Source organism: Lathyrus oleraceus, chromosome 4, assembly GCF_024323335.1.
Source record: "Lathyrus oleraceus cultivar Zhongwan6 chromosome 4, CAAS_Psat_ZW6_1.0, whole genome shotgun sequence".
NCBI lineage: Eukaryota > Viridiplantae > Streptophyta > Magnoliopsida > Fabales > Fabaceae > Lathyrus > Lathyrus oleraceus.
Window position 1 is genome coordinate 21,328,727 of NC_066582.1, and position 72,089 is coordinate 21,400,815.

General features: G+C 37.2%; 1 protein-coding gene across 1 annotated transcript; it reads right to left on the reverse strand.

Annotated features, from left to right (window-relative positions):
- Positions 1-29,338: 29,338 nt before the first annotated feature.
- LOC127138501 (VAN3-binding protein) lies at positions 29,339-32,157 on the reverse strand. Its single transcript, XM_051064964.1, has 8 exons — positions 31,834-32,157; positions 31,639-31,704; positions 31,475-31,543; positions 31,025-31,382; positions 30,175-30,342; positions 30,013-30,062; positions 29,806-29,854; positions 29,339-29,715 (listed from the first exon to the last, which is right to left on the reverse strand). Exons 1-8 carry the CDS (start codon positions 32,014-32,016, stop codon positions 29,504-29,506), a joined length of 1,155 nt encoding a protein of 384 aa, XP_050920921.1. The 5' UTR covers positions 32,017-32,157; the 3' UTR covers positions 29,339-29,503.
- Between the last annotated feature and the right edge of the window lie 39,932 nt (positions 32,158-72,089).

The following is a 72,089-nucleotide window of genomic DNA, read 5'->3' on the forward strand; positions in this document are numbered from 1 at the left end:
TATCGGATACTCGTAAGGCATGAGATACTCAGACGCCCTCTTCCTAACCCAAACAGTGTAAGGCTCCAAAGCGATGTAATTCTTAGGACCCAACTCTTTCCTTCCTTTCCTATGAATCTTGCGCCAAGCGCGGACCATCCTAACTTTCAAGCCTTGGGGATCTTTACCATCCTAAAAGAATACACCCTCTAACAGAATGTTATTGGGTTTATCCTTTAAGGGGAACCCAAGCTGCCGACGTGCCAAAATGGGATTGTAGTTAATCCCACCACATGTACCAAGAAGAGGTACATTGGAGAATCCGCCACAAGAGTCAATAATCTGCACACCATCATACACACGGTTATACCAAGAGATATCATGATTAGTGAGAGACATGAGTCTCGTGGACCACCGTAGACATTCCTTGTTCTCCTTGAAAGCGACCGTCTGAGGTAAGTGAGAAATAAACCACTTATACAACAGAGGCAAACAACACACAATGGCGCCACCATCCTTTGCATTCCTCATATGCAAAGAGAAGTAGGTATCGCCCAACAGAGTCGGAACGGGATTAAGAGTAGAGAAAATCCTAATAGCGTTCACATCCACAAACTTGTCGATGTTGGGGAATAACACTAGCCCATAGATGAGAAGTACAAATATGGCCTCAAAGGCGTCCTCACTCATGGCCTTCCCATACATAGCAGCTTCAGCAATGAGGAACTCATAAGGGAGACCTTGAATTCCACCTTTGGTAGTCATATGAGCACCAACCAGAGATTCATCTATGTGCAACATGTCTGCTATCTCTTGTGAAGTAGGAATACTCTCGAAGCCACTGAACGACACCTGATCCAGAATAGGTATACCCACAAGATAAGCATACTCCTCAAGGGTAGCCAAAAGCTGGAAATCCGGAAACGTGAAACAACGATACAAGGGATCATAAAACTACACCAATACACTCATCAATCCTTCATCCACCTGAGTGGTCAGAAGAGGAAGAAGCTTCCCGAAACGAGCCTTGAAACCCAAGGGATCTAATACATAAGATGTCAAATTCCTTAACTCTTTCAAGTCTGGTTGTCTGAAACTGTATTTCTTTGTATTCCTTCTTTGTCTTTCCATATCTGAAAATTTTGCAAATAAACCCCCTTAAGTTCCTTGAAAATTTTCTTATTATTTTGATGATATGAATGCAAATGGGTGCATGAATGCAACAATCACACTCAAGGATCAAGCAAAGCACACCAAACAAAGGTCATGGGATGGATCATGTTATCCTTAATATCAATCATCCATTTTGGTGGATTATGGTTTACACCTTATCAACACCCAAGTTCCATTGATATTAAGGATACCTGAACGGATCAACCATGAATCAAGGGTTTGTTGCAAGTCACGAGCATGGAGTTTAGGTTAAGAACCACCCAAAAGGAGTGTACTAAGGTTTAAACCTGCCAAACATGTTCTACAAAAGGTTCCCATAGTCATCATCCCATCTTTTGGATATTATCGGAGAAACGACTACTCGTATTCCAAAAATATTCTCAAGAGAGACTCATATGAGTGTAGTATCGCGTAACAATCGTATCAAATCTTACACTTGAACGACTTTCGCACTACATCCTACGAATAGGCCAATATGGGTTTGGTAAACTAAGGTCCTTGGCTTCTAAGGTCTATATTGGAAAAAGTAATGTCTAACCACAACTTACTTGTGTGACATTATTGATCCTAACATGACCTCCACCAAGTGAATGGACTTGCAAGTCAACTTGCTAAGGAATAACTCCACACAAGTCAACAAGACTACGCCATTCTCCTATCCTAAGTGCACTCGAGTCCAGGTATAGAACTCATCTCACAAAGATCACCAAGCATACAAGGAATTAATATTCAAGCAATTCAATCATTACATACAATACAGTAATCCCGAATTGCACAAAAATATGTCACAAAAAAAATATACAATACAACACAACAAATATGAAAAGTAGGCAAAACCCACTAGGATTTCATCTCCCCAGCAGAGTCGCCATTTTTCTGTAGCGGGGTATTCGTTACCATTGGAGATATTGACTAAACCCAAGGTAAATTATACAAGTCGAGTCGCCACCGCACTTCTATTTATCCAAAGGAATGGTTAGAAAGCGAACAAAAACCTAAAAGTTTTATCGAATCAAAAACTAGTAAAAATGTCAGAGATCTGGGTAAGGGGGTTGGTTATGCAATGGGAAGGTGTTAGGCACCCAAAACATCCTAGGTACTCCTAGGGAGCCCTTTTCACATTTGTTGTAAGGTTGTTGTTTTTTTTTTTGTGAAAATTTATTTGTGCAAACATGATTGAAGGGATGAAAAAAGAATATACAAATTTATTTACATTTTGTGTTTGAATGGATGAACCCATTGCCTACGTACCATCTTAAAAAAAGATTAGGATCAAAACCTCGTAGTTCGGGGTAAAAAAATTCAAAAAAAAGTTGGTGAATTGATTGGTCCAAAAACCTTAAGGTCTTTTGTTATCAAAGGGAGAAAACTCAACCTAAAACCACAAATCCACCATGTGAGGATAGCTTCAACATGCTAGTGAGGGATTAACCCTATAATAAGCATGGAAGACTCATTGTCCATCACTAAGGATAAAGGTGAGTATTATATCTACCTCAAGGATAATTCAAACCTAATAGCTAATGGTTATAAAAGAAAGGTTTGATTAAGAAAGTGGCCATTAAAACCACAAAAAGTATTTGAATGGGTTATATTTACCAATTAAAAGTATTTACAAAAATATGGTTAAAGTGGATTAAAAGGTTCAATTCAGAATAAGTGTTATAAAAAATAAGTTTTGAAAATCAAAAGCATAAGGCTTAGGTTTCTAATGTTGAAAACAAAAGTTATTGTTTGCACAAAACGTTTTGGCTTGGGTTAGAATGGGGAAAAAAAGGGTTAAATTCCTAAACATACAAGAGATAAGGGAAAAGAAAACAAAACCACATTAGGAATTCCCCTCTTGAGATCATATTGATGATCCAAGTAGCTCCCATCCTTTGGAATAAGCAGTCACAAACAAATATCTCAAGCCATTAAGCACAGGTAATCGGAATAAACCTCTAGGGGGTATCCCACAAATAAAGTGGAACACCAGGCCATCTCCGCAAGAGTCATGTGAGCCCTCACAAAAAAACTCAACAAACAGGTTAGAGAAACAAGATAGGGTAATCAAGAGTTGCCCCCAAATCAAAATGTAACCACATGAATCATGCCATTAAAATTCACAAAAAAAAACTCACAAAAAGCAACCAAGGGCAGGAGGCCTAAACCTCTTGTCAAACACATACATTAAAAGGGTATCAAAAAATTTCAGGTTGAAAGTATAAAGTAGTGGAAATAGGGCATACCTGATTGGGGAGGATCGATTGAAATTGAGTTGCACCCGTGAGGTTTGCAGTGCAATCTGAGGGTTTGCCTCTGGAGGTTGCTCTGAACTCTGTTAGCTCTTCTCTCACTTTCTTTTTCCTGCTAGGGTAATAGGAATGGCCTCCTTTTGTTTCACTGAAACTCTGAATTTATAACCTGGTTTTTGTGGACCTATGGGCTCAAATGAGAGAGGCCCAAGTCCAAAATTTATTTTTTGTTATATTTTATTTATTTATTTATTTATTTATTTTTTTCTTTATTTTTTTTTATTATTATTATTATTTATTTATTTATTTTTTTCGTTTTTTTTTTTTTTTAGTAAACAAAAGTAAGAGAAACAATGATGTATAATTCAAGCATGCTTGGTGATCTCAAACCAATCACAAGGAGTCCCACCCAAAGGCAAAGGGAACCAAGATGCTCATGATCCTTGAGGCTATGCAAATGCAATGTTATGATGCCATGAGGGATCTTAGGGTCAAAATTGGGGTCTTACAGTTCCCAAAGCTCTCATCCATCAAATATGCCACCCCAACATCTCAATTCATCATTTTGATCACCGAAGAAGACGGTGGCTTCGGTGGCCATCCCAACTCCAGATCAATTCCTGACCACACGATCTTGTTTCCAGATCTAATCTGGACCGTTCCATGTTATGACTTGTTTTAATGCTGCGTGTAGTTCAGTTGACCAAGGCGTATGGTGGGAGCGCATCTCTAGAGCGTATGATCTGCCAGCTCAATTAATGAGCTCAGATCTAACGCTCCTTGTTTTTTTGCATTTTTTATTTTCTGATTTTATTTTCTTTAATTCCAATTATTTTCAAAAATCAATATCTCTCTCATTTTTAATCCAAAAATTATGGGACCAATTGCATTAGTCTCCAAATAAATTCTAGTTTCTATTTTTGATTTTTAATATTTTTTATTTTGTCATTTGATGTTTTTTGTGAATTTTCTCTTTTTTGGTTATTTTTAATTCATTTTTAATAGTTTTTGATATTCAAAAAATACAAAAATATTTTCCTAACCTATTTGAATGATGATGGATCTATGAAAAATATTCTCATCAATTTTTAAATTGATTTGAGATTTATTTGAGATTTTAGTTCAATTAGGTTATTTTTATTCATTTTAATTGATTAAAAATAGTTTATGACTTTTAAAAATGCTGAAACTTTTTGTCAAACTTTGTTTGACCTTGTTGAACTTAGGATAAATTACTTGGACCTTTCAAGGTTGATTTGAAGTGATTTTGAAGTTTGACCTTTCCATTATTTTTAATTCAAGTTTATTTTAATATTGAAAATGCCAAAAATATTATGCTTATTGTTTGATCTCCAATCTTCATCTCATTTCTGATATATCATTGTTTGACTTTGACTTTCAATGTCATTTGGTCAATACATATGGATTGGTACATATTATTTCATCTGATGCATTTTGATCTTTCCATTTCCTTATCCTTTCTTCATCTTCTTCTTCATCTTCTTCTTCTTCTTTCCTTTTGATCAATGAGTTGAAGGTTGATAAGTTGGCATTGATTAGGGAGACTTAATCTTCCTTGATTCAAATCTAATTTATCTTGATCAATTGATCAAGTGAATGGCTTTGCATTAAGGATAGGTTGTCTTCTAAATCATGCAAAAGGCTTAAACCAATACAAGATCAATTCTCTTTTTCTTTTTGGCATGACAAGTTGTTGGAACTTGGTTCACTAATCAAGACTTCTAACTTGTGTTGTTGCCTACATTATTATTGACCGGCCTCAGATAGTTGTGACTTCTACATAAGTCCAATTACGATTGCTTAACATAGCGCTAAATTTGCCTTATGGCACACTAACTACTAACACTAACTATTGACAATTAACATTTACTTTTTGCTCTTTACTTTTATGCAATTTACTATTCTTGCACATATTATCCATTTTCTTTTCTCTTTTCTCACTTGAGCACATGTTTATGTTAATGCCATTTGCCTTTTGCTCACTTGAGCACATAATTGTGTATATATTATTATGCTTGTATTTTGTTTTGATTGTTGTGAACCAAATGCAAAGAAATGGACTTAGTTTCTAGGACTTTCCCTATGCAAAGAATGGAGAATTGGACTTAGATTCTAGGACTTTCCTTATGTAAAATTGGAGTAAATGGACCTTAATGAAGAAGATGGATTAGAATGACCAAATCTCTAAACTCACTCCTATTCGTTCTTGATTTACTTCATGGAACTTTTGATGTGTGTGTTTTTGTGCTAGGGAATTCTACTTGAGCTTAATAGGAGGACCATTACCATGATCATTCAAAGTGAAAGATACAAGACACATTTAGGATCTCTTATGAGACTTGTTTGATTGCTTATGCTTATTCCAAAGGATGGGAGCTACTTGGATCATCAATATGATCTCAAGAGAGGAACTCCTTGTGTGGTTTTGTTCTCTTTCCCCTCACCTCTTGTATGTTTAGGATTTAGCCCTTCTTCTTCTTCTCTCCACTCTAACCCAAGCCAAAACTCTTTGTGCAAACATTTAACCATTGTTTTTAAACATTAGAAACCTAAGCCTTATGCTTTTGATTTTCAAACTTTCTTTTCATAACACTTATTTTGAATTGAACTTTTAAGTCAACTTTGACCATTTTTGTATATACTTCTCTTTGGTAAATATAACCCATTCAAATGTCTTTTTTGGTTCCAATGGCCACTTTCTTAATCAAAATCTTTCATAACCTTTAGCTATTAGGTTTGAGTTATCCTTGTGGTAGATGCAATACTCACCTATATCCTTAGTGATGGACAATAAGTCTTCCATGCTTATTATAGGGTTAACCCCTCACTAGCATGTTGAAGTTATCCTCACATGGTGGATTTGTGGTTTGGTTGAGTTTTCTCCCTTTGATAACAAAAGACCTTAAGGCTTTTGGACTAATCAATTCACCCACTTGTTTTGAGATTTTTACCCCGAACTACGAGGTTTTGATCCTATCTTTTTAAGATGGTACATAAGCAATGGGTTTATCCATCCTGTTAATACCTTAGGATTGACATTAATTTTGTAAAACAAATAATGTAATCATCTCTGTTGTTTTAATATGTTGGGTTGAAGAAGTTCAACATCTGGACCAACATGTCATGTACGATGTCACGACATCATGCCTGTGACATCGCACATGTGTAGAAAACTGAATTAATTAATTCAGTATATATTCTGGGATTAGTAAGGATATTTGGTGAATATCCTAACTCCCATGTGGAGGTCTTAAAGACTCAATCAGAAGATATATAGGCTCAAAATAAGGAGATATATATGGAGAGATTTTAGGATTGAAGACCTTGTTTGTAGCAGAAATTTTCTGCTGTATTTGTAACAGCAAAGAACAAGTTTGCTGCGATTTCTGAAGGCCCAAATCCAGTTGGGTGATTAGGTTATAAATAGCACATTGTAACCTAGTTTTTGTAAGCCTCTTAGAATGAATTTTTAGGGGTGTGTGTGAGGTAAACCTCCCAATCTGTGGGAAGGTTACCATGTGTTTCTCAGTGGTCAAAGCTGAGAGTATTTGTAACTCAAAGCCTGTAGGCAAGAGTGATTTTGTTCTTGAATGAAGCTGTGAAGCAAGTTCAAGGTGTGTTAACATTACATTGTATTTGTAGTGATAGGAATGGAAACTGGAGGTTTCTATCTAGAAGTTCCTAGGTATAGATTGCATTGGGTAGGGATTAAGTGAAGAGTTGTAAACGGGGGAGTTTAACTCTGAATTAATACTGCTAATAGTGGATCTTCTTCCTAGCTTGGTAGCCCCCAGATGTAGGTCATGTTGGACTGAACTGGGTTAACAATTTCCTGTGTTTGTTTTCCTTCTGCATGTGTTTGTATTACTGTCATAACTCAGCTGGTATTCCAGTCAGCTTATCAAGATGATAACAGATTTGGTATATAGCCTTCTGTTTGAATGTCAATTAGAATGTTGTAACATTCATCAGTGACAACGTATACTGAATAATAAGCAGGTTAATTTCAGTTCAGTATTTATTTAAGTCTGTTCTTTTCAAGGATAACAGACCTGGACGAAGGATCATTGTGAAACTGTCAAACTGGATATTTTGACAGTTGATACTGACAGCTGATACTGAAGTAGAGACTAGTTGGTCTTTTACAGTACTGCAAACTTAGCACAGTCCGTTTCCAGGAACATAACAGAACCAGCATATGGTCTGGCTGTCGAACTGAATATTGTGACATTCATTCCCAACGGCATGTGCTAAAGTGTAGGATGATTGGTTTTTCTGTTTCAGTATTTTTCTCAGGCTATTCTTCAGGGATTCAACAGCTGAGATAAAATCCAGGAAACCAACTACTAACCTACAATTAATGAACCTAACAAATAGCCTAGTTGTTAGCAATCTAATAAGTGGAAATTAGATTAACGTGTTCAACCTTTTATTCAGGAAATACAAGTAAAAGACAAACACACTGGAACAATGTAACAGATGATGTCCAAAATCAACAGTAAGACATCATGCTGATAACTGTGTAAGAAAACAACAGAAGTGAGTGATAGGACTGATCTCTGTTGAGTCTTTCTTCCTGATGCACAGAACCAGGTGTTCATCCATTCTAGGGTGACATAGAATGAGATGTCGTGACATCTGTGAACGTGTGCATATTAGTACAGTGGTTAATAACTGCCTTGCTGTATTAGTTACAATGTTAGATCAGATGTCATGACTTGGAGTAGAACATCTGAATTCTGACTACACCAGAATTTCAAATGGTATCAGAGCAGGCATCCTGTTCTATTTCTGGATGAGATCCATGGCTGATACTTTCTGGTATCTGGCAAGAAGTTATGTTAGTACTGGTGTTGGAACCTGAAGATGGTTATGTGGTTTCCCTGAATGGTCCCTTGAAGTAGGTGGATGGACTATTCATGACAGGAACTGTGTGCACCTGCCTCTGGAGATTGGCAAATGGCCTTTGTGTGGGACAGTTGTGCAAGTATTGAATCATATTCAAACTTGGTATGTTCTTGGAGGGTGATCTGATGAAGTGTGTGTTCAGTGGTTGAGTTGTATTATGATTTCCGCTGCATAATACCTGGCAAAACTCAAACTCTGATGTAGTTTCCCCCATGTGGATGAAAGGCTGCTGTATTCAAGATTTCATCATATTCTACTGAATATGTCAAAGATACTTGAGTCTCATCAAGTCCACTCTTCTTGGTAAGAATCATCTGATCACTGATTCTTGTACTCTCCTGGGTAGTGCATATGAAGACCTTGAAAACTTTCAAGGAGGGTTTGCTTCAAGGAGGTTAAACTAATGTTCTATGTGATGTTAGAACATGTTGTTCAACAAGTATGCAGCTACTGGTTGAAGAGCAGATGTTTTTAGGAGTCAAACAAAGGAATACCTTAGTTTGAAACCTACTCCTGACCTGGAAGAGGAGACATCTGTGTGTGCTAAGTTGACAAGGGTAGGGTCAACTGTGGGTGTGCTCAAGAAGGTCACTTTTAGAAGTCTAATCTCTAGAAGTGGAGCTGGTTGAGATGTGACATTGTGCAATCCCCGCTGCGTGCCTTATTCCTGTAGATTGATCAGGGTTGGATAGTTGTTTCCTGAAGTACTATGGTGTACTGGAAGACAAGTCCCCTGGATGATAGAAGTCAATAATAGGGTAACCTGACTGCTATTCCATTCAAGAGGATTGGGACCATGAATCTTGTTATTCAAACACCACGATCAGAAGTGGCAGTTCTTTCAAGGAGTGAGAATATGAAGATTCAGAGGTTGGTTGAGGTAGTATGCTCTGGCAATGCATATCTACTATGGACTGGTGTTGGTGTCTTTCACTAGTACTTATGGTCAGCTGAAGTCTGATTGGTGTGATTGGAGTATGTATAGGTATAACTCATAGAGTTAGGTGCCTCTGGTAGGGATGGTGTATGTCATGTTGAGACATGTCTGTACAATGCATGGATATTGGTGTGAAGTTTCCATGATTGTTAATTTGAGGGGGAGTTTTGGTTAACCTCCTCACATTTGGTCAGCCTAGGGCCTGATTGGTTGTTAACCTGTGTCACATGGGTTCTGGTGGTTGTGTGACACATTTGCAAGGAAGAATTCATCTCTCTCATTCCTAAGGGTGAATTTAATCTGGGAAGACTTTCAAAATTGTCGAGGTACTTGCAAGCAGAAGATGTTGACACAAGAAGAGTACTTTCAAAGTATTCTTATGGTGGAAGTATCTGAAAGGATAATTGGGAAAGGATTTAATATCAATGTCTACTTGTGTCAAGTACGAGTATTTAATTGATTATCCTTGGAGCTCAAGATAACTGATGTTCTTAAAGATGTCGGAACATCTCTTCTTCAAGACCCTGTGCAGAATCACAGGAAGGATAGTACATTGGTTTATGATCTATGTCTTTGGTGGCAGCAAAAGCGTATGATCTCTGAAAAGGTTTCCTGGCAAGAAACATGTTCAGCCTTAGTGTGTACAAGAAGAAGAAGGCATCATAGTCTTGATGGTGGCTACTTGGATCAGTGTGTTTCTGATCTAGGTGAGGAAGTGCATTGGCTAATGCACACTGTGGAGTTAAGAACAAGTGGCAGCATTCTTGACATCATGGAAACAGCCTTGCTTTAGGATGTGGAATCCTTGGTATAGCTGAAGGGTTAGTCTCTAACTGGTCCTTCTGAAGACTCATGCATCAGAGTGTCTGAAGTCTTTGGAGAAGAAGCAGGGATTCATCAAGGTGTGAGCTTGGATGACTTAACTGCAAACCTGCAGGATGGAGGTTGTTTACTCAAACTTGGTTCCACAATCAAGTCTATGAGAACATTGAACTCTTGTTCTGTGAAGGGAGGAAGTTCTTTCAAGTGGCAGAAGAAGGAGCTGAATTCAACAGCTAGATGTCAAAACACAATGTTGTGACATTTTGTTCAACATCAGATTCTTAGTTGGTGAAGTGACACATCAACTTGAGATAGAAGGGTCTACAGGGTTGTAGATTGGATACTTCAAAAAGTTCGTTCTCGTTGCAGTTCTTTGGAGTTGCTGGATAGAAAGGATGTTACATGTTCATGTCTTAGAAAATCTAAGTTTTGTTCAACATGTAGCTTGAAGTTCAATTCTCACTTGGAAGGTCAGAATATCTTTGGGAGAGGTCTGATAGACGTGGAGAGGTCAAAGAATGGAATTTGACTTTTCATATGAGGATTCATGAAGGAGGTAATCAACCAGTGGCAGTTGGTCTATCTCAGAAGTGAGTTCGAAGAATCAAGATAATCAATATATGGCAGCTGATTATTCTTGAGGAAAGTCTGAGACAAATTACTTTTGAGCAGAAAAGTATTAAGTTGAAGACAAAAGGAGGTGTTTTCTATTCATCCCTTGGAGCTTGTGGTAGGAGTTCTGAGCCATCTATGGAAGATTATCTCTTGTAATGGGATGAAAATGTATATGTCCCAATGTATGTCTGGGTTCTTCTTGATCAAGCCAGTGACTCAGTGATATATGAAGACTATCAGATGGTGTTCCTTGACATGTTATGAAGGGTGTCCCAGCTGATGTTAGAACATCTTGTGAAGTGGTCTTCTGTTCTGGTTAGAAGAGAGATTGACACAGGGTGTGAATGTGTTCAGCGAAGAGGGTTGAACAGAGGGTGTGCTCTTGAAGACATTAAGATGCGTCTTATGTTTTCCATTCATCAAGTGGTCTGGATTCTCTTTGAATCAGAAAGTATGTGAAGGTCCAAATTTGGGGTGTTGGATATGATCATGTGTGACCTCCAAGTTTCAAGAGGAGAGTAGGGTGTCCATGACAGGGGGAGTTCGGTCCTTGAAACTGCAAGTAATCATCAAGCTTGTGGTCTGTGTGTACTCAGATAACTAGGTATGGCACCTTGTCAGTTATCAGGATGATGTGATGTATGTCAAGGCTGAGTGAGCAGAAGAATGTTTGACCGGATGTCATGACATTGCCCTGGACAATGCTGCTAATTCCTTCTGAATCTTAAAGTCATTAGGAATTATAAGGGTGATGTGTCTAATTCTAATAAATCAGAATAAGCCTGATGGCTACAGCTGTGTGATACAGGGGGAGTAACCATCTGCTGAAGTGTGGGAATTTGGCTGTAGCAGTGCCAGATGTCAAGTCTCTACTGGAGGTATGACAGGGGACTTGGGAAATGTTGAATGCTGGCAGAATGCAGGAAAAAGCCGCGTGGAATGTTAAGACATCGCTTGCAACGTGTCTGACTGCATATATGGAATAGTCTCCATACACTGGAACTGCTGTTCTGGAAAAGAAACAGTCAAGAGCTATAAAAGGTATTCAAAGATAGTCTGAGATTTTGTTGGTGATTCTCTGACTGTTTCTCAGCAAAAATTAATGAACCTTGACCAAGCATTTATTCCTACCGTTAATTCCTAAGCATGGGCTGGACTATTTAAAGGATGTAATAGCCCTCTTCTTCTCACAAGAGAAACACTCCATTCCCTCAGAATCATGGGGTATGTTAAGGTTTGGGCAAGCTGCGCCTGGATCTGGTTTTGTGAGGGGTGCCTTTACAAATGTTTAGCTAAAAAGGGGGAGAGAAATACAGTCCTGGGGTTGAGAATGTACCAAAAGCAAGCTGGTTGTGGTAGGAAACAGAAACTGGCGTCAGGCACAAAATCCACCAACTGGGTATACCACTTGTGTCTTGTGATCTGAGTTAAGAAGACAGTTGTGCCTTGTGATCTGAGTTACATTGCCTATGTACTCAGCATTACATACTCTTCAGGAAGCTCTCCTATTGAGGGGAAGGGTTCTGGTACAACTGATTCTTGTACCTCTACTTCCTCATGTACACCAACTTTGGTGTTTGTGGTGGTGGAGTCAATGACAGAGATGAAGAGCATACCCATATTGGGATGTTTTGTCCAGTGCAAAGTTTATTTGTTTTAGCTAAAATTTGCCAAAGGGGGAGATTGTTAATACCTTAGGATTGGCATTAATTTTGTAAAACAAATAATGTAATCATCTCTGTTGTTTTAATATGTTGGGTTGAAGAAGTTCAATATCTGGACCAACATGTCATGTACGATGTCACGACATCATGCCTGTGACATCGCACATGTGTAGAAAACTGAATTAATTAATTCAGTATATATTCTGGGATTAGTAAGGATATTTGGTGAATATCCTAACTCCCATGTGGAGGTCTTAAAGACTCAATCAGAAGATATATAGGCTCAAAATAAGGAGATATATATGGAGAGATTTTAGGATTGAAGACCTTGTTTGTAGCAGAAATTTTCTGCTGTATTTGTAACAGCAAAGAACAAGTTTGCTGCGATTTCTGAAGGCCCAAATCCAGTTGGGTGATTAGGTTATAAATAGCACATTGTAACCTAGTTTTTGTAAGCCTCTTAGAATGAATTTTTAGGGGTGTGTGTGAGGTAAACCTCCCAATCTGTGGGAAGGTTACCATGTGTTTCTCAGTGGTCAAAGCTGAGAATATTTGTAACTCAAAGCTTGTAGGCAAGAGTGATTTTGTTCTTGAATGAAGCTGTGAAGCAAGTTCAAGGTGTGTTAACATTACATTGTATTTGTAGTGATAGGAATGGAAACTGGAGGTTTCTATCTAGGAGTTCCTAGGTATAGATTGCATTGGGTAGGGATTAAGTGAAGAGTTGTAAATGGGGGAGTTTAACTCTGAATTAATACTGCTAATAGTGGATCTTCTTCCTGGCTTGGTAGCCCCCAGATGTAGGTCATGTTGGACTGAACTGGGTTAACAATTTCCTGTGTTTGTTTTCCTTCTGCATGTGTTTGTATTACTGTCATAACTCAGCTGGTATTCCAGTCAGCTTATCAAGATGATAACAGATCTGGTATATAGCCTTCTGTTTGAATGTCAATTAGAATGTTGTAACATTCATCAGTGACAGCGTATACTGAATAATAAGCAGGTTAATTTCAGTTCAGTATTTATTTAAGTCTGTTCTTTTCAAGGATAACAGACCTGGCCGAAGGATCATTGTGAAACTGTCAAACTGGATGTTTTGACAGTTGATACTGACAGCTGATACTGAAGTAGAGACTAGTTGGTCTTTTACAGTACTGCAAACTTAGCACAGTCCGTTTCCAGGAACATAACAGAACCAGCATATGGTCTGGCTGTCGAACTGAATGTTGTGACATTCATTCCCAACGGCATGTGCTAAAGTGTAGGATTATTGGTTTTTCTGTTTCAGTATTTTTCTCAGGCTATTCTTCAGTGTTAGACGGTGTGGCTAGTGATCGAGAGGGGGGGTGAATAGATCACCTCTTAAAAATTAACGGATTTAACGTTTAATCAGAGTTTTCAAAAATGGCGGAGAGATCGGTCCCGAATCGACTTCCGTCTATTCTGAACCGCTACTAGAAAGCCGGACACGCAAGTGCAGTTGCTGGATTTTAATGAGAATGACAGAAATAATACACACAGAATTTTAACAGATTGAATGCGCTTATCCTCAAATACTATTTCCAATGAACACAATCAAGTTAACCGTTTTGTCAAACAGTTGGTGTGTGAGTGTTTGATGATAAACAGCAATGGAGTATGACTAAAGGTTTTATTATCACTGCTGTCCAGAAATATGATCAATCACCACACACTAACAGAATTGCAAAACAGTTTTGAAACGTAAAGAAGATTAAGGTAAGAGTACGATACGCAGAGATTTGTTAAGGAGGTTCCCCACGTCGTCCTCGCGTGTGGGTACGTCTCCCTCTCAATTTCAAATGAAATTGAGAACTTTGATTATCAATTATTGCCGAATCCGTTGGTACAAGGTTTTGATACAAAGACAGAATTTCTAAACTCCAAGAACCTCTTCTTGTATAAACCTTCACTTGATCTGAGCTCGATCAAGATTTTCCTGCACAAAGTTGCAAACAATTCACCGGTTCCACGACCTGCTTGCGAAATCCCCCGATCTCCAAACGCAACGCTGCGGCTGAATCTGTTCTGCAAATATGACTCCCAAACCCTCAAGAACACACCAGTTCTTGAAGGACAAACCAGTAGGTTTTTCCTAGAAACCCCCTTCAATCTTCGACTCATCTAGATCCTCGATCGTTCCACTGCAACCCACAGCTAGATCCTTGATCACACCACTGAACGTTATCTCAATGCTTCTTTAATCCAAAGAACAAGAATTGTTATGTGTAAATGTTCTTGAAGAGAAGTGATTGAGAAGATGAAGAAGATGAAGTCTCTTTCAGGTTTCTATGTGCTCACTGACAATTGCTCCAACACTTCTTTGATCTTGTGTTCAATTGTCTTTTTGCTCAATGAATTCGTCACTTTCACCTGCTGTTGAAACCTGTATTTATATCCTTTAAAAAAACAGTTGCTGTTATGACTTAAAATAACTCTGTGTATTGATACATACAAGGGTGTATCGATGCATACTGTAAGTTGCATAGATTTTTGGTGAAATTAACAAATCATGTATCGATGCAGGAATCGTGTGTATCGATGCATGTGAATTTTACACTAATATGTATCGATGCTCAATGCGTATGTATCGATGCACAGGCTGACTCAAGTAGTCATGTATCGATGCAGGTGTCGTGTGTATCGATGCACAGAGTTTTTGGCTTTCCATGTATTGATGCATGGTTCGTATGTATCGATGCATACTGAACAAGAATTGTTTTGTGATTAATCACAGGCTACATGTATCGATGCAAAGGGTCATGTATTGATACATACTGACATAAAATGCATTTTAATTGTTATTTTAAAGGAAATTTTCAATGTAGGCTTATATGTGTGGTTATGCAACAATAGAATGGGATGAATTACAAAGTAAGAACACAAATATATCATGTAATGCAATGCACAACCAATTTGGATGATGATCACACAATTTGCTATCATTAAAAGTTAATTCAAGTTAAAGAATTCTTTCACAAACTCCCCCTTTTTGATGATGGCAAATTCTTGGCAAGATGTGTGATACTCCCCCTGAGTTTGTGCATATCTGCATTTTTCTCCCCCTTTGTCAACATCAAAAAGAGGAAGAACCATAGTTATCAAGCAGAAAGTGAAGCAGGGCATGGCAAAAATGGATAATAGGCTATCAATCACAAAGAAAGAAGCTGCAAGTTAAAGAATCATTCACAAAGAATCATTCAAACAGTAAGGGCAATAACAAATAGGGGTAAACAGAAATTGAAAAGCATTTTAAGTGTGCGAACAAGTTTAAGAGTTACATAAGCGAAACCATATAATGTGCAACAAAATAAAACATGAGCAATATGAAATGAAATGCAGTGAGATGAAAGGGTGATTGGTTAATTTGGATTGTTGCCACCACAGGACTCCTCATCATGTCTGTCAGGATCTCGGTAGCTTGGCGGAGGCGGAGGAGGAGGCATTGTGTCTGGATTTTGGCCCATGAAGGAGTATCGCCTAAATCGATTCTGAACTTCAATGCTTCTAAAGTTGTCCATAATCCCAGGATTTTCACGACAATCATCCATAAAGCCGGACATTTCGTTGTAGAACACCTGATGCCATTTTACCAAGTCTTGGTGCCAAGCGTGTTGATTGTGATACATCCGTGTATGCTCATCATGCCAGTCCCGATGCTCGTTGTGCCATTCAGTTTGTTGAACATGCCAGTACCGTGCTTCTTCATGGCGTTCTTTGTTGACGATTTCCATCTGTTGAAGCATGTGAGTGATGTCCGCATTTGGTGTTGAGGCTGAAGTACCACCGGCGAATGGAGGGGCTGTAGGTTCAGGTACGTAGTTGGTGGGAGACCACCTTCGTGGCACCCACTCACCCCAACCAGTGTTGGCCTCAGCTTGAGGCACATCTGTTTCAGGCGCATCCTGCATTTCTTCATCAGGCTGTTCTTCAGCAACATGGATGCGTTCAGAAGGCACGTCAAAGTTGTAAATTCTGGTTTTGGATTTTCTTTCAAAAAAGTAGAAGCATTTGCGGTCTTTGTCCCATCGATATCCCATATGCGATAGAGTGGCAGAGTCAAATTCTTGAGCTGCAGATGGAGATAGGAGAGGCACAATAGGTAATGTAACTTTCCAAAACTTGAGAATTTTCATTACTTGAGAGGCATACCCTAGAGCCACAGTTTTGGAGCTGTCTCGCACATGAAATAGACGTTTTACAAAGTAGTTCGCCCAATTTAAGTGAATCTTATTTTGCAGAATGTAGAGAAGATGTATGCTAGGCCTATCCAACCGAGAGTGGCCACTGTTGGTTGGACGCAGAATGTGAGTAATGATCCAGTGAAGAATACGCGGAGTTTGTTTGATCATACCTGACGTGACGTGTTCGTCCTCACTCAACGGTCTATCAATCTTTAGGATAGAAGTTGTAAAGTCCTTCAGGTCAAATTCAGGATCAAAATGCAGGTCATGCCAGGACTTGAAAGCCATCGACGGAAGCGGCATTTGAAACACTGTTTCCCAATGACAGGTTTCAAAGGTATATGTTCTGACTCCGATAGAACACCGGAACATATAGCCTGTACCAGTTTGTAAACCAGCATAAAAGGCCCGGATGAAATCCTCATGATAGTCATCTTTTGTAGATAGAAAGGACCCAAGTCTTTGTGCATGTAACAGTTCAACTACTTCATTTAGGTGCAGATGAACAGCATCTGTTTTATCAAAGATATGAGGTTTCATTACCAACCTGGCCTTGAAGGATTCCTCAAATTCAGCAGCAATGGCAGGATGAAGAATGTCTAAGGCATTTGAAGGAACATCTGGTGGTTGCTGAGACGTACCGGCTGCTTCCTTTCCCTTTGGCTCTGGCTGGAATGGTGCGTGGAGGCATGGTGATATGAGATTTAGGGTTTTACCAAGTTTGTGAGAGAGTGAAGATGAGAAGGATTAGGGTTAGCCACTGGTTTTGGGGTTTTTGAGGGCAGATGAGATGAAGTAATGAGATAAGAGATGATATGATTGGTTGATGTGTCGATGCATGAGAGAGAAAAAGAATGCATTTAATTCAGACGACAGCAGTAAGTATCGATGCAGAGAGTTATGCGTCGATGCCAAGTATTTCAAATTGTCATGTGTATCGATACATGCGATGGATGCGTCGATGCCTAGTGTTTACAATTGCCTTGTGTATCGATACATGCGATAGATGCATCGATGCATACTGAAGCAGTTTTTCAAAAAATTTAATTTCAGAGCATATGTATCGATGCAGGCTTCGTATGTGTCGATACATACTGATGCTGAACTGGTTTTTAATGAGTTTTAATGCAGTATGATTATGCAGTTGCACTATGTCATGATAATTTTGCTCAGAAATCAGATTGTTAATGAGCACACATTATAGACAGGAAGTATATGCAAGCAAACTTTACATCAACTAGAGTAAGCATATTTGTTCTAACAAACACAATCACTAATCAATAAGAAAATTGTAGAAAGGATTGATATTACCTCTGTTGGAGAGATCTTGTGAAGGATAATTGACATCTAAAACAGTGCTTGTCACACACGGTGAGGCATAATATAATTAAGATGTAAAATGCTTATGACATCAAATGAGATAGATCTAAGATTCCTAATTCACGACGTATGTTGAAGAAAGGTTCCGTTGCCAATGGTTTAGTGAAAATATCAGCAAGCTGATTTTTGGAGTCAACGTGCTCAAAGACAACGTCTTCTTTTTCAACATGATCGCGAAGCAAATGATGTCTAATCTCTATGTGTTTAGTGCGTGAGTGTAAAACAGGGTTTTTAGTAAGGTTTATGGCACTAGTGTTGTCACATTTGATAGGAATACGTTTGAGTTGAATGTTGAAGTCTTGTAGTTGCTGCTTAAGCCATAAAATCTGAGCGCAACAACTACCGGCTGCAACGTATTCGGCCTCTGCAGTTGACAAAGCCACAGAAACTTGCTTTTTGCTGTGCCAACTGACCAAGGAGTTTGAAAATAGATGACACGTACCGCTTGTACTTTTCCTATCTGATTTGCAGCCAGCAAAATCAGAATCGGAGTACCCTACTAGGCTACAATCACTTCCTTTAGAATACCAAAGCCCATATTTAGATGTTCCATGAAGATATCTAAATATGCGCTTTACCGCTTTTAGGTGCGATTCTTTAGGATTTGATTGATAGCGTGCACACATACAAACACTAAACATGATGTCAGGTCTAGAAGCAGAAAGATACAAGAGAGATCCGATCATACCTCTGAATCTTTTGACATCTACACACTTACCGTGCTCATCTTTTCTAGATTTTCGTTGGTAGGCATTGGAGTGTCGATTGATTTTGAGTCATTCATTCCAAAGCGCTTGAGCAGTTCTCTGCAGTATTTTGTTTGACATACTGCAGTACCTTCATCAAGTTGCTTTATTTGCAGTCCTAGGAAGTAGTTTAGCTCCCCCATTAGACTCATCTCAAATTCACCCTGCATAACCTTAGAAAATTCTTCGACCAAGTGTATGTTAGTTGAACCAAATATGATGTCGTCGACATAAACTTGAACTAAAAGAATGTGCTTCCCTTTGTGTTTAATAAAGAGAGTATTGTCCACTTTACCTCTTGAATATCCATGATCAATTAGGAATTTGCTAAGCCTTTCATACCAAACCCGAGGGGCTTGTTTAAGACCATACAAAGCTCTTTTAATTTGTAAACATGATCTGGATTTTCAGCATTTTCAAAACCGGGAGGTTGTGAAACACATACTTCTTCATTTATGACACCATTAAGAAAGGCACTCTTTACGTCCATTTGGTAAAGCTTAAAATCCTTAGAACACGCATAGGCAAGCAAGAGACGTATAGCTTCGAGGCGAGCAACTGGAGCATAAGTTTCCTCATAGTCTATGCCCTCCTCTTGGTTATATCCTTGTGCTACTAAGCGTGCCTTGTTCCTAGTAATCACTCCGTTTTCATCAAGCTTGTTTCTAAAAACCCACTTAGTGCCTATGATATGATGATCTCGCGGACGAGGGACAAGTTCCCAAACGTCATTTCTTTTAAATTGATTAAGCTCTTCTTGCATGGCCATTAGCCAAAATTCATCAATCAAGGCCTCTTTGGCATTTTTAGGTTCTACTTGTGAAACAAACGCGAAGTGAGAACAAAAGTTACTTATCTTAGACCGGGTCATTACTCCCTTTGAAATGTCTCCCAAAATGTTGTCGATGGGATGGTCTTTTGAGGATCTCCAAGCTGTTGGAAGATCATTCACTTCAGCTGTCTTTTCTTCCTCAATTTCTTCATGACTTGTATCTTCCTCCTTCTCAAGGGCAGCTGTTTTGGACTGATCAATTTCCTCAACAGCTTCCTTGAGTATGTCTTCTGTAGATACACCTGCGTCATCAAAAGAAATACCTTTTCCGACATTTTTCGGATAAGATTCATCAAAAGAAACATGAACCGACTCTTCAACAGTAAGTAAACGCTTATTATACACTCTATATGCTTTACTTGACATTGAGTAACCAAGAAAAATACCTTCATCCGCTTTTGCATCAAACTTCCCAATATTTTCCTTACCGTTATTCAAAACAAAACATTTACAACCGAATACGTGAAGATGTGACAAGTTTGGTTTTCTTCCTTTCAAAAGTTCCTAAGGAGTTTTGTTCAAAATAGGGCGAATTAAGATTCTGTTTAGGAAATAACAGGCTGTGCTAACAGCATCAGCCCAAAAGTATTTTGGTAATCCACCCTCATTAAGCATTGTTCTTGCCAACTCCTCTAAAACACGATTTTTACGCTCCACAACGCCATTTTGTTGTGGAGTGCGAGGGGCTGAAAAGTTATGCTCAATGCCATACTTGTCACAAAACTTCTCAAAGTGATAATTTTGAAACTCACCACCATGATCGCTACGAATTGTAACTATTTTGGAATTCATTTTGTTTTGGGACAGATTTGCAAAATTTTTAAAAGCAGAAAAAGTTTCATCTTTGCTATGAAGGAATATAGTCCAAGTGAATCTAGAGTAGTCATCAACTATTACAAAGCCATAGTAGTTTCCACCTAGGCTCTTTGTCCTAGAAGGTCCAAAGAGGTCCATATGGAGAAGCTCAAGGGGTCGTGAAGTTGAAATTACATTTTTAGATTTAAAAGACACCCTTGTTTGCTTTCCCATTTGGCACGCGTCACATAGGTGGTCTTTTGAAAATTTTAATTTTGGTAGACCAACTACTAGATCCTTAGATACAACCTTGTTTAGCAAATCGAAGTTAACATGAGCTAAGCGTCTATGCCAAAGCCAAGAATCATCATTCAAGGTGACTAGACATTTAGTATTTGTTAACGGTACATCAAACAAGTCAAGCATATAGATGTTGTTTACTCTTACACCCTTAAACACAATGTTTTGTTCAGCATGTTCAATTATGCAGCAAGTTTTTGTAAACGAAACTTTATAGCCCATGTCGCATAGTTGACTTATGCTTAACAAATTGTGTTTAAGTCCCTCAACTAAATGGACATTTGAAATAGTAGTGGTGGAGGGATTACCTACACTACCTTTGCCGAGTATAGCTCCTTTGTTGTTGTCTCCATAAGTAACATATCCCTTTTTCTTTGCCTTGAAATCTATAAAAAGCGATATGTCACCGGTCATGTGCCTTGAGCAGCCGCTGTCAAGAAACCACCTTCTATCTACGGAGGCAAGGCACTCATCCTACAACATCAAAAGAGAGAAGTTGGTCCCCAATTTTCATTGGGTCCAAGAGGGTAAGTGTTAACATGGTTGCCTTTTGGCTTCCATTGATAAATACCTTTAGGGACTAGAAATCTCCTAAATTTGCATTTCTCAATGGTATGGCCAGCATGACAACAATAATGACATAAACCATGATGATGTGTTTGTTGTTTCTTGTTCATTGAATCCTTTAAAATAAAAGAGTATTTTGCATATGGAGGATTCAATGACTTCTTAAACAACTTGGGGTCAACGGCATAAGTAATTTTAGGTTGTAGCGCTTTCTCTAGTTTGACCATAAGAGTGTTTACCTCTTTTTGCCAAACATAACAAGCGTCACAATACCTAACTCTACTACATCCGTCAATGTCAATAGTTTTTGAATTTTCTGCAATACTAGTTTTCAATGCTTCTAAATCAATTTCAGCTTTGTTTACTTTACCTTCCAAAAAAGAGAAGATATGTTTGTCGGAAGCTAGTCGTTTAAAAGCATCTACAACTTCGTTATGCAGTTTTTCAAAAGCTATTTTTAATTCCGAAAAAGACATAGAGGAGAAGTTATTGAAGTAGGCTTGTTTTACCTTTTTGTCATTGTTTTTCTTCTTGTGGTAGGACTGAATTTTTGAGTGAGCCATAAGGCACAGATTTGCAGCTTCATCATCATCACTTGAGCTTTGTGTGCTTGATGAATCACTATCACTTTCCCATGCAATATACGCTCTCCTTTGCTTGATGTACCCTTTTGGTGAGTCTTTTCTTTGGTCCTTATACTTCATAGGGCAGTCCGTTTTAAAGTGTCCGGATTTACCACAATTAAAGCATGATCCTCTTCCTCTACTCTTCTTGTTTTCTTCTTGTTTCGAATTTATGGATTGTCTTCGAAACTTCATGAGATTTTTGTCGGAATGCTTGACTCCATTCTTTCGAATGAATCTATTGTATCTCCTTACAAACAGTCCCATTTCCTCATCATCCGAGTCTTTGTCACTACTTGAATCATTGTCGCTTTGCTCTTTTCGTGAGGACTTAGAGCTAGAAGCCACAAGAGCTATTGGCTTCTTCTCTCCCTCTTTGTCTATTTTCTTTTCCTTCTCCTTCTTACTTTTATTCTCATATTTTTCAAGACTTTCCAAAGCTTGCTGATGTTCTTCCAGCTTTCCAAACAGTGTTGTAATCGTAAGTCTTGTAAGATCGTTGGCTTCCTTGATTGCTGTAACTTTAGGTTGCCACTCCCTGCTAAGACACCTGAGAATTTTATTAGTAGCAATTTCATTGGAAATAGGTTTTCCAAGAGCATTCAATCGGTTAGTTAGATGGGTGAATCTCTTTTGCATGTCGGAGATGGATTCTCCTTGTTTCATGCGAAAGAGCTCAAATTCTTGATTGAGTGTGTTAATGCGGGACTGTTTTACTTCAGTAGTACCCTCATGGGCAACTTCTAAAGCATCCCACATTTCTTTAGCTGTCGTGCAATGTGATACTCTATAATACTCATCAACACCAAGTGCTGAAATTAACATGTTTCGAGCTCTCCAATCACACGACCACTTTTTCTCATCTTTCTCATTCCAATCATCTTCTGGTTTAGGTACTATGGCGCCAGCCGCATTAGTCATTGTAATTTGAAACGGACCGTTTTCAATGGCAGCCCATACTAACCTATCCACAGAATTTATATGAACTCGCATGCAGTCTTTCCAGTAGCCATAATTTTCACCGTTGAAAATAGGCGCTCTATTATACGCCCCCTTTGGTTCAGAATCCATACTGTTACAGGCAGCCACAGAGCACCAGCGAACCGGCGCTCTGATACCACTTGTTAGACGGTGTGGCTAGTGATCGAGAGGGGGGGTGAATAGATCACCTCTTAAAAATTAACGGATTTAACGTTTAATCAGAGTTTTCAAAAATGGCGGAGAGATCGGTCCCGAATCGACTTCCGTCTATTCTGAACCGCTACTAGAAAGCCGGACACGCAAGTGCAGTTGCTGGATTTTAATGAGAATGACAGAAATAATACACACAGAATTTTAACAGATTGAATGCGCTTATCCTCAAATACTATTTCCAATGAACACAATCAAGTTAACCGTTTTGTCAAACAGTTGGTGTGTGAGTGTTTGATGATAAACAGCAATGGAGTATGACTAAAGGTTTTATTATCACTGCTGTCCAGAAATATGATCAATCACCACACACTAACAGAATTGCAAAACAGTTTTGAAACGTAAAGAAGATTAAGGTAAGAGTACGATACGCAGAGATTTGTTAAGGAAGTTCCCCACGTCGTCCTCGCGTGTGGGTACGTCTCCCTCTCAATTTCAAATGAAATTGAGAACTTTGATTATCAATTATTGCCGAATCCGTTGGTACAAGGTTTTGATACAAAGACAGAATTTCTAAACTCCAAGAACCTCTTCTTGTATAAACCTTCACTTGATCTGAGCTCGATCAAGATTTTCCTGCACAAAGTTGCAAACAATTCACCGGTTCCACGACCTGCTTGCGAAATCCCCCGATCTCCAAACGCAACGCTGCGGCTGAATCTGTTCTGCAAATGTGACTCCCAAACCCTCAAGAACACACCAGTTCTTGAAGGACAAACCAGTAGGTTTTTCCTAGAAACCCCCTTCAATCTTCGACTCAGCTAGATCCTCGATCGTTCCACTGCAACCCACAGCTAGATCCTTGATCACACCACTGAACGTTATCTCAATGCTTCTTTAATCCAAAGAACAAGAATTGTTATGTGTAAATGTTCTTGAAGAGAAGTGATTGAGAAGATGAAGTCTCTTTCAGGTTTCTATGTGCTCACTGACAATTGCTCCAACACTTCTTTGATCTTGTGTTCAATTGTCTTTTTGCTCAATGAATTCGTCACTTTCACCTGCTGTTGAAACCTGTATTTATATCCTTTAAAAAAACAGTTGCTGTTATGACTTAAAATAACTCTGTGTATTGATACATACAAGGGTGTATCGATGCATACTGTAAGTTGCATAGATTTTTGGTGAAATTAACAAATCATGTATCGATGCATGAATCGTGTGTATCGATGCATGTGAATTTTACACTAATATGTATCGATGCTCAATGCGTATGTATCGATGCACAGGCTGACTCAAGTAGTCATGTATCGATGCAGGTGTCGTGTGTATCGATGCACAGAGTTTTTGGCTTTCCATGTATTGATGCATGGTTCGTATGTATCGATGCATACTGAACAAGAATTGTTTTGTGATTAATCACAGGCTACATGTATCGATGCAAAGGGTCATGTATTGATACATACTGACATAAAATGCATTTTAATTGTTATTTTAAAGGAAATTTTCAATGTAGGCTTATATGTGTGGTTATGCAACAATAGAATGGGATGAATTACAAAGTAAGAACACAAATATATCATGTAATGCAATGCACAACCAATTTGGATGATGATCACACAATTTGCTATCATTAAAAGTTAATTCAAGTTAAAGAATTCTTTCACATTCAGGGATTCAACAGCTGAGATAAAATCCAGGAAACCAACTACTAACCTACAATTAATGAACCTAACAAATAGCCTAGTTGTTAGCAATCTAATAAGTGGAAATTAGATTAACGTGTTCAACCTTTTATTCAGGAAATACAAGTAAAAGACAAACACACTGGAACAATGTAACAGATGATGTCCAAAATCAACAGTAAGACATCATGCTGATAACTGTGTAAGAAAACAACAGAAGTGAGTGCTAGGACTGATCTCTGTTGAGTCTTTCTTCCTGATGCACAGAACCAAGTGTTCATCCATTCTAGGGTGACATAGAATGAGATGTCGTGACATCTGTGAACGTGTGCATATTAGTACAGTGGTTAATAACTGTCTTGCTGTATTAGTTACAATGTTAGATCAGATGTCATGACTTGGAGTAGAACATCTGAATTCTGACTACACCAGAATTTCACATCCAAACACAAAAATGTAAATAACTTGTATATTATCTTCTCATCTCTTCAATCATGTTTGCACAAACAAATTTTTCACAAAACAACAACCTTTACAACAAGTATGAAAAGGGCTCCCTAGGAGTACCTAAGATGTTTTGGGTGCCTAACACCTTCCCATTGCATAACCAACCCCTTTACCCAGATCTCTGTTTCTTTTACTAGTTTTTGTTAAAACTATTAGGTTTTTGTTCGCTTTCTAACCATTCCTTTGGATAAATAGAAGTACGGTGGCGACTCGACTTGTATGATTTACCTTGGATTTAGTCAATATCTCTAATGGTAACGAATACCCCGCTACAAGTAGTCATAGTTAGATCCATCCAGAATTGGTGGTCTGTGAACAGATCCTTCGTCTCTATCCATAGTACCAGACAGTAACGTCCCAAGATCTCACCCAGAACTAGAGCAGGATGCCTGCTCTGATACCAATTGAAATTCTGGTATCATATATGAGATGTTTAAGGTAATGTCACGACACTAATATCTGAACAATATAAACAGGATAAAAGATAAAGAACAATAGTACAAGTGACACAAGCGATTGTTAACCCAGTTCGGTGCAAACTCACCTACGTCTAGGGGCTACCAAGCCAGGAAGGAAATCCACTAAATAGAATTAGTTCAAAGACTCTCAGTAAACAACTTCAAGTTACAGCCTTTTCACCTAATCTCTACTCGTGTGACTTCTATCTAAGAACTCTTAGATAAGAGATCCTACTCATTCCCCCTCAATCACAACAGTGATGTAAAAACAAATATTACAAAGAAAGAAGACACTCTTCAAGAACACATACTTGATCTTGCTTAAAAGCTTCAACCAAGTAAACACACACTCATGCTTCAAAGCTTAGAGATGACAAATTACAACTCAAAAGTCAGTCCAATTCAATCATCAATAGATGAATGGATGACTCACAATACACACGCTCATACAAGACTAAAACCCTTATTCTCTCTCACTATTTTGTTCATTATTTCTTGTGTGTTAAAACCAGGTTTTCCATGCCCTTTATATAGAAGTGTTTGACTGGGCTTGGACGTCATAAAATCCTAAAACTATTTTCCACTCGTATCTTCTTAACAGCTGATCATATCTTATTGGAAAATAACTCAATCTGGTTTTAATTACTGCTTGAATGGCGTGTTCGATCTCCTCATCAATCACACACAAATTAGCATGAAAAGCACAATCACAAAATACATAACATTCAAACTGAATGTTCTGTATACAAATGTCTTGACATTAGGTCAGACATCTCAGCTAAATCCTGCACAACCATATTTTAAACACCCTGCAGAAACCTGTTATCTCATGTCAAGACAACACTTGTGACAACTTGTGAAAACTCTAGGTTTTACCAAAATTGACGCCAACACATAGAACCAACATATATAATCTCTAAAAAGAGAAAAATGGGATACAAGTTTTGTACTCTAACTATTTTGCTGAGTGTGCAGAAAATTGGATACAGATTCTAACTCTGAAGATGTCCAGACTCTGAACCAAAGAATTGAAGCATATACAAACAAGTCAACTATGATTTATCAAGTCAATGTTTATGAACATAAACCATCCATAAAAATTATGATAAAAAGATCTAACTATCAGCGTTTGAAAGTCTCAGAACCCAGTTGTCAAAAGAATCTATTTGTTTCACCAAGTTCTGATGACAGACTTTGGAAATGCTACTCAAACTTCATCAACAAATGTTCAAAGCCTGTGAATAAAAGTGTCCAAAAGTCAACAAAGATTTGACGTGACAACAGTACAAAAGTAAATCTACTTTTTCCATTAAGTATTGTACTATGTGCCAAAGAAGTCTTTCATATCCCATCATCTTCACCAACTATCAGCTATAAGCGTCACTCTAGTGTTGCATATGAAGTGACATTCATACAACAGATACTTAGAGGATATTTTCACCTTCACCTCCAACATATCTATTTGCTTCTATGTAAAGATGTTTTTGAAGATTGAAGAAACATCATTAAGAGTTACGTACGCACACAAAAGATTCATCAACGCTCACACTCAGGAAACATATATAGAAAAATAAGAAGTGTTTCTTTCATTTATACGCTTAGAATTAAAACTCATTGAATACTCTTGTTAAGTGTAATACTTGTTTTAAATTTGTATATATGCTTATCAGAAGTATCTTGTAAACACAAAACTGGTTATTACAACTTTGATTATAATCCTCAAGCGACCAGGTTGGTCAGACTCTTAAGAAGTCAATAACATATACTTATTGAGGGTTAATCTTCTTAATGACTAGGTAGGTCATGGTCTTAAAAAGTCAATGACCTTTAGATTTCTCAGGGGACCAGTTGGATTATAATTCTTAAGAAATTGGTGACAGGTTGTCATTGCATTTGTAATCAGTTTTGATTATTGGATTAAGTCTCTGTCTAAGAAAAAATCACTCAGTTTGACGAACTGGACGTAGCCTTGTTGGTGGTGAACTAGGATAAAAATCCTTGCGTACTTTATCATTATTTTTATTTCTTTAAGCTTTTGTTTTGTGTTGCGAAAATCTATCAGACTTGAAACCCAATTCAAACCTCTTATTTCTCGTGTTTCTTGAACCTTAGTGTAGGGGTTTGGATAATGATTACAATTTGATGATATTTACTCAAATTAGATTAGTTTATTGATATTATTTTGTTAATGTAATCATGTTATTCATATGATTTCTTCCATTTTTCTTTGTATAGGTTATGATATTTAACACTTTTGAAGAATTTTCAAGGTACGTCATTCTTCGACCTACTCCATCCATTTGATGCTAGAAGTGGTTTTTATTTGGCATGGTGTTTTTTGATTCCGGTTTCACATGATGCAATTTCTATGCGTTATATATCAAATGTATCAAAATGCCCATGAAATTTTTGGGGTGAATTGATAGGAAGTTTGTAGGAGTTTGAATAATGATTACAATATAAAGGTATTTACTCAAATTAGATTAGTTTATTGATATCCAAGTATGTTATTTTTTGTTTAAGGTGTGTTGTTGATAAAAGTTTGATGTTGTTGATGATTTAATTTTGATTTATATATGTTGTTGATAAAATTTGTATTTGGTTTTTGATAAAAGTTAATATTGTTGATGATGATTTATATGTTGTATATTGTTGATTTTTAATGATATATCTTGTATATTGCAGCTCTCACTACGTTAAACCAACATTTTTATTAGATGAATTTATTATGTCATATGTGGTTTGAGTGTTTTACCAATCCCTCACTAAATAAATAACCTTTTTAATTGAATTAGAAATTTCTAATATAAAAAATTAAGTTGTTTTAGAAAACAACTTACATTGATAAACATTTATCAAACTTTCTTCCTTGTATTCTATGTAACTTTCTCCCTCTTTAAGAGTTAAAATTTGGTTTAATGCTTGTAACTCTTCAATCAATACTTTATTCTTTACTAGTTCAATGAATTAGAGAATGAAGTGTTGGTTGAAGAGTTACAAACATTGAACTTAATTCTAACACTTAAAAAAAGCGAGCGAGATATATAGAATGAAAGGAAAAAAATTAGGAAAACATTAATCATTGTAACTTGTTATTCTAATATAACTTAATTTGTCAAATTTTTAATTTTTATATCACATTGAAATATTATATGTTTAGAGAGTAGTTGATGAAATAAACATTCCAAATTTGTAATAATAAACTTAAAAGAACATATCACCATGGTTGATAGCTAAAACCGTAGTGAAAGGTTGTTTAAAAAGCAAAGTTATGTTGTTGGATAAAGAATCCAGAATCTTTATACTTTTCACTACGGTTATTTAAAACAAACGTGGTTAGAGGTAATGTGCTTTTCAGCTTTCTACCACGGATATTGGACCATGATTATAAATAACACACATACAATCACACCCTACTTAACAATGATTGTTCAACCATTATTATAGGTATTACGTAACCATGATTATAAGTGTTTTTCGTAATAGATTGATAACTATAATCTACGTTCCTTCTTAAAATCAACTAACCGACGTGTTAATAGAAGAATTTATCAATTGAACGGTTCAACTAATTTACTTGCAAGTCTCAAATAATCGATTTCGATTCATTAACTTTATATAATAATATGTTGCCCGTTATACAAAACTTATTAGATCTATAATTTACTTTATTTAAATATATTAGTTATTGTATTTTACCATGACATTGAAATATATTATAAATACTTTTCTATTTCAACAAACTATTTTGTTTAGTTGGAAGATAGATGACCCATTACATACTCTTCAAATTCAAATTTAGTAGTAGGAATATATAGTACATTCATTGAATACTTTTGGCAAACATACATAAGATTGAAAATGCAAACGAATACATAAAAAGATAATTAAGTACTAGTGATCATAACAACATTGATTTCATCAGTAAAATTGAAGCTCATATTTAGCAAAAGAAGTTGAAATCTTGAGCATATGATTGATAGTAGTGACCCATGTCTTGTAACGACGAAGATCATCCACCATGTCTATCTTAAAAGTGCCTTTTCTTGTTGCCAAAACAATCAAATAACATGTATGATCTTCCTCACTTTCTGAACCTTTATACAGCTCTGCATGCATGTTCATTATAATACCTATAACAATAATTAATAGCCATTGTCATAAGTTATTCTTACATTCTAAGCTTTAATGCATAATTGAAAGATAGGGAAAAAAGCACTTACTCTCCTTTTTGCTTTTTAGTAGATTATGCTTCCTCATCATCAGTACAACCTGTAGTTTGAGTAAAGATCATTGCTCCACAAGTCAGAACATTAAAGTTTAATTAAATCAGTAAAACTCTATGAAATACGAACACAGACACAAAAACACCAGAGACAATACTGACACAGACACAGATACTAGACACAGATATTTTCTATAATCCTAACCTTGGCCTCACTGTTGAGGATTATAGACACTGATCTTGGCATGTACTTCCCTATAAGACATATAATTGAAATTAAACATAAGTTAGGAAAGCATATAAAAAAGTTAAAATAATTGAATTTTGGTATGGAGCTTTTTATTATTGCATTGAAAGTTGAAAGTACCTTCTGGTGATTCCACATATAACTCAGCACCTTGTGCAAGAATCAATCTTCCTTTTTCAAAATCAAAATCCAAATCATACTTTTCTTCAATTGGCAACATGGGTGATCCTCCACTCAATCTGTTATTGCATCCTGATCTTACTTTAAGTGTAGCTGCTCCTTTTAATGCTACAGTTAGGTAGCCAAAAAAATTTCATTCAGCAACATATTATTGTACATTAAATATGCAGCATGTGTACTTCAACTCATTTCCTCAAGTATCTATATGGTTTTAAATTGCATGTTGCGGTCAAAGATGCAGGTATTACGTTTGCGGTCATTACGATTGCTGCGATGCGCATTGGGACGGTTGCAACATGAATTTTGATTGAGAAGATTAAATACATCGTAACAAATCACTTAATTTTAAGATTTTTCGAAAAAAAAAATGACTTTTACAAAAATCCTTGAAGAAACCTAGACAAGCTTGTCTGATGTGGTTTCTAATATAGAAGGACGCGTGAGTTCAAATCACACTAAAATTTCGGTCCATTACAGTTGCAGAGACTACCGCATCAGCGATATTGCAACCGCAATCAAACCGTATTTGAGGGTGTGCAAGGCAGACTATCTCATAGTGGCCAAATTTTGTCACAACTAAACTTTAGTTAAAAAGCTCATAAAATGTTTGTCACGATTAAACCGTGGTTAAATAAGATCTTTATTTGTTTTATCTGCAACAAATCTACTCAGAACTTCAAAAACTTGAGACCGCTCTGACCGCAATTTAAAATGATATAGATCACCAAGAAAAATTTGAAAATAAGTGACATAAAAAAATGCATGAGTGGAAATAACAAAAGATTACTACATGTTGCAGCAGCAGCAGTGAGAGTTAAGATATCACTAGCACTTGTGCCATTCATGGCTGATCCAATAACACTTCTAAGATCTTCTTTCTTAGCTCCCATGGCTTCAGCTACTTTTGCACACTGAACAGCCACCAAAGCAGCAGCAGAAGCTATTGCTGCTTCTCTATCTTCATCTGACTCTTTCTTTGATTTCTCAGAAGCAATTGCAGAAAGTGCTGCTGCAACTCCTGCAATGGACATTGCTGCATGCACTTCTGCTCTTTGCAATCTTTGTTCTTCTTTCCTCTTCACCTTCATTTCCTTAAACCATTTCTTTATTGACATGCCTTTCAGTGGTAGTATCTGCTTCCATGGCACCTACACGACAAACGACGATAACCGAAATAACTAACTATGCATGCATGTAACTCTCACCATTAAATTGAGTGAAAAATTTATGTATTACTTACCCATTTTTTTCTTAAACTGCTTTTGTAATTCAATTCAGGATGCATAGCTTGCTGCATCCATATCCATGACTGAAAAAATATAACATAACAATAAACTGAGAACTGGTATCAGTGTCGTTGTCGTATCTGGTGTCTGTGTTAGTTTCTTTTATATGATATCTTACCTTAAGATCATTATTAGACTTCAATGGAGGTATAGACATGAAATCTGCATCATCCATTCCAACACTCTTTTTCATATCATGCAATTGTTTGAAACATGAATGAAAATGAGTAGGTTGGTAAAAATTAAAAGTGACATGACATAAAATTATGAATTTAGAATAAAGATTAAACTTTTCAAGAGGTTGAGGACTCACTGTAGGCTGAGACATGGGGCTACTAGGTTCAAACTGGTTCATAGGATTATCAAGTAGAACAAGTGAACCATGTTGTGGTTCAGGCTTCAGAGCTTGTACAGCAAAGTTACACCAAGCAAGTGAAAGGAAGTCCATTGTCTCAGGGTGTGCATCAGAAGGAGATAGATTAAATTCTGAAGTCATATTCTAATGGTTACTGATATTTCAAAAACAAAGATTATTTTGGAAGCAAATGAGTTGAACAGGATGAAAATTTCACTAAGCATGCATGCATATTTATACTTGCTAAATAATCATGGACCCTGTTCGCAATAGTCATTTGTCAGAGACGTTACAGATTTTAAAAGATTCTATATAGATTAGTCGCAGTTTAACCATGACAAAATAAATAAACGTACTATTTAACCACGGTTTAACTGTGACAATGTTTTTTGAGACCCTATTTAATCATGACAAATTTTGAGTTCTGTATTGTCGTCCGTCTTACGAGCCTTTAAAGATAGCTCTGACTATTATGTATGTGATCACACAATTATTGAATCTCAGGCCTTCAAAGATAGCCCTAACTATTGTGTATGTGATCACGCAATTATTGAATCTCGATAATTGATTGAACATTGAATATCTCATATTATAAAATACGAGCTGTCTGATATTCATTAAACGGTCTATATTTTACAACGGATTGACGGCAGAGAGTCCAAATTCCTAAATTGCCCTTATATCAAGAAAGTGATATGCTAATCCCACCATTCTTGTCCACCTTAACCAAAAACATAACGTGTAAAAGATTGTTTTTACTCTCCTTTGTCTGTTTGACTAAGACATTCTCTATTTGACATTTTTTATTGTAATGTGTAAAATTAAGTTAGCTAAGAAGACAAAGCACAAGTGGACATGACAAAAGAAGCATCATTGTTATTAATTTGATCATATTGATCCATTGTATCAATTTTTAACCAAGCAAGTGACTACCTACAGATATTTTTATAGCTCAACATGTTGCTACAGTCCAAGAACAAATATGTCAAATACTAAAACGTTTTCTGGTGAACAGGTATATATCAGACATCAATTAGTATGTTACATATCGAAAATGGAATTGCACTTTTTTACATTTTTGACAAAATGGTATTAGACGTGTTTTTTTGAATATTGGTGTTACATTTGTTGGACATATCTATTTGTGAAATTGTTGATATGACATAGAAACTAGGGGGATCCACTTTATTTTGAAAGAGTTCATTAACAAATAGATTTTGATTTTAGAAAAAGTAACACTATAGATTCCAATGAGTGATAAGATGATAACACATGGTAGTCATAATAGAACATTGTAGGTAGGATTAGTATAAAAAGCTCATGAGGTCCCTCTCTTTTGGCATCTTTAAATGAAAGCCATAAACTTCAAACTAAGTGACCTTTTTTTTCATATAATAGTATTCATTCATGTGAGTGAGTAATAAAAAAAATATGCACATGCATTTGTTGTTTCTGAAATTAGAAAAAAATTCTGAAAAACAATTTATGTGACATAAAGATTAGATGATTCTCTTTAATACATTTTTGCAACAATGTTCAAAATTGTATAAGCGTACTATCAATCATCAATTTTTTAACATAAAATAGTTCTCTCAAATCCGTTTTGCACCCTCTAATATTGATCGTTTGACTACCTTAAATAAATTTTTTGGAAGACAAGAAATTTGTATAATTTTCTAAAGAAAACTCAAAAGAAAAATCTCAAGAAAGGGGAATAAGATGGGGCTTCGATAACTTGAGAATTTGTAAAATGATTAAAGGGGTCTATTTATTATATAGTTTTGGATTATTTATTTTTTTGGATGGGGGTGGTTTGAATTAGGATTGTTGAAATTTTTGCATTTAGGCGCTATGTTTCTAAACTTATTATTTGATCGAAAGTGATGATATAAATGTTAGGAATAATGTAGAGTGCAAATTTTAAAGTGCATAAAATAAATGACAAAGAATTATATTAGTTCCCCTTACAAATTTAAGAGTATATCTAGTCCCTCTATCTTCTTAGAGGATTTTTCACCATGATCAAATGCTCTTTACAAGTCTCACATCAAACACTCTAAAGAAACACCTATCAACCATCCAAGAAAGCAAACCACTTTAATGTTTACAAAACAAACACCAAACTCTATGGTGGACTTTGAATCTCCCCGACTCGAATAACATTTTCAACCATCATCAAACACTATGATGATCTTCACCGAACACTATGGTGAAACAAGTCACACTAAGAAATGAAGAATCTAATAATAGGCTATATGATAATCAAATCCATGTTTTGATTGTTGAATCTTATAATTATCACATTTCAAATGTATCTCACTTAATTGCTCAGATTTTATTTTCGTTTATGAATTTTTTTTCTAATTTATGAAAGTTCACATAATTTCAAACCATTTGAAAAATGAAGAACACTTTAAAAATGATATTTGATTCTTATAAATCTGATTTTGAAAGCTGAGAATTCATTTTCTAATGTATAATGCTTTATATAAACCTCTAGAAATATCTATAAATGATTGCATATCTTTGTAAAAGTTCCATGAAACTTTGCCATTCAAAACAATGATTTTGTTTGATGAAAAAACAAACAGCTTCAGGTTGTAATCGATTACAGTAAACCTATAACCGATTACTGTAACACCCTTCTAAATACCCCAAATATTTAATTAAAACAACAACAATTAAATCATACATATCAGAGTAAATATTGTCACTCAAGGGTGTCACATAACAACTTCTTCACATAATTCAACATAAAAGCAGTCATACTCAATTTTATTCGACATAAAAACTCTTTAACAATACGCAGCGGATTAAATATTTCAACATCTGTAATTCATCAAAATTAACATTTATTCGACAATTCAAACATCCCGTCCCGATGTTACATCTATCAGAGCATGACCCTCTAACCACACTAGACTTCAAGCACTAGCTCCTACTCAACTCACTGCTCGTTACCTGAAAAATATTGTAAGGGTGAGTTTCTCAATCGATATAACAAATATTATAAATCATCATGTTATGTTAAGTAATTCTACACGTTAATCACCCAAATCATATCATGCATGCGGTAACGGCACATTCAACTCAATTATCATACGCAGATACAACGTAAATACAACTCAATAACAACATAAAGTGCAACTCAATGAGACTCGACTCTTCATGCATGTGGTACCATTTGGAGTAAAACTCCCAACTTAAAATCATTGCCAGTTTAGTGGGCATCAAGGCATAAGCCTTCAACTTTCAACTTAAAATTTTGCCAATCCAGGCCAACGTGGTGTGAGCAAAAGCCCCATAATTTTTTTTTTTGCCAATCCAGGCCAACGTGGTGTGAGCAAAAGCCCCGACTTAATGCATATGAATGTCTATGGCATGTACGACTTGAACTCAACAACATAAGAATAACAGCAACATAACAGCTTTTCTTTCAACAAAACAACTTATAATCAACTTTGGCTCATCAGCCTACAACTCAGTAATTTTCAACAAAGCAACTTAAAATCAACTTTGGCTCATCAGCCTACAACTTAATATTTTCAACAAAACAACTTATAATCAACTTTTCAACATATTTGCATCGGCATTTCACAACATAAACTCAACAATTTTATTCATCACAATTAATTGCAATAGGCCAACTACCAATTGCATTTACAACATAAAAATCAACTATTTTTCCACACTGCAACAGTGTTAACCGGTTAACGCTATAGGTTAACCGGTTAACGCAGGACAAAAATACCATTTCTGGCAAAACGCAACAGTGTTAACCGGTTAACGCTATAGGTTAACCGGTTAACGCAGGCAAAACTCAACATTTCTCAATTTATAACAGTGTTAACCGGTTAACACCCTGGGTTAACCGGTTAACGCAGGCGAAACAGCAGTTCCTGCGCTAACACAAGGCAGAATGCAGAGTTTCCGCATTTTCCGCCGTTGGAGGACTTCCGGACCTCCGATTCCAAATCCGTAAAAAGCGATACGTTCAGAATCTCACAACTCACACAGCTACCGATCTAATTTCAGCTTAAATTCAACTTATTCATCATAATATTTCAGCATCCAAAATCTCAATTCGGTCAAATTAACAGCTTATCACTACCCATTACATGTTAATCGATAATACCCGTTAAACGACGATAAACCCCCCTTACCTGATATAATCCGGCAAATCTCTAAGCTTTAGCTTCTCCGTTCCTCAACCGTGCTTTTCGGCTCTTTGCCCTTCTTCCTCTTCTCTGCAGCTTCTCTGTTTCTCACGTGAAACCTTTTCCAAAAATGAAACCCTTTCCTTATTCCAACTTATATATTTTTCCAATAATTATTATTAATAATAATAATAATCCAATAATTCAATTTTATTTAATTAAATTAATAAATATATTATCAACTTAATTAAATAATTCTTTTTCTTTATTTGGGGTGTTACAACTACAACATTCCAATTGTTAAAAAACTTGAATTTTGGAAAACTGTAATTGATTACAACTTTGTTTTTAGGACTAAAAACAACTTTTTAAGGCACAACTTCAAGGGTTTTTATACATATTTTTTGAAAACATTTTAGGTTGACTTTGAATGATATTTTCAGAACTTTTAAGTGATGTATAAGATGCATGATAATATATTAAAGATAAAGACAATCTTAACTTTGTTCAATATTGATCTTTGTCACTTTGTCATGATCGATTGTTGTCTTCATCTTTATCATTCATTATTTTTATCTTTTTCTTCGTTGAATTTATATTTTTCTCCTTTTGTTGATGTATTTGTCTTCATTAAAACCCTAGTCAATGTCAATCAATGACGGATCTATTTGAGGTCTGGCAGGTCCAGTAGCATTAGGGATGACAATTAGACTCATCCTAATGGATACCCGCAAAATTTATCCATAACGGGTAGGGTAAAAACCCTCAAAGAGGGTACGGGAATGGGGACCAACAATTACCCATAAAAATAAGCGGGTATGGACGTGGGTACGGGTACATTACTACCCACCCTGCCCCATACCCGCACAATATATATTTATGTGTTTTTATTTTTATTATTATGTACACAAATTCATTTATCAATTTTATTAAATACATCACTATTAAATTTGTATACATTTTTATATAAATTTTTATTTATTTCTTAACTTAACAATATCATCCTTGAATTTTTTTTAGTATTATTAAAAACTTAAAATTACATGATAAATTATAATTGATCAATTATCTTTTTAGAAATACGGGTAAACGGGTATGGGTACTTAAGTATCCATAAGATACGGATACAGGTACAAATATTGGTGTCGGGTATGGGGATTTTTTCAAACTATAGACATGGGAATCGAATACTATAATACTTTGACCATACCTTATCAATTTATTTTTACAATAAATATAAGGTACTAGAGAAGCTATATAAAAAAGTAGGTAATAAAAAGTAAAATAAAATAAAAAAATGAAAACATAAAGAGGAGAGAATATTAAGAACGGCATGTTGATAGAGGTGTAACAAATTTGAGAAACTAGCGTTAGTTTATAATAGATAATTTCTTATGGTACCCTAGGTGTTTCTAATTCACCGCGTGAATTTCAACAAATGCCCCCTGATTCCAGAGATGCATCTTCGGACGTACCCCAACACACACTCAACAAAGGTCATTCTAAGTTACGTCTTTTTTTGCTTACTTTTTTCCAAAGTTGCATCTCCGGAATGATTCCGTAGTTACATCTCCAAAGAAGCACACCAATATCATAATCAACAGAAAAGTAATTTTCCAAAATGAAATTGACATTCATAACATGAAATAAGCATTACAATGATGATTTTAACATAAACTACAATATTACATTTTAATATCCCGATGGACGCTTGCACATCTTCAGAATACCTTCGGCCGATCTTTGTAGTGTCGCTTTTAACTCGAGCATAACTTTTGTTTCAAAACAGAAATACGTATTCCACACAGCCCTAACATCTGCTTGCGTCTTGAGCTCAATTTTGTTGAACTCAATCTTCCCTATGTTGCCAATCAACAGTGAATGGTACTCGAGCTTCACAATCTTTCATTATTCTTTATAAGTTAGGAGATAATGGATTTCTTATTTGATATCTTCGAGGGAGTTGAAATCGGTGAGCTTAAACATTCGCCCAGGTGTAGAGCCGGAGAAGGAGACATTTTCGACATACCAATGGATATTTATTTGTGACATTTGAGACATTTTAAGTTCGTGTGAAATATAACATAAGAGCACCTGAATTTATAGAATGCAAAGATCAATATGGGAAACTTATTAACTAACATATTGATTGCGGAGATATTTCTCCGGAATCACACCTTATTATCTTGTTGCGGAGATGCATCTTCGGAACTTGTCCTGAACCAATTTCAAAATTGAACATTAAAACATAACCTATTTTTTTATTGACAAAAACACAAATGTCATGGGGAAGACAAAAAATGCATAAAGACAAAATAAGAACAAAAGATGTCGCCGGCTAAATTTATAGGTGGTACCGCCTTGGAATTAAAACGAATCGAAACATATGTCGCCGACTAAATTTATAGGTGGTACCGCCTTGGAATTTTGTGCATTTGATTCTTTTTCAATGTTGTTCAATCTCTCAAATTCTTTCATCCTTTCCATAAAATGATCCGGCCAAGTCTCGACTTTTGTTGTTGAATGAGTCGTCTACTCTGGTGATGTAACTGGTATAGGGAATCCCAGTTTCAAGTAAACTTGAACAAAATGACTTGATTTTGAAAGCCCCCAAATACACATGATACGATCATTTGGATTTTGGGTGAGTCGGTGCGCAGTCGGAAAAAAGTTTCCAAAAAACCGTAGGGTGTCTGGTCAACAGACACTCTATCATACGCAAATGTTATTAGGTGACCAATTTCAAGGAAGCGCGACCATTTTGACACTAGTGTCGGACCGCTCAAGAAAGGAATAATAGACTCATAAACCATAATGCTTCCTTGGCAGCTTCAGCTACTTCCATGTATTCTGCCTCAGTTGTAAACATAATTATTATGGATTGAATTGATGGTTTCCAACATATAGGTCCCCTGCAAGAGTAAAGATAATACCCTGTTGTAGACCTCCTATCATGCATATCACCTTGCTTCTTGATGAACATGATACCATGATCTATTGTACCCTTCAAGTACCTTAGGATCCACTTGACTGCATCCCAATGCTACTTCCCTGGCTTAGACATGAACTTGCACCATTGATTAACTACTTGTGCCAAATCTGGTCTAATGCAAACCATAACATACATAAAACAACCAACTGAACTAGAATAAGGAATTTTAGACATATCTTCAATTTATGAGTCCGTCTTCTTACATTGTTCCAAAGAGACCTTAAAATGGTTCGCCAATGAAGTACTCATAAGCTTTGCTTTGCTCATGTCAAATCTGCTCAAAACACCTTTAACATAACTTTTCTAAGACAACCATAATTTATTAGCTCCTCGGTCCCTATGAATTTCCATATCAAGAATCTTCTTTGCAACACCCAGATCCTTCATATCAAACTCCTTACCCAACTTGGTATTCAAATCATTTACATCATGCAAATGGTTGGCAACAATCAACATATCATCAATATAAAGTAACAGGAAACTAGAAGAGCCATCATCAAGGTTCCTCACATAAACACAACAATCATAATAACACATTCTATAGCCAACCCGGAGTATGTATGAATCAAAGCACTTGCACCACTGCCTTGGAGACTCCTTCAAGCCATACAAAGACCTCTTCAATTTGCAAACAAGTCTTCCATGTCCAGTATCACTAGATCCTTCTAGTTGATCCATGTATATTTTCTCCTCTAGATTACCATGGAGGAAAGTTGTTTTCACATCCATCTACTCTAAATGCATTTTTCTACTAGCTATCAGGGCCAATTACTTCATGGGGAACTAATCCCTAAGGAGAATTTTGTTAATTATTAGCTTTGAGGTTATTTTAATTCCAATTCAATTTTGATTTCTGTTTAATTTTTCATATGCATTTTTTTTAAAATTCGATTGCTTTTGTTTGCTTAATTTGATTGTTGCTCATAGGATATAATTGATTAAATTTAATTGTATGCATGTGTTTACTGGTAAATTCGTTAAACAAAACAAGTTTCTATTAATACTTAAGGGATCAAACTCGAAAATCTCCTGGAACATATTTGTGTGAATTTAAACCTTTGAATACCTTGTTATGATAGAAATCTAAAACACATTGTGAAGATAACAATGTGAAATTTCGACAAGACTTAGAAAAAGATTTTGAAGAAAAATATAATTGAAATCAAAATGTAGAAATGAAGATAAAATGATGAATGATCGAAATGTAAATGAATGCAGAAAAAGGCTTAAATGTAAAAGTGCTTGGAATTTATAAATATGGAACACATACGTCCATTTTCTCCACTTGTTTCTTAATAACGCAGATACTTTGAGTATGTATAAATATGAGTACATTTGAGGACCCCTATAATGTAAACAGGCATCCCCTTATATATTAATCTAAAATAACCACCCATTAATGGTCGACTAAACAAATCACATCATGTTTTACTTTCATGTCGCCGTTATCTTTGAGGAGCCTCCACGTGTCTTCGAGCAACCACATGTTCTAATCCAACTCCCACTCTATCAATCAAACCAAATAACCAACTTAGAGCATTTGAATTTTTCACTAAGTCCATAGATGCTACCAATGCTCATTGACCTTCAGCTACTTCGACCATACTTGCTACCTACATAGTTTCAACATGATCAATAGCTTTTATCATGGAACACTTATTCTTACTTGCCATTATATTCAGGTTGAAAAATCTAAGGTAACAAATTTCCCCCCAAAATGCCATGTTTCGATTTGAGTCAAAACAAAGAAACGTAGCATTTTTATCGTATTTTTCGATACTGCTTCCATTTCTTTGGTGACATCATTGTCATCATTTTCCTTTTTTACAGTGCATTGTCATTTTCAATGAGATCTGTTCAGAATCTTATGATCATTCATATTTTTCGAGAATTTATGGATGTGCACGTCTGCTTTAACTGCTCCACTCGCATTAATGCCCCATTTCATAACACACGAAATCGTTTCAACATCTTCATGTGGATTCCATGTGTCCATACTTAGGCATGCAACGGAAAAAACTATAAATACCCAGCTCCAACTTCTTTCTCTTCTTCCTCTTCTTCCTCTTCATTTCAACTTTTTTCATAGCTTTCTTGCATAGATAGAAAACCTTTTATTCTCCTAAAAAACACTTCCACTTTCAGCAATCACTTTTGTAGCGGTAAATTCATGATCTTCAAGCTTTGGATAAGCAAGACATCAAATAACAAGAGTCGCCACCGCGCTTTTATTGTTTCCAAGGGAAAAGGGAAAAGTACGAACAAAACCCAGTATGTAAGAAGTTTTCAAATCAAAACTAATAAAATGTCAGAGATTACAGGTAAGCGGGTTGGTTACACAGAGGGAAGGTGTTAGCACCCAAAGTGTCCTAGGTACTCCTAGGGAGCCCTTTTTTGTGTGCATATGTATTTTGTACAAATTAATATATACAAACAAATAGAATGGAGGGATGAGAAAAGAATTCATTAATTATATTTTTGTGTTTGACAAGACCTTCGGACTTGTGCCTACGTACCAACATAAAAATGAGGGATCAAAACCTCGTAGTTCGTGGTATAAATTTCAAAGTGGATGTATTGCTTTTAATAAAAATTAAGTTTGAAAGGCACAAAGGCCTAAAAATGGTTTGAATTAGTTAGCTCTTTTTTAGCTTTTTGAAATTAGAGTCAAGTATAATTAAGTCTATTTACAAATTGGATTAAGAAAGGAAGTTTTAAAATGCAATGGCATAAGGCCAAAGTTTCTAGTTCGCAAAATTGTCAAAGTTTAGAAAAAAACTAGTACAAGCAAAGATGATTTTTAAAAGGAGGGAGAGATTTTGAAATTAAAGAAGTGGGGAGAAGATGAAGAGACTAATCCTAAACACAAAATTAAAAGTTAAGAGTTGAAAAGATCTGACCAATGGGTAGAAATCAAATAGACAAGAATGACATATAGAAACCCAAATTCCCTTGGACATTAGAATCAAGCCACAAACAATGCATAATATATTAATCTTGAAGAACAAGGCATCAAATAAAGATATCCACATCCAAGCTTAGTCACTCCATGATCTTCTTCAAATTGGCCCATGTAGCAGATGAATTCCACAAGTCACAGGTTCAAAATAACAGCTTCATAATGATCATGTTGCAGATGGACTCAAAGGGATCTTCAATGATGTATCAGATGAAGTTTCAAAGAGTAAGCACTTGGTTCCATGAAAATTGGCATTGGCCAAGTCCTTTGCATATGGATGTTGCCTAGATTCTAAGTCCAATTGTCCAAGATCAAACCAACAGTCCACACAAAAGTTTTTTTATGGTTTTTGTTTCTTATTATGTACATTAATGGTCAAAGACCACACAAGCAAACAAAATATACACAAACAATATATATCACACAATATGGTCCAAGTGGACAAAGTGAAAATGACATTAACATAAATTGTTAGAACGGTAGAAATAATGGCAAATGAATAAAGACTTGAAGCTAAATTGCATTAAAGTAAATGACTTAAAATTAAATGTTAATGGTTAATGAGTTAGAAGTTAGTATTGTTTTTGCTTTTGCTTTTCATTTTAATTTATTCTTTGGAGAACACTCAACCCACTTATCACAAGCATGGATCCTTGAACCAAGACATCTTCCAAAGGAAGGGAAAAATGCCAAGTTTCCACACAATACCATGAAAGAGGGGAGACTTACAATCTCACTAACTAGAATGCTATGCCTTTTGTATAAAAAATGTAGCACTATGTTAAGCAATCGTAATTGGACTTATGTAGAAGTCGCAACTATTTGAGATCGGGCAATAGAATTTTGGTGTTAATGCATGTTAGAGACATAGTATAATGGACTATGCTCATGAAACATACCACACACAAAAAAGAATATGCAAAAGAGGTGGCCTAATCTCATCCATACTTATGTTGATTTTGCAATCAACTAGCCTTAGGATTTAGAGATATCATAGACCAAATGGAATGGATGCATAAAGAAGGGGAGTTAGATGAAAAGGGTGAGGAATGTATCAAAACTCAAATTGGTCAAAGGAGGAATTTTACCAAATTAAGATCATTCATTCATTTTGGGAGATGGAATGTACATTCCATCAATCCCCTAAATCCAATGATCTTAACCTAACAAAGTCAAATCAACCTTGACCAAGGCCCAACAACACAAGTCAAACTTATACAAATCATCAAGATAGCTCAACACAATTATTTGGCATTTATTCAATTTAAAAATACTAAAAATAATGCATTAAATTAAATATGGTTTGTCAAATTCCTAAAACCTCATCAAAACACCAAAGAAATGGTCATGAGATGTATCATAGGTCAAACAAGGTCAAAGGACCTTGGAGAAAAAATTTCAGAATTTTTGAAGACTTGAAAGTATTTTAAAACAATTAAAAATATTCACAAAATCAATTAAATCATGAAAAATATTAATAATGATCCAAAAAATAATTTTAATTCAAAATATAAAAAAGGAATTTATTTAAATTTTTTTGGTGAAACTCTCATATATTTTGGATCTATATTAAAATTAATATGAATTAATGAAAATCAAATGAAATAAAATGAAAATCAGAAAATCAAAAAAATATGGACCACTTGATCTCCCTCATTAATTGAGGTGGCAGATCAAGTGGTCATCAACGCACTTTCCACCATAGTCACGAGTCAACGCGTAACACAAATGGTAATTACAAGCAACGCGTGAGATTAAAACATTTCAAATGAGATCAATGGCTCAAAACCTGTCCAGCACACCACCGGCGCTGGACCTCCGGTCACCTTCTCATGCGAGGTCCACCGAACTGGTTCACTCATCACCATCACCAAAATGAAAAAAGAGGACATGATCTGAAAGGAAAAATAGCGTAGAGCACGGACCTGACCTCAATTTTAACTAACTCCAAATATATAAAAAGATATGAGGAGTTGAATTTTGAGGTGTGTCAACTGAGTTGCTTCGATTTAACCTCAAAGCAACTCAATCTTCTTGCCTACATTGGTAGGACTTCAGACAACCAAAGATCCAAGAGAATTGACAAGAATTGAGTGAGAATCGAAGAGAAAAAGTTTTCTGAAAATTACCTTCAATGTTGTGCAGAAATGGATCTTGCTTGCTTCAAACTTGACTTGATCACACTCGAGGAGCTTGCAGAAGTGGTTTGGCAATGGTACAAAGCTTTGGATCTTGGAGTTTTTGAATCTCCAAACAGTGAGATTCAAACTCAATTTTCAAGTTGAAAATTCTCAGGTTTTCCTTTGAATGGTGAGGGTTTGAATTGGGGGGAAAAGTTGGCGCGCAAGGTGTGTTTGAAATGAGCTCAGAGGCCTTGTATTTATAGCATTTTGGATTTATAATTGCAGACTTGAAAAATTGCTAAAAATTGGCAAGGTGATGCACAAGCTTGCATGGGAGTGTACAGGCCCATGAAGCAATCCATTATGATCCAATTGTAACTGTACTGAAGTTCAAATCGTGCTTGAATGGAAAGGCAAAGTGAAATGGAGTTTTGAACATTTGATTTTCTCCAATGATGCAGACCTTTTAAGACCATGCGCAACCCTAGCAAACCTCATCCAAAATGCATGAAATATGGTACTTTGGAAATCTTAGATCAAGGGGAATAACTTTGATGTTGGACACTTTTCTAATTGGAACTTGGATCATGGTGAATTTCAACGTGGAAGTTTGGAAATTTCAACATGTTGAAATTTTTTCTAAGTGTCAAGTCATATATCTCAATATTCCACCTTACTTAACTTTTTATGTAAGCTTCAAATGAGAAAAGTGTCTTCATAAAAGTTGTATCTCTTTCAAATACCTTAAAAATGGTCACTAATTTCATGTCATTTGGATTTAGAATGATAGAGTTATGCATTTTTGAAGTTGAGGAAAATCACTTGTTCAATGGTATAGGTCAAAAATGACCTATAATGTACCCTTATATAACATGCTCATAAAAGTTGGTTTAGCTCTCACTCCAAACATAAATGTTTAAGTAGACATCTTGAATTTTATTATGAAACTTGGAAATATTTCATCAAATAAAAATTGAGCAAGTTATGGCCTTGGGAAGTTGACTTTCAAATTAGGGTTTAGACAAAATGACCTATAATGATTCAACATAGAAAGTGATTTTCCAAGCAAAAATAACTCTAGGGCTCAACATGAAAGTTGTTTGGAATGTGATCTAGAGTAACTTTTATCTTGGAATAATTTTCATATGGTGAAAATTGTAGGAGATAGGGTCTAGGGAGACCCAGTTTTGATCAGATGAATTCATCTGGCCAACCACCATCAACCAACTTGCTAATTTCCAATTCTTTTAACTTTTTAGGCTAATGCTAGATAACATATGAATAATATTATGAATTTTGAAGTGTACCTTGAGAAATTTGATCAATTGGTGAGAAAGCTTATTGAAGAAGTTACTTAAGATACCCAGTCAAACTAGGGTTCTCAAGGCAAATCACCTTCAAACTCTTGAAGAATAATCGATCAATATAGCAAGTAGAGATCATTTGGACTCATATATGATGCTTAGAGACATAGTGGATCAATCCTTGATTGTACCTTTAGCCATGAGGGTTTTAAACCCTAGATGTGAACTTGATAGATCAATGGGAATCATGCCCTACCTACAAAAGAGTTAGGCAAATACAAAGACATATTTTTGGGATTTTGGTTAGTAGAGTGATAATATACAAGTATGATACAATCATATGGTGCTTGTAAATCTCTCCCAAAACAATCCCAATGAAAGAGGGGTAAGGATAATGCCAAGGTGTGATCCCAACGATAATGCATATGACGAAATTGCATGAGGGATCTTAGGGTCAAAATTGGGGTCTTACAACATCCACTAAGTCATCATCTTCCAAGCTTGACACAGGAAAGAATCAAGTAGATTTCACAACCCCACAATTGAAAGATGAACAAGGAAGATATTTTATCCCTGAACCTCTATTGCCAAAAGAAAAGATCTCTAATTGGGCCATGTAGGACCCCAATTTTGACCTTCATATCCCTCATGCAATTTCATCATATGCATTAGCATTGGGATCATACCTTGGCATCCTCCTTACCCCTTTTTCATTAGGTTTGTTTTGGGAGAGATCACCAAGCACCATGTGATTGTATCATACTTGTATATTATCATCTTACTAACAAAAATACCAAAAATATGTCTTTGCATTTGCTTAACTCTTTTGTAGGTAGGGCATGGTCCCCATTGATCTATCAAGTTCATATCTAGGGTTTAAGACCCTCATGGCTAAAAGCACAACCAAGGAATGATCCACAGTGTCTCTAAGCATCATATATGAGTCCCAATGATCTTTACATGCTATTTTGATAAAGATTTCTACAAGAGTTTGGGGTTGGCTTGCCTTGGAAACCCTAGTTTGTCTAGGTAGCCTGAGTAACTTATTCAACAAGCTACCTCACCAATTGATCAAATTTCTCAAGGTACACTTCAAAATTCATAATATTATTCATATGTTATCTAGCATTAGCCTAAAAAGTTAAAAGAATTGGAAGTTAGCAAGTTGGTTGATGGTAGTTGGCCAGATGAATTCATCTGATCAAAATTGGGTCTCCCTAGACCCTATACCCTACAATTTTCACCATATGAAAATTATTCCAAGAGAAACGTTAATATAAATGACATTCCAAACAACTTTCATGTTGATACCTAGATCTATTTTTGCTTGGAAAGTCATTTTCTATGTTGACACATTATAGGTCATTTTGTCTAAACCCTAATTTGAAAGTCAACTTCCCAACGCCATAACTTGCTACATTTTTATGAGATGAAAGATTTGCAAGTTGCACAATTAAATTCAATATGTATACTTAAACTTTGATGTTTGGAGTGAGAGCTAATTCAACGTTTATGATCATATGATATGAGGATACATTATAGGTCATTTTTGCCTTATACCATTGAACAAGTGATTTTCCTCAACTTCAAAAATTTATAACTCTATCATTATAAATCCAAATGACATGAAATTGGTGACCATTTTTAAGGTATTTGAAAGAGCTACAACTTTGATATTTACACGTTTCTCATTTGGAGCTCACATGAAAAGTTAAGTAAGGTGGAATATTGAGGTATGAGACTTAACACTTAGAAACATTTTCAACATGTTGAAATTTCCAAACTTCCACCTCAAAATTAACCATGATCCAAGTTCCAAATGGAAAAGTGTCAAGTATCAAAGTTGTTCCCCTTGATCTAAGCTTTCCAAAGAGTCCTATTTCATGCATTTTAGATGAGGTTTTCTAGGGATGCACATGGTCTTAACAAGTCTGCATCAAGTGGAAAGATCAAATGTTCAAAACATCATATTGCATTGCCTTCCCATTCAAGCTTCATTTGAGTTTCATTTCAGATGTAATTGGACCCTAATGGATTGCTTCATGGGCCTGTACACGCCCATGTAATCTTGTGCATGACATTGCCAAATTTGGAAGAAAATGCAAGTTTGAAAATATCACTCCCTCATGCTATAAATACATGCCCTATGAGCTTATTTCAAAGGACCTTTGCGCGCCAACTTTGCCCCCTCTCTTCAAATCCTCATAATTCAAAGGAAAACCTAAGAATTTTCAATTTGAAAATTGAGTTTGAATCTCACTGTTTGGAGATTCAAAAACTCCAGGATCCAAAGCTTTGTTCCATTGCCAAGCCACTTCTACCAGCTTCCTGAGTGTGATCAAGCAAGGTTTGAAGCAAGCAAGATCCAGTTCTGCACATCATTGAAGGTATTTTCCAGAAATTTTCTTCTCTTCGATTCTCACTCAATTCTCATCAATTCTCTTGGATCTTTGGTTGTCTGAAGTCCTACCAATATAGGCTAGAAGATTGAGTTACTTTGAGGTCAAATCGAAGAAACTCAGTTGACACACCTCAAAATTCAACTCCTCATATCTTTTTATATATTTGGAGTTAGTTAAAATTGAGGTCAGATTCGTTCTCTACGCCATTTTTTCTTTTAGATCATGTCTTCCTTTTTTGTTTATGTGATGGTGATGATTAAACCAGTCTGATGAGCCTCGCCTGAGAAGGTGACCAGAGTTTCAGCGTCGGTGGTGTGTTGGACAGGTTCTGAGCCACATGATTAATTCAAAGTGTTTTAATCCCACGCGTTGGTTTTGATTACCATCCATGTGGCACATTGACTTAAGTACATGGTGGAAAGCACGGTGATGACCACTTGATCTGCCACCTCAATTAATGAGGGAGATCAAGTGGTCCACGTTTTTTCTGATTATTTGAATTATATTTAATTTGTTTTATTTTCATTAATTCATATTAATTTTAATATTGATCCAAAAAATATGAGAGTTTTACCAAAAAAATTTAAATAAAATCCTCTTTCATATTTTGAATTAAAATCATTTTTGGATCATTATTAATATTTTTCATGATTTAATTGATTTTGTGAATATTTTTAATTGTTTAAAATTACTTTTAAGTTTCCAAAAATTATGAAAAAATTTCTCCAAGGTCCTTTGACCTTGTTTGACCTATGATGAATCTCATGGCCATTTCTTTGGTGTTTTGATGAGGTTTTAGGAATTTGAAAACCATATTTAATTTAATGCATTATTTTTAGTATTTTTAATTTGAATAAATGCCAAATAATTGTGTTGAGCCATTTTATTGGTCTTTGGAAGTTTGACTTGTGTTGTTGGGCCTTGGTCAAGGTTGATTTGACTATGCTAGGTTAAGATCATTGGATTTAGGGGATTGATGGAATGTACATTCCATCTCCCAAAATGAATGAATGATCTTAATTTGGTAAAAGTCCTCCTTTGTCCAATTTGCGTTTTGATCCATTCCCTTCCCTCTTCATCTCATTCCCCTTCTTTATGCATCCATTTTGTTTGACCTATGATATCTCAATATCCTAAATCTAGTTGATTGCAAAATCAACATAAGTATGGATGAGATTAGGCCACCTCTTTTGCATATTCTTTTTGTGTGTGGTATGTTTCATGAGCATAGTCCATTATATTATGTCTCTAACATGCATTAACACCAAAATTCTATTGTCCGGTCTCAAATAGTTGTGACTTCTACATAAGTTCAATTACGATTGCTTAACATAACGCTAAATTTTTGAAACAAAAGGCATAGCATTCTAGTTAGTGAGATTGTAAGTCTCCCCTCTTTCATAGTATTGTGTGGAAACTTGGCCTTTTTTCCTTCCTTTGGAAGATGTCTTGGTTCAAGGATCCATGCTTGTGATAAATGTGTTGAGTGTTCTCCAAAGAATAACTTAAAATGAAAAACAAAAGCAAAAGCAATACTAACTCCTAACTCATTAAGAACTAACATTTAATTTCAAGTCATTTACCTTAATGCAATTTAATTTCAAGTCTTATTCATTTGCCATTTATTCATACCATTCTAATTGTTTATATTAATGTCATTTTCACTTTGTCCACTTGGACCATATTGTGTGATATATCTTGTTTGTGTATATTTTGTTTGCTTGTGTGGTCTTTGACCATTAATGTACATAATAAGAACAAAAACCTAAAAAACATCTTGTGTGGACTGTTGGTTTGATTTGAGACTTTTGGATTTAGAATTTAGGCAACATTCCCTATGCAAAAAGGACTTGGCCAATGCCAACTTTTATGAAACCAAGTGCTTGCAATTTGAAACTTCATCTAATACATCATGGAAGATCCCTTTGAGTTCATCTGCAACATGATTATTATGAAGCTGTTATTTTGAACCTATGACTTATGGAATTCATCTGCTAAATAGGGAAACTTAAAGAAGATCATGGAATTGCTAAGCTTGGACGTGGCTATCTTTATTTGATGCCTTGCTCTTCAAGATGATATATTATGCATTGTTTGTTGCTTGATTCTAATGTCCAAGGGAATTTGGGTTTCTATATGACACTCTTATCTATTGGATTGCAGCCCATTAGTCAGATCTTTTCAACTCTTAACTTTTAAATTGGAGCTTAGGATTAGTCTCTTCATCTTCTCCCCACTTCTTTAATTTCAAAATATCTCCCTCCTTTTAAAAATATTCTTTGCTTGTGTCTATTTTTCTAAACTTAGACAATATTGCAAACTAGAAACTTTGGCCTTATGCCATTGTATTTTCAATCTTCTTTTCTTAATCAAATTTATAAATAGACTTAACTATACTTGACTTAAAATTTTCAAAAGCCAAAAAGAATTAAATCATTCAAATCATGTTTAGGCCTTTGTTCCTTTCAAACCTAATTTTTGTTAAAAGCAATGCATCCACTTTGAAATTTATACCACGGACTATGAGGTTTTGATCCCTCATTTTTATGTTGGTACGTAGGCACTGTAACACCCTTCTACCCGAACGACATATTTAATTATATTATCAGAGTACAACATGTAGAAGAGTTTACATTCCTTACAACATAACACTTATTTCATTTCAACATAACATATATTATTTAATATTTAAAACTTCGCAGCGGACAACAACACAATTATTATAATTCATCATATAAAAATTCATAATAATGTTTCAACATTATCTCAACAAACATCTCAACATTAGTCATCATAAACAACGTAAATAATAATATATTATCTATCGAATCCCATAATCCCGGTGTCACATGACCAGAGCATTTGACTCGACTCTGTAGAATAACTCTACACTTATTCCTGGAACCTCAACAATATCTACTCCGCTTTATCTGCACATTGCTCATCATAGATGAACATAAACACATGCAGAAGGGGTGAGAATTACATTATTAAATAATAATATAACGACAGAAATATAAACATAAATATATCTCACATATACCAACACAGCTCATCATAATCATCGTAATCAACATACTCATGAACATCAACAAAACAACATATCAATGCAATGCACACACCCATGCATGACTCAACACGACTCGGTATACCCATTTTGTGACCGACTACAGGATCACCACTCCCAGATTCATCACCATAGAATCCGAGTTCCCCGTAAGGAACCAAGCCTCTCAACAAGCCCGGAGTCAACAACATCATTGGAACTCAGTCCGTTCATCACTAGGCATCGGCCTTTCATGAATGCATGCACACCAAGCATTCATCATAATCAACATAGTAACAACAGCATCATATAGTCATGTTATCATCATCATTAACACATTCTATCATAAAAGCATATCACATCATGCCACATAATCAAACACAGTATTATCACACTCTATTAATATCTATACCACTCAAAGCAACGGGAATTGATCCCTGCTACATCATACATCAGCTAAGTACATCACTCAGCCTAAACAACCAAAAAAACTGCACAACAACAGCACAGAAATTCACCATTCTGCCCATACGCGTATTGCCTATGCCCATACGCGTATTGCCCAAACCTGGCCAAGTCCATACGCGTACTGGCCATTCCCATACGCGTATGCTACGCGTATCACTTCCCCATACGCGTACCACCAGAGACCATTTCACGTTCAAAATTCCATCTTCCTCATCCATACGCGTATTGCCTAGTGCCATACGCGTACCAGGCCATCTCATACGCGTATTGCCTAGTGCCATACGCGTATGACCAGAGACCAGATCTCCAGATCTGCCATGGCTTTCTCTACTACGAGATCTATCCAAATTCATCCTTCCACAATCCAAATTTCGCACACAATCACTCATATCATCTAATACAATTAGTCTCCTATTCGATTTCACAAATCCTAACATCATTGCATATAATTTCTATGAATTCCTTCGATTAAAATTCCAATTTCGTTCATCTAATAATTCACCATTTTCAGCATATTATTATTTAATAAGGTTCAGACCCCTTACCTCTTTGGATTGAAGGAAGCTCCGAGTAATCTTTGGCCTTTTCCTATTCCTTCTCTTTCTCTTCAGCGTTTCCCTTTTCCTCTGACTCTGAGACACAATACGTGAAAAACCAACTCTGAGTTCTCCTTTGGACCTTTTTCTATCCAATTTCCACTTTTACCCTTCCACTCTTCATATTCCACTTATTTTATTTATTTAATTATTATTAAAATAAATAACATCTATAATAATAATAAAAATAATCCAATAATTCAACCTTATTTAATTAAATTAATAAAATAATTATTAACTCAATTAAACAATTCTCTTATTTAAATCGGGGTGTTACAACTCTCCCCCACTAAAAGAGTTTTCGTCCTCGAAAACATACCTCAAGCAAATAGAGCCGGATACGACTCCTTCATCTGATCTTCACGCTCCCAAGTCAAGCTCTCACCAGCTGGACCTCCCCAAACAACTTTCACTAGAGCAATCTTCTTACCTCTCAGGGTCTTCTCTTCTCGGTCATCTATCCGAATTGGCAACACCTCAACGGTCAAATTATCCCTCACCTGGATATCATCTAACTGAACAACATGCGAAGGATCCGCAATATATTTTCTCAACTGAGATACATGAAACACATCATGCAGATTAGAAAGCGACGGCGGTAAAGCTATCCGATACGCCACTTCCCCAACCCTCTTCAAAATCTGATACGGACCCACAAACCTCGGAGTAAGCTTTTTAGACTTTAAAGCTCTACCCACACCTGTCGTCGGAGTAACTCTCAAGAACACATGATCTCCCTCTTGGAACTCAAGTGCCTTTCTCCTGTTATCATGATAACTCTTCTGACGACTCTGAGAAATCTTCATTTTCTCCTGAATCATCTTAACCCTTTCAGTCGTCTGCTGCACAATCTCAGGTCCGAGTACAACACTCTCACCTGATTCATACCAACACAATGGAGTTCTACACCTTCTACCATACAATGCTTCATATGGAGCCATACCGATACTAGCATGAAAACTATTATTATAAGTAAACTCCACCAACGGCAAATAACTATCCCAAGAACCACTCTGCTCCAACACACAAGCTCTCAACAAATCCTCCAAGGATTGGATAGTTCTTTCAGTCTGACCATCAGTCTGAGGATGATAAGCTGAACTCAACCTCAACTTAGTTCCCAACGCTTTCTGCAAACTTTCCCAAAATCTAGAAGTAAATCTGGGATCTCTATCAGACACAATACTGGATGGAATACCATGCAGCCTCACTATCTCCTCAATATACAACTCTGCCAACTTCTCTAAAGAGTGATTAATCTTCATCGGCAAGAAATGCGCCGACTTAGTCAATCGATCCACAATCACCCAAATAGAATCATTACCCTTCACTGTCCTCGGCAATCCCGTCACAAAATCCATGGAAATGCTATCCCACTTCCATTCAGGAATCTTCAAAGGTTGCATCATACCTGCCGGTTTCTGATGCTCAATCTTTGACTTCTGACAAGTCAAACAGGCATACACAAACTTAGCAACATCTCTTTTCATACCAGTCCACCAAAACAACTTCTTCAAATCTTGATACATTTTAGTTGCACCTGGATGGATGCTCAATCCACTCCTATGGCCCTCTTCAAGAATACTCTTTTTCAATTCAGACACCTCAGGAACACAAACTCTACCTTTAAATCGCAGGATGCCATTCTCATCAATCTCAAAATTACCACCATTACCCTGGTTAACCATAGTAATATGATCAACTAGAGCGACATCAACTTGCTGACCATTCCGAATATCTTCCAGAATTCCACTAGTCAACTTCAGCATACCCAACTTTACACTATCGGCGGAAACTTCACAACCCAAACTCATATCACGGAACTGTTCAATTAACTCAAGCTCCCGAACCATCATCATAGACATATGTAGAGACTTTCTACTCAGCGCATCCGCAACTACATTAGCCTTACCGGGATGATAACTCAATTCAAAGTCAAAATCCTTCAGTAATTCTAACCACCTTCTCTGCCTCATATTTAACTCTTTCTGATCAAACAGATACTTCAGACTCTTGTGATCACTGAACACTTCGAATCTGGAACCATACAGATAATGCCTCCACATTTTCAACACAAATACAACAGCTGCAAGTTCTAGATCATGCGTAGGATAATTCCTCTCATGAACTTTCAACTGTCTAGAAGCATAAGCTACAACTTTACCGTTCTGCATCAAAACACCACCAAGACCCATCAAAGAAGCATCACAATAAACAACGAAGGACTCACCAGGATTAGGCAAGATCAACACTGGAGCACTGGTCAACCGCCTCTTCAACTCCACAAAACTCGCTTCACAAGCTGCATCCCACACATACACCTGACCCTTCTTAGTCAACTGCGTCAACGGCAATGCCAACTTAGAGAAGCCCTCAATAAATCTGCGATAATAACCAGCTAACCCCAGAAAACTGCGTATCTCAGTAGCAGACTTCGGAGTCTCCCACTGTAATACAGCATCAACTTTAGCAGGGTCAACAGAAATCCCACCACTCGAAATCACATGGCCAAGGAAACTCACTTCTTTCAACCAGAAATCACATTTAGATAACTTTGCATATAATTTCTTTTCTCTTAACACCTGCAAAACAATTCTCAGATGTCCTGCATGCTCTTCTTCCGTCTTAGAATATATAAATATATCATCTATGAACACCACAACAAAATTATCAAGGTACGGATGAAATATACGATTCATATATTCCATAAACACACCTGGAGCATTAGACACACCGAACGGCATCACAGTGTATTCATAATGACCATACCTCGTACGGAAAGCAGTCTTTGCAATATCATCTGACTTCACTCGGATCTGATGATAACCCGACCGCAAATCAATCTTACTGAAAACATGCGCTCCAACCAACTGGTCCATCAAATCATCAATCCTCGGCAATGGATACCGATTCTTGATAGTCACCTTATTCAACTGCCGATAATCAACACACAACCTCATCGTACCTTCTTTCTTCTTCACTAACAATACTGGTGCACCCCAAGGAGAAACACTTGGACGCACAAACTTCTTCTCAAGCAATTCTTCGAGTTGCTTCTTCAATTCAACTAATTCAGTTGCCGACATTCTATAAGGAGACATCGACACTGGACTCGTACCTGGTACTAAGTCAATGGCAAATTCGACTTCACGTTCTGGAGGTAAATCACTTACATCCTCCGGAAACACATCCTGAAATTCACAGACAACAGGCAAATCTACATTCACCACTTTCTTATCCGCTTGCAGAGACGCAAATAAAGCGAATATCTGAGCTTCATCTTTCACAAAATCCCCCACCTGCCTAGCAGATAGAAATCTTGCCTCGTCATTCTCACCAACCTCAGAAAACCGCACCGTCTTACTATAGCAGTTGATAAACACGCCATAGAATTCTAGCCAATTCATTCCCAGAATAACATCAATTTGGTGCAAGGGTAAGCACACCAAATCAACCACGAACTCTCTCTCAAAGATCGTCAAATGACAACCTCGACAGACAACAGAAGTTTTCACAGAACCATTAGCAGGAGTATCTATCACCATACTTCCGCCTAGGGACGACATAATCACACCAATCCTGGTCGCACACTCATACGAAATAAACGAATGAGTAGCACCAGTGTCAACAATGGCAAGCAATTCAACATTATTAATCAAGCAAGTACCTTTAATCAGATTATCTTCTTTAGGAGTTTCAGTCCCACTCAGAGCAAACACCCTACCAGTAGTATGAGCTGCAGTAGCCGCCTTCTTCGGTTTCGAGCACTGCGAACTGATATGGCCTTTCTCGCCACGATTAAAACATGTCGGACCAGCATCCTTACATTCCGTAACTCTATGACCAGCCTGACCGCATCGGAAACATCTCAGCACTTTCTTGGTACAGCTATCAGCACGGTGGCCTGGCTCGCCACACTTGAAACATTTACCAGCTATGGGAGATCCTCCCCCACTTGGCTTCTTCTCATCTGCCACTTTCTGCTTACCTTTACCATTTGGAGATGTATAAGGACTACCACGATCCTTATTCTTCTTCTCACTAAGACTCTTGTAATGAGCAGTCCTAGCCTTGCTATCTTCATCAAATATCCTGCACTTATTAACCAGTGTAGGAAACCTACGAATCTCCTGGTAACCAATGCCTTGTTTGATTTCGGGACGCAACCCGTTCTCAAACTTGACACACTTGGATTCCTCAGCATCAGCATTATTATAATGAGGACAATACTGCACCAGCTCCTCAAACTTCGTAGCGTAATCAGCAACAGACATGTTACCCTGTTTCAGTTCTAGAAATTCCATCTCCTTCTTACATCGCACATCAGCAGGAAAATATTTCTCCAGAAAGGCCGTCTTGAACCTTTCCCAAGTCATCTCAGTACCTGGTACTGCAATTCTCTGGCGAGTGTTATCCCACCAGTTTTCAGCCTCTTCAGATAACATATGCGTACCAAACTGCACCTTCTGTGCTTCAGTACACGTCATCACCCGGAAAATCTTCTCAATTTCCTTCAGCCAAATCTGAGCACCATCTGAATCATAGCGCCCTTTGAATGTAGGAGGGTTATTCTTCAGAAACCTTCCCAAATTCCTAAACTCGTCGACCGGCGGATTCTGCTGCGCCTGCATAGCCTGCGCCATAGCAGCCAAAGCCTCAGCAATCGCACGGTCATTTTCTCCAGCCATACTCTGCACAACACAACCACAACCGTTAAATATCGACAGTGTCATTTACACTAATCGACCAACAGGGAAACCATCACACTATGACTCGACTGGACTGACAATGCTCTGATACCACTAATGTAACACCCTTCTACCCGAACGACATATTTAATTATATTATCAGAGTACAACATGTAGAAGAGTTTACATTCCTTACAACATAACACTTATTTCATTTCAACATAACATATATTATTTAATATTTAAAACTTCGCAGCGGACAACAACACAATTATTATAATTCATCATATAAAAATTCATAATAATGTTTCAACATTATCTCAACAAACATCTCAACATTAGTCATCATAAACAACGTAAATAATAATATATTATCTATCGAATCCCATAATCCCGGTGTCACATGACCAGAGCATTTGACTCGACTCTGTAGAATAACTCTACACTTATTCCTGGAACCTCAACAATATCTACTCCGCTTTATCTGCACATTGCTCATCATAGATGAACATAAACACATGCAGAAGGGGTGAGAATTACATTATTAAATAATAATATAACGACAGAAATATAAACATAAATATATCTCACATATACCAACACAGCTCATCATAATCATCATAATCAACATACTCATGAACATCAACAAAACAACATATCAATGCAATGCACACACCCATGCATGACTCAACACGACTCGGTATACCCATTTTGTGACCGACTACAGGATCACCACTCCCAGATTCATCACCATAGAATCCGAGTTCCCCGTAAGGAACCAAGCCTCTCAACAAGCCCGGAGTCAACAACATCATTGGAACTCAGTCCGTTCATCACTAGGCACCGGCCTTTCATGAATGCATGCACACCAAGCATTCATCATAATCAACATAGTAACAACAGCATCATATAGTCATGTTATCATCATCATTAACACATTCTATCATAAAAGCATATCACATCATGCCACATAATCAAACACAGTATTATCACACTCTATTAATATCTATACCACTCAAAGCAACGGGAATTGATCCCTGCTACATCATACATCAGCTAAGTACATCACTCAGCCTAAACAACCAAAAAAACTGCACAACAACAGCACAGAAATTCACCATTCTGCCCATACGCGTATTGCCTATGCCCATACGCGTATTGCCCAAACCTGACCAAGTCCATACGCGTACTGGCCATTCCCATACGCGTATGCTACGCGTATCACTTCCCCATACGCGTACCACCAGAGACCATTTCACGTTCAAAATTCCATCTTCCTCATCCATACGCGTATTGCCTAGTGCCATACGCGTACCAGGCCATCTCATACGCGTATTGCCTAGTGCCATACACGTATGACCAGAGACCAGATCTCCAGATCTGCCATGGCTTTCTCTACTACGAGATCTATCCAAATTCATCCTTCCACAGTCCAAATTTCGCACACAATCACTCATATCATCTAATACAATTAGTCTCCTATTCGATTTCACAAATCCTAACATCATTGCATATAATTTCTACGAATTCCTTCGATTAAAATTCCAATTTCGTTCATCTAATAATTCACCATTTTCAGCATATTATTATTTAATAAGGTTCAGACCCCTTACCTCTTTGGATTGAAGGAAGCTCCGAGTAATCTTTGGCCTTTTCCTCTTCCTTCTCTTTCTCTTCAGCGTTTCCCTTTTCCTCTGACTCTGAGACACAATACGTGAAAAACCAACTCTGAGTTCTCCTTTGGACCTTTTTCTATCCAATTTCCACTTTTACCCTTCCACTCTTCATATTCCACTTATTTTATTTATTTAATTATTATTAAAATAAATAACATCTATAATAATAATAAAAATAATCCAATAATTCAACCTTATTTAATTAAATTAATAAAATAATTATTAACTCAATTAAACAATTCTCTTATTTAAATCGGGGTGTTACAGGCACAAGTTCGAAGGTCTTGTCAAACACAAAAATATAATTAACAAATTCTTTTCTCATCCCTCCATTCTATTTATTTGTATACATCCATTTGTACAAAATACATATGCACACAAGAAAGGGCTCCCTAGGAGTACCTAGGACACTTTGGGTGCTAACACCTTCCCTCTGTGTAACCAACCCCCTTACCCGTAATCTCTGACATTTTATTAGTTTTGATTTGAAAACTTCTTATTTTTGGGTTTTGTTCATACTTTTCCCTTTTCCCTTGGAAACAATAAAAGCGTGGTGGCGACTCTGGTTTTATTGATGTCTAGTTTATCCATAGCTTGATGGTCATGAATTTACCGCTACATAAATTAAGTGGCGACTCTGCTGGGGATCTAGTCTCTAGTGAGTTTAGCCTACCTTTTTGTGTGTATATAGTTGTATATAATTGATGTATGTATATTTGTTTGTATGATATAATCTGCTTGTTGTGCTTGGTGATCTCTGAGTAGTGAGATGAGTTCTAACTCGAACTTGAGTTTAAATTAAGATAGGAGGATGGTATAGTCATGTTCGACTTGTATGGAGTAGTCCTTAACAAGTTGGCTTGAGATCCATCTGCTCAGTGGAGATCCTTTTGGATTTGGAAATGTCACACAAGTATTTGTGGTTAGGCATTACTATCTCTAATTTGGGTCCGAGAAGCTGAGGATCGTAGAACATTTACCCCCTCTTGGCCTATTTAGGACGTAGTGCGGAGACTTTTCAAGTGTAGACTTGATAACAGTTGTTACTCGATACTACACTCATACGAGTTTCTCTTGAGAATATTATGGGTCGATGAGTCAGTCATCTTAACCTGTAATATTCTATAGATGGAATTAAGACTCTGGGAACTTTTTAGAACATGATCTAAAGGTTTTTATCCTTAGTTCACTCCTTTGGGATGGGTCTTACCCAGACTCCATGCTCGTGACTCACAACAAACCATTCATTCTTGGTTGATCCAATCAAGTCTTGCCAATATCAATGGAACTTGGGTGTTGATAAGGTGTAAACCATAATCCACCAAAATGGATGATTGATCTTGACAATGACTTGATTCATCCCTTGACCTTTGTTTTCCTTGTGTGTGATCCCTTATTTGTGATTGTTGAGCTCATGCATTCATGTGCATCATAACATTCATCACACAAAAATTTCAAGAAACTGAGGTATTATTTGCAAATCTTTTCAGACCATGGATTATGGACGAAGGAACACTAAGAAGTACAGTTTCAAATGTCCAGACTTGAAAGAGCTAGCATTTTTTGTATTAGATCCCTTGGACTTCAAGCAATGTCATGGGAAGCTTCTATCTATCTTGTCTTTTGATGTGGTTGAAGGAGTTTTGAGTGTACTAGTGCAGTTCTATGATCCTCTCTACCGTTGCTTCACTTTTCCTGATTATCAGCTTGTGCCTACATTTGAGGAGTATGCCCATCTCTTGGGGATACCTATTTCTAGTAGAGTGCCATTTAGTGGATTGGAAGAGATTCCCAGATCTCATCTTATTGTTTAAGCTCTTCATTTGAAGAAGTCTGAGATAGAGGCTCATTGGGCGAAGAAAGGAGGATTGTTTGGGTTGCCATCTAATTTCCTCATCAAGGAAGCCACTGCCTTTAATCAAGCCGGTAGTGTAGACGCTTTTGAAGCTATCTTTGTGTTGCTCATTTATGGATTAGCTTTGTTCCCTAACATTGATGATTTTGTTGATGTTAACACCGTTAGAATATTCTTGATTGGGAATCATGTGCCTACTTTGTTGGGTGATATGTACTTCTCTTTGCATTTAAGGAATTCTAAGGGTGGAGAAACTATTGTCTGTTTCATTCCTCTTCTGTACAAGTGGTTTATTTTGCACTTGCCTGAGACACCTGCTTTTGTGGAGAACAAACAATGTCTACGGTGGTCTCAGAGACTTATGCCTCTCCCTAATGATGATATAGTTTGGTATGATCCTTCTTTGAGCAGTTTGGACACTATTGATTGTTGTGGTGAATTCTCTAATGTGCCTCTCATTGGTACACAAGGAGGAATTAACTACAACCCTGCTTTGGCTCGTCGTCAACTTGGGTTCCCCTTGAGAGACAAACCTAATAACACTTTGTTAGAAGGTCTTTTCTATAAAGAGGGTAAAGATCCCTAACATTTGAAGCAGAAGATTGTGCATGCTTGGTATAATATGCATAGGAAAGGAAGATCCGAGCTTGGTCCACGTAATTGTGTAGCTTTGGAAGCTTACACTCTTTGGGTGAAGAAGAGAGATTTGGAATTGAAGATGCCTTATCCTTGCGAAATACCTATGACTATGGTTGTGGTTGAGCCATTAACTCTCCCTAACCAAGATGTAGAGGAGTTGGAAGACGCACTCGCCAAGATGAAGCAAGAGAAGGATATGTGGAAAGAGTGTTTATATGCTTTGAGCAAAAAGCATGAGGAGTTGCAGTTGGAGTCTAAGGATAACGACCCACTTATTGAGCTACTTGAAGATCGAGTGACAAAGAGACAGAGAGAGCCGGAGGTTTCATCTTCCTCTAGCATGCCTCAATCTTCCGTTGCTTGGAAGAAGATTGTTGATCAGCCTGTCCTCGAGAAGACTCAAATGAAGGCTTCTTTCGAGATCGAGATTCAACGCATTCGAAGGAAGTACGCGCCTACAGCCAAATCTTCTGACATTGTTGTTAGGGATCCTTAGGATGACTAGTCTCCTTTTCTCTTGTATTTTTCATTTGGTTTTTGAAGTTGTACTCAGTGTAATCCTTCCAATTATATAAATGAAAAGATATTTTTTATGGTCATGTCAAATTGTTGCAATTATTGTTATATATATATATATATATATATATATATATATATATATATATATATATATATATATTTGCAAATAATATAGTAAGTTCCTTGAAAATAAAAATAATCGAACATTGCATTTCATGCATCATATGCATAAGCAGGTTTCTCTTTCGCCAGATGTCTCATTGGTGTTTCTTCTGTGTTTCAGCCAAGCTGACTCATCGATACAACACTCACGCCAATCACTCCAGAATTATGGAACATCTTGAGCAAGAGAATATAGATCTGAAATAGGAGATAGCCTGCCTGATTTCCATTATGGAGTCAATTCTAGCTGCACAAATCCAGTCTTCTCCAACACCCGTAACCCCTCCTCAGAGGAATGTTATTTCAGAGGTGGCTACCTCTACCATGCCTGCTGCCACTGCTCATTTTGCGCCTGTTATGCCTGCCGGATTCCCGTGGGGAATGCCTCCGAACTTCATGCCTGAAGGCTTTGTGCCTACTTTTTCTTCTATGCTGGTATCTAGCCCGATCATGTTTGTGCCACCGCCTGTAGTGCATACCTTACCTCGTGTGGAAGACACCATTTATCATTCCCAGCCATCTGAGGGCCCGGACGTTTATGAGAAAATGGACAAGATGAAAGATCAATTTCTTGAGCTGCGCAAGGAGTTAAAGACTTTGAGAGGTAAGGACCTTTTCGGGAAGAGTGTTGTTGAATTGTGCCTAGTGCCGAATGTGAAGATTCTAGTGAAGTTCAAAGTGCCTGACTTTGAAAAATACAAAGGGAACACATGTCCTCTCAGTCACTTGGTGATGTATGCCCGCATGATGTCTACCCAAACAGATAACGATCAACTATTAATCCACTACTTTCAAGACAGTCTGACCGGCGCTGCATTGAGATGGTATATGGGGTTGGATAGTGCGATCATCCTCACTTTCAACGATTTGGGAGAAGCATTTGTCAAGAAGTACAAGTACAACATTGATATGGCTCCCGACCGAGATCAGTTGAGATCGTTGTCTCAGAAGGACAAGGAAACATTTAAGGAGTACGCGCAGAGATGGAGAGAACTCGCTGCTCAGATCAACCCTACTTTAGAGGAAAAGGAGATGACCAAGATATTTTTGAAGACCCTGAGCTCATTTTACTATGAGCGTATGATCTCCAGTTCCCCTAGTGACTTTACCGAAATGGTAAATATGGGGATGAGGCTTGAAGAAGGTGTCCGAGAAGGACGATTGTCGAAGGAGGAGGTATCGTCTAGCAAGAGATACGGCAGCGGTTTCAGTAAGAAGAAGGACAATGAAGCCAACACAATCATCAGAGGGAGGCAGTGAAGGCCTTAGACCAGAAGAAATCAACCATCCCATCAACATCATCATCAAGTATCTTCCGTAATTCCTATATTTCCCGCAAGTCAATCAACACCAATTCAGTAACAACAACGTCAACAACAACCACCACAACAACGAACAAACACCTACAACAATAACAATACCAACAATCATCAGCAAAAAACTTTTGAGAGGAAGAAGGTCTCTTTCGACCCAATTCCTATGACCTATGCAGAGCTTTATCCGTCATTGGTTCTTAAGAACCTGCTACAATTGAGAAATCTGCCACAAATTCCAGAACCACTTCCATGGTGGTACAAGTCTGAACTCCGATGTGCTTTTCATCAAGGAGCACCCGGACATGACATAGAGAACTGCTATCTACTTAAATATGCAGTTCAGAAGCTAGTGAAAAGTGGAATGGTGTCCTTTGAGGACCGCGCACCTAATGTGAAAGCAAACCCACTGCCAACTCATGGAAATTAATCTGTTAATATGGTAGACGACTGCCCTGGGTAGTTCAAAGTGTTTGATGTCCGCTTCATAAGAAGGTCCTTGGTGACGATGCACAAGGACATCTTCTTAGTGAGCGATTGTGAGCATGACCATGATGGTTGTGTTATCTGCAGTGTTAATCCAATAGGTTGTGAGATTGTGAAAAGAGACATCCAGCGGTTGATGGATGAGGGTATGATTCAGATTGTTCAATCACGTCATGTAGATGACGATGTGAATGTGATCGTTCCAATGTTTAAGAACCCTGAGAGGGTAGTGATTCAGTATGAAAGTAATAACAATAATAGTATCAGTCAAAGATCGGTATCGCTGTTGGTCATACGGTTAGCGGGTCCAGTCCCGTATTCATCCGATAAGGCTGTTCCGTATCAGTATAATGCAACTATGGTGAAGGATGGTCAAGAGGTCATATTGCCTACGATTAGTTCTATCGTGAGCATTGCTGATGTTACTAAGGTGACCCGCAGTGGTCGAGTGTTTGGGTCGGTGTTCCCAAAAGATGTAGAAGATTTAACAGTTGGTAAGAAGGTAGAAGCATCTGCAGTAGATCTTGTTAGTGCTTCAAAGCGTCAGTCTTGTGAATCCAGCAATTTGAAGACTAATGATGATGATGAGGTACTTAGGCTAATCAAGAAAAGTGAGTTTAATATGGTGGAGCAGCTGCTCCAAACCCCCTCAAAAATTTCAGTACTATCTTTGTTGATGAATTCAGAAGCGCACAGGGAAGCACTACAGAGAGTTCTAGAGCAAGCATTTGTGGAACATGATGTCACGGTGGATCAATTCGATCATATTGTGGCTAGCATCACTTCCTGTAACAATCTCAGCTTCTGTGATGAAGAACTCCCTGAGGAGGGCAGGAATCATAACTTGGATTTGCATATCTCTATGAATTGCAAAGATGACACTTTATCCAATGTACTTGTTGACACCGGGCCTTCGTTGAATGTCATGCCGAAGTCAACTCTTTCAAAGTTGTCATATCAAGGAGCGCCCATGAGGTATAGTGGCGTAATCGTCAAAGCTTTTGACGATTCACACAAAATAGTGATAGGTGAAGTGGACCTTCCGGTGAAGATAGGTTCGAGTGATTTTCAGATTACTTTCCAAGTAATGGATATCCACCCGGCCTACAGTTGTCTATTGGGAAGGCCATGGATCCATGAGGAGGGAGTTGTTACCTCCACATTGCATCAAAAACTCAAATTCGTCAAGAATGGGAAGCTTGTTATTGTTGGCGGGGAAAAGGCATTGTTGGTTAGCCACTTGTCATCTTTCTCTTACGTTGAAGCTAAGGATAAGGTTGGAACTCCGTTCCAAGCCTTATCTATTGCTGCTGAAAAGAGAGTTGGGGCACCTATGTCCTCATTGAAAGATGCAAGGAAGATTGTTGAGGAAGGAAATGTAGATCAATGGGGGCGCATGATAGAGGTCTCCGACAACAAGAACAAAACCGATTTGGGTTTTCAGCAAGGTTCATCAACTGCTAGATCCGAGGATATGCAACTTAGCTTCCGTAGCGGAGGGTTCATTCATGATAATGAACAACACTTAGTTGTTGTGCTAGAGGATGACGAAGAAGAAGATTGCACCAATTTTGTGATGCACAGAAAGGCTTGCAACAGTTGGACTGTTGTTGATATTCCTGTTATTTTGAATCGATCTAAGTAATTGCTTTTATATGTTTTAAAAATCCTTCTCCTATGCCTAAGGGATAAGTGAACATTGTTGGGCATTTCAAATTTGATCATCAATAAAATTGATTTTTTTCATCCACATCTATGTTGTCTTGTTTTTACTTTTTGCTTTATTCTAAAAATGGTAATCACAAAAAATATAAATAAACAATATAATTATCCATCTGCATAATATTTGGTCACAAATTCACTTCTCTAAAATCAAAATATCAAATCATTATGCAGGTTGGTTTCTAACCCCATTGAATACAATGATCCTTCTCCTTCTCCAAATTTTGAATCCCCTGTGTTTGAGGCCGAGGAGGAAAGTGGTGAAGAAGTGAGTGATGAATTGTCTCATATTCTTGAGCATGAAGGAAAATCCATTCAGCCATTCGAAGAGCAGATTGAGTTAGTCAGCTTGGGTTCCGAAGATGATGTGAAGAAAGTCAAGATTGGGTCTCGGCTGCGTCCAGATGTGAAGGAGGGGTTGATTGATCTTCTTCGAGAGTATTCATATGTGTTTGTTTGGTCCTATCAAGACATGCCTGATTTGAATTCTGAGATTGTGGAGCGTAGATTGTCGTTGAAGCCATAACTCCCTCCAGTCAAGCAGAAGTTGAGAAGAACGCGTCCTAATATGGCAGTGAAGTTCAAAGAGGAAGTGCAAAAGCAGATTGATGTTGGTTTCCTTGTGACCGCTGAATATCCGTAATGGGTGGCCAATATTGTGCATGTGCCAAAGAAAGATGGAAAAGTCTGCATGTGTGTTGATTATAGAGATTTGAATAAAGCCAGTCCGAAATATGGTTTCCCTCTGCCACACATTGATATGTTGGTAGACAATATTGCTAAGTTCAAATTCTTTTCGTTTATGGATGGATTTTCCGGATATAATCAGATAAAGATGGCACCCGAAGATATGGAGAAGACCACATTCATTACACCCTGGGGAACATTCTGTTATAGAGTGATTCCTTTCGGTTTGAAGAATTCTCGTGCAACTTACCAAAGAGCAATGACTACTCTTTTTCATGATATGATGCATAAAGAGATTGAAGTCTATGTTTATGATATGATTTCCAAATCAATTGATGAAGAGGAACATGTTGAGCACTTGTTGAAGTTATTCTAGCATTTGAGGAAGTATAAACCCGCTTGAATCCCAATAAGTGTACTTTTGGTGTTCGTTCTGGTAAGTTGTTGGGTTTTATTGTCAGCGAGAAGGATATTGAGGTTGATCCTGCCAAGGTCAAAGCAATACAAGAGATGTCTGCGCCCAAAACTGAGAAATAAGTCAGAGGCTTTCTCGGCCGCTTGAATTATATCTCAAGATTTATTTCACAATGACTGCCACATGTGCGCCTATATTCAAGCTTCTTCGGAAAGATCGGTCTTGTGATTGGACCGAAGATTACCATAAAGCTTTTGATAGTATCAAAGAATATTTGCTTGAACCTCCAATTTTGTCTCCGCCAGTTGAAGGAAGACCTTGTATCATGTATTTGAACGTGCTTGAAGATAGTATGGGTTGTGTTCTTGGTCAGTAAGATGAGACTGGAAAGAAAGAATTTGCTATTTACTACCTCAGTAAGAAGTTCACCGACTTTGAGACTCGGTATTCTATGCTAGAGAAGACTTATTGCGCATTGGCTTGAGCTGCTAAGCATTTGCGCCAGTATATGTTGAATCATATCACTTGGTTGATATCCAAAATGGATCCAATCAAGTATATATTTGAGAAGCCTGCTTTAACTGGGAGAATCGCCTGTTGGCAAATGTTGTTATCAAAGTATGATATCGAATACCGATCTCAGAAAGCGATCAAAGTTAGTGTTTTGGCTGACCATTTAGCTCACCAACCAATTGAAGATTACCAGTCAGTGCAGTATGATTTTCCTGATGAAGAGATCTTGTACCTGAAAATGAAAGATTATGATGAACCATTGCTTGAAGAAGGGCCAGAACCTGGTTCCCGTTGGGGTATGATATTTGATGGAGCGGTTAATTAGTATGGTAATGGCATTGGGGCAGTAATCATTACTACTCAAGGCACGCATTTTCTATTTACAGCTAGATTGACTTTCAAGTGTACAAACAATATGGAAGAATATAAAGCTTGCATTATGCGGCTCGAAGAGGCCATGGATCTCAGAATCAAGAATTTAGATGTCTTTGGAGATTCAACTTTAGTTGTGAATCAGATGAAAGGTGAATGGGAGACGAATCAACCCAGTTTGATACCATACAGAGATTATGCGATGAGGATTTCGACTTTCTTTATAAAGGTTGAGTTTTATCACATCCCTCGAGATGAAAACCGGATGGCAGATGCTCTTGCACGTTTGCGTCAATGATTGTAGTGAAGTATTGGAATGAGGTTCCCAATTTGACTGTGATGCGTCTTGATAGACCAGGTCATGTGTTTGCTATTGAAGAGATCAAAGATGAGAAGCTGTGATATCACGACATCAAGTGTTTCCTCCAAAGTCAGATTTACCCATCTGGGGAATCTTTGAAGCATAAGAAGACTTTGAGAAGATTAATCGACAACTTCTACCTTGAAATTCTGGTATCAGATATAAGATGTCAAAGGTAATGTCACGACACTGATATCTGCTAATACACAATGGATAAAATAAACAGAATGGTAAAGCGAATAACACAAGCAATTGTTAACCCAGTTCGGTGCAACTCACCTACGTCTGGGGGCTACCAAGCCAGGAAGGAAATTCACTATAATAGAATTAGTTCAAAGACTATCCGTACACTTCACCAAGTTACAGTCTTTCTCACCTAATCTCTACCCGTGCAACTTCTACCTAAGCACTCTTAGATATGAGAACCCACTCACTTCCCTTACAATCACACACCCGTGATTTTAAACAACAATCCCTTGTGAAAAGAAAATACTTTTCAATTACAAACTCTTGATTTTACTTCACAGTTTCAATCAAGAAGACACACTCTTGATCTTGCTTCAAAGCTTTGATCAAGAAGACAAATCAGTCCAATTCAATCATCAATGGATGACTTGAATGACCTACAGACACAAACCCTAGCTCTCTCTCTAAATTTCGCTCAGTCTTGGTTGTGTGTTCAAACAGGTTTTCTGAGTCCCTTTTTATAGAAACATTGGACAGCTTGAAAACCCTAAATATATTTTCCAATCAAATTTTTTCATATCAGCTGTAAAGATCTCCTTGGAAAATAAACAAATCTGGTTGAAATCCCTGAAAGAATGCGCCAGCTAGCCATATCTTCAATCAACCAATGATTGCCATTAATTGTGCAATCACAAAACACCAGACATTCATACTGAATGTTCTGTGTACAGGATGTCATGACATCGGGTCTGACATCTGGAAAAAATCTTGCATAATCCAATTTCCTTTTATAGCAGGTACAGCCATATCAGATACCATGACATTGTGTATGCCATCTGAAACAATCCTGCATGAGCATGTCTTCCAATTAAGCTCCAACAGGTACATCCAATATCAGACGCCTTAGCATTGTAAGTGGCATTCTGAAACAATCCTGCTTGCACATGTTCTTTAACTCCAGCAGGTACATAGGATATCTTATGTTAAGACATCACACATGACATCTTGTGAACACTCTTTGTTTTACCAAAATTGCTGCCAACACTTAGAATCAACAAACTCCCCCTTTGGCAAATTTTGGCTAAAACATATATCTGTCCTTTTTGTTCACAAGGCAAACTATCAGCAGTTAAACCACATAGTAGTAGTTTCATCAGCAGCAGAAGCAAAAAAACCAATTACTAGCTATGGCTACTAGTAATACACACATGCACAAGGGTACTTCTCCTCCCCCTAAATTTATGCAACAATCAACAGAATTACTAGTTATGGATGCAACTAGTAAGACACACAAATGCACAGTGCACAAGGGTACTTCTTCTCCCCCTAAATCTGTGCATTCATCAAAAAACAGCTACTAAACTCCAGTACCTGTACCAGCCAGAATGTCATACTGACATCTGCTACAACAACAACACTGTGCACCTCTTTCAATAATAGTTGTCCTTCTGATCAGCCACATACAACTTCCATATCAAGCACTTCTCCCCCTTTTTAGTCAAAATTGACCAAAGGTGACCAATCAGACAAAATAAATGTCTATTAGCCTAGCAGAGAAAGTTAAAACAGATGTTATAACATTAAGCATGTTAAAACATAATATTCAGGAAGTACACAACCATCATTTACACAACAAAAATGCTGAGACAATGAACAAATCCAAGGAACTCATTAAGAGCCCTAACTATTACATAATAGGCATCAAGAGGACTGCCACAAAATACAAAAACAAACAAGACAACAACCTTCCAAACAGCAGCCCAGCTTCCACCACACCTTCCAGCATCCCTCCAAGTCTTCAATACAGCCAGGGACAATTAATCAAAAGAAGAAGTATCTCCTTCACCTTTATCTTCATCTTCAGAACCCTCAGAGCTTCTGGAGCTGCCACTGGATTGTGGTTTTCCATCTGAATCCTTTCCAGCCTTTTCTAACTCCTCCTTTTCAAAACTACAGATAAGGGCTTCCAAAGCTTCTTTTCTTGCCTTGGCCACCTTCATACCTTCCTCTAATTCCTTGCAGGTATCTTTCAATTGATTAATTAGGCTTCCTTGAGATGCAGGTTCCCTTCTGGCAGATGTCATAACAACATCATTGACATGACTACCCTCAAAAAGCTTATAGTGAATTGATAGAGGGGTCTTTCTCCTGCTTGGAATATCACTTGTACTCAGGATTCCTGGTTGTTGACTCAGGATGATGTCACAGATGATAGAAGGGAATGCAATGGGCAACTTTACAGCATTGGTGGAGGCATGTTTGATGGTTTGATCAAACACAAACTTTCCAAAATTGTAGTTTATCTTAGTTCCAATGGCATGAATGATCCTCCCAAGAGCAATGGAGATGGTAGATATGTGATTAGTAGGTACCCAATTTGCTGAACCAATCTTATGCAGAATGGCATACTTCACAATGAGCTTACTAGCTGATAGGTGTTTCTTACTAGGCCATTCCTTAACTTGGCCAGCTGTAATAATTCTACAGACCTCATTGTCTGTGGTCTCTAGATCTACTCCTCCATTATTTCCTCTTCCTAGGAACTTTTTGATGATAGTAGGTGAAAGTTTCACACACTTACCCCTTACAAAAACTTTGCAGCCCTCCCCACTGTTTCTTTCATATATCTCCTCAGGGATGTTCACAATGAATTCTTTGACTAACCCCTCATAGCAATGAGGAAGAGTAGTCACAGTTTTCACAAGACTAGCTGTCTTAATTAACTCCATGACTTCCTTTACTTCACTTGCCTCTTTTCCCAATTCTCTTTCAACTGCTACCCTTCGTTGAGTCACAAACTTCCATTTGGCAGCACCTCCTTCCACGTGAAACGAGATATTGTCAAGATGAACAACAGCCACTTTGTTTGGAGACTTCTTTGCAGGCTTCCTTTTAACAGGGGGATTGTCTGAGACATCATATTCGACATCCTCATCAGATTCAGAACTCTCACCTTTCTTCATCTTCCTGACCTCTACTTTACTCCAAGTCTTGGAGGACCTATACCAGCAACCCTTTTCTATTTCCTACCTGTCCTTATCTCAGCCATACTCTTCCTTTTTCTCAGTCTATTAGCTACACTAGTTTTCACAAGATTGACCAACGTGTCATCTTCTTCCTCAGACCCTTCTTTCTCAATGTCCTGAGCAGTATCAGGGGACATACTAGGTAAGTTTTTTCCAAGAGAACATAGTCCCTCAGCAGCTACTTCCTTTTCTGTTTTAGATGAGTCATCATCTTTCTCAGCTTGGGTTTCCACCTTAGATGAGGGGTCCCTTCTGGACAGAGGGGTAAAAATGTCCTTAATTCCATGCTCTTCATTCAGTATCCTAGTAGCTAGGTTTCTTATGATGCGATCAGTAGAGTGCATGTCCTCTTTCTCAGGCGATTCTTCAGGAGTGTTGCCTTGTTTAGCTCTAGCCATGGAAAGGGAGCCTGGAACGTCACCTGGTATCATACGTAGAGGGGTTGCGTCTGTCAACTCTTCTTCTAAAAATTCCATGGAGGAAGTTCTAGTATGAAAGGATTTTGAGCTAGATGTTGACGGATGTTGAGACATGTTGTTGAACTTTTGAGAAAACTTGCTTTGCCCTAGCAGAGGTTCTTTGAGAAGTTTAATGAGGATGGAAAGAATTGTGTTCAGGCAGAGTGTGCAAATGAAATAGATGTTATTTCCAATACTAGGAGATGATTCATTATTAATGTGGCTTTTTCTTTTCATTGGGCAGACAATATTTTTCTTGCCTTTTCCACTCCACATTAATTGCCATATTTTCTCAAGAAGCCTAGCCCCTAATTTTCCCTTTACATCATACAAATCCTTTGCAGTCAAGTTGTCATAGTACAATGTCATAGCATCGAGTGTGACATTGTAGATGATTCTCAGTAATTTCATCCACCCTGGTTGAGCATTGTTGTTTTCAACAGACATAGTTCCTTGTGTCTCAGTTCCAGCAAAGCTCTCACTACCTTCAGACTTTATACCACCAGTCATATGTTCAGGTGTTTGGGCCATCATGACCTTTTCTTCCTTGAGGTTAGATATTAGCACCCTTATCTGACACTTTTCCTTTCCCTTGATGATCCTTCTTGCAACTGTACTCATCTTAGAGGGGTTATCCATTTGAGAGCTCCACATGTAGCAGTTGTTGTTGGTCCTGATTCCTTTCATAATTACTTCACTGTCTTTGTTCACAATCAGACATTCAGTTTTAGTGAAGATGATATTCAGACCTTGATCCCCTAGCTGACTGATGCTTATTAGATTTGAAGTCAAGCCCTTGACCAGTAGAATATTGTCAAGTTTATGAGCTCCAGGACACTCAAGCTTGCCTATCCCCTTTATTTCACCTTTAGCTCCATCACCAAAGGTTACATAGCTTAAGTCATGAGGGTGAAGATCAGTTATCAAGTCTGAGTTCCCAGTCATGTGTCTAGAGCATCCACTATCAAAATACCACTCTTCTTTGTGAGCTATTAGACTTGTAACATTAGTCTTAGGAACCCATTGCTTCTTGTTGATAGGCCTGTGATGTTTGGGTATGGGTTGATAGTGAGTCTGTTGATGAACATG

Coding starts and splice junctions, on each gene's coding strand:
- LOC127138501 (XM_051064964.1), bottom strand. CDS start 32,016: ATGACTTCAGAATTTAATCTATCTCCTTCTGATGCACACCCTGAGACA. Junction 30,063..30,174: donor ATATGTGGAATCACCAGAAG/GTACTTTCAACT, acceptor TATGTCTTATAG/GGAAGTACATGCCAAGATCA. Junction 29,716..29,805: donor ACTAAAAAGCAAAAAGGAGA/GTAAGTGCTTTT, acceptor TTATTGTTATAG/GTATTATAATGAACATGCAT.